This window comes from Thalia democratica, chromosome 5 (genome assembly GCF_965202585.1).
Source record: "Thalia democratica chromosome 5, ktThaDemo2.hap1.1, whole genome shotgun sequence".
In the NCBI taxonomy this organism is placed as follows: domain Eukaryota; kingdom Metazoa; phylum Chordata; class Thaliacea; order Salpida; family Salpidae; genus Thalia; species Thalia democratica.
Window position 1 is genome coordinate 50,458,749 of NC_139169.1, and position 63,377 is coordinate 50,522,125.

At 25.9% G+C, this 63,377-nt stretch overlaps 1 protein-coding gene across 1 annotated transcript; it reads right to left on the reverse strand.

Moving 5' to 3' along the window:
• Positions 1 to 11,029: 11,029 nt before the first annotated feature.
• LOC145835972 (aquaporin-5-like) lies at positions 11,030 to 41,838 on the reverse strand. Its single transcript, XM_082943744.1, has 9 exons — positions 41,803 to 41,838; positions 39,004 to 39,168; positions 27,762 to 27,812; positions 25,123 to 25,169; positions 22,131 to 22,318; positions 18,552 to 18,771; positions 13,115 to 13,198; positions 12,264 to 12,393; positions 11,030 to 11,634 (listed from the first exon to the last, which is right to left on the reverse strand). Exons 2-9 carry the CDS (start codon positions 39,164 to 39,166, stop codon positions 11,399 to 11,401), a joined length of 1,119 nt encoding a protein of 372 aa, XP_082799870.1. The 5' UTR covers positions 39,167 to 39,168; positions 41,803 to 41,838; the 3' UTR covers positions 11,030 to 11,398.
• Between the last annotated feature and the right edge of the window lie 21,539 nt (positions 41,839 to 63,377).

Below are 63,377 nucleotides of genomic sequence, written 5' to 3' on the forward strand. Positions count from 1 at the left end.
TTTAGTTCATTTATTAATGGGTATTATATAACTATCTTACTAAATCTAAGCACTCTTTACACTCTTTTTCAGATAATAAATTGCTTTTATCAGAAGAAGAAAGTTATTATGAAATTGATAAAAAAATAACCTGGTGAAATGCTTACATGTCTTTTTTATATTTTTAATATAAAGCGGTCAAGTCTTTTAATCGTTTTGAAATGTTATACTGGGACTTAAAACGAAATTAATCAAATTTAAATTGAAATACATTTTTGCTCAGCGGGCCACATTTACATGCTCGCGGGCCGCAAAATTTTCTTTCGCGGGCCGCATTCCATTCAAAAAAAAAAACGTGCTCGCGGGACACAAATTTACCCTTCGTGGGCCGCATTTGGCCCGTGGGCCGCAGTTTGCCAACCCCTGTACTAATAGAACATGCTGAAATAGTGATTAGCAAAAGTAATAAATAGTTTTTTTGAACAAAAACAAAAACGCAGATGCTCAAAAATTTTTTTTTTGTAAAATGACCTCGGTGTAGGAAAATACCTTTTGATCATTGAGTCGTACATGAATACAAAATATTTTAGTCTTGTTTACAAAGATTTAATCTAAGTTTAGCTTATTAAATAACAAATGTCAGTAACAGTTTTTTCTAGTAAGATGAAACAAAAATAAAATATTCAATATTATAAAAACTTAGATTCAAGCAAGGCTAAGAGCATTAATACTATCTTAGACAAAACTGTTTAAAAATTACCAATTTTGTCTCTAAAGTAATAAGTGAATTAATCAATCAACCATATTTTGTCCTGGACAAGACATTAAAAGGTATCCGTGGTGTACGACTCGATAACCGAAAGGTTCTTCGTGCATCAAGTCCTAAGACCCAACATTTTGAGCGTTTTTTTATCGTTAAATGAACTATAAGCTATATTATGAAGTAAATATCCAAATATTTTAAGGTCAGCAAAGGTTATACTATTAATACCAGTGAGAAAAAAAAAAGAAGCAACAGGTAACTTTAGACCAATCTCAATATTATCTAACTTAAATTAAATAGTTGAAAAGGTAATATATAACCGTTTAAATGTTTTTTTTACGAAAAATAATATTTTAAGCAAGTCACAATTTGGTTTTAAATAGGGCCACTCTATTACCATGGCTTTGTCTGAGTTATTTAGGGGGCTCTTAACAGGTCTGATTAGGTGGAAGCAGTATGTGAGGTATTATTTAATTTATTTAATGCAATTGACAGTGATGATAGAAGGATTTTATTAAACAAACTATAATGCTATGACATAAAAAGGAAAATGCAATTTTTAATAAAATCTTATTTAATTTTTGTGGGTATGAAAAAATTGACGTAGGAGTACAACAAGTTTCAGTCCTAGGGACCTACAAAATAATTCTACCTTAAAAGTCTTAAGTTTCGCAGATGATCGCTTACCTTTGTGATGAAACTTACATTTCATTTTATAATTTTAAAGCGTGTAAGTAAATACGGAAGTTTTCGTAACAACAAAAACATTCGATAAGCTTTCGTAAAACAATATTCCCGAATCCCAAAACAACATTGTTTATTTAAAGTAGTCAATTTAATTTCAATGCGTATATATTTGCGTTTGTCATTAAATACGCGTTAGTTGTTTTACTTACTGCAAGACGTTTAATTAAGAGTTTTGAGAATCAAAAAAACGTCTACATCGTTAGTATTTAGTTGAACTTACGATTGTTAATAGTTTTTATAGATTTTATTTTTGTCTTGGTTTAATAGTTTCTTTCTTGAGAATTATTAATTATTATTTTAAATAAAGTAAGTTGCATTTATTCAAAGTGTGCTTTATTCTTAACTTAGGAATAAGTTTTGTAAATTTATTACTTACTGTAAGCTACTCGTAAGTAAAGCAGTCAGTTTATAAGTTACTGAAGACCAAGTAGTTAAGACATAAACATAACCAGCATCATAAATATAACCTGTTTGGTTAAACCTTGATATATAGAAACTTTAAAACATATATTTACAAGACAATAAAAACCTTAACTTTAGACTTCAAAAGTCTCGTATTAGCTTATAAAATAAAATTTAGTTAAACATAGATTAAACTATAAGCATACTATTTCATCCAATTAAAATAGTTTTTGGAAAAGTGTAAACTTTTATGTCAAAATAAGCTTAACAGTTGTATAAAAGGTAAAATGTTACAAGTATTCAAAGGTAAAAATAGATAATAGTTTAAATTAGTCAGAAAAAAATTAAAGTTGTAAAGAGTAAACTATTAAAGTGGTTGGTGTTATTTTCAAACAAGGTACTTTTTAAATGAAAAAATACTGTGTAATTATTTTTTAGTTTACTTTTTATAGACATATAAAGTATGGTTCATACTTCTTAAAACAAATTTCTTAGCTTATAAATTAGTTCCTTGAGTGTGAAATTAATAAACCAACGTTTATTAAGTATTCAGTTGGCATAGTAACAATAGCATTCTGTTAGCACTGCTGTTGTCTGTTGTACTGGGTGAGAACTAACAAAAGAAAACTTAATGGAATAAATGTACTCATAAATAAGGCACTAAAGTGCATTTATTATGAAAAGTACAACGAAAATGTAGATGATTAAAAAAACTAAGTGTTAGAGATTTATAAAATACGAGTTGGGAGTTTTTATTTTCAAAATTAGAAATATTTTTCTATTAACAAATCTTAAGTGTTATTCTTTAAATCAAAATCTACTTAAAAAGGTCCTCTCAAAAACAAACTTTTTCTTATCAAGATTTAATAATATTCTTTTCACAAACAACTAGCTTATCAAGGTGGTAAGCTATGAAAATACGTACCTAAAAGTTTAACAGACCGAACCCATTTTGGGAGATTCTAGCTTGAATTGTAGGATAGTTTGTTAAAAGATCAACTGATTGTTTAAAGCTTACCAAAGATGAACTGGAATAATTATTTTATATGTATAAGGATCAGCATAATAGTTATTATATATTTGAGTATAGCCATTTTTGAATGCATTGGTTTTCAACAATATTCGTCAAGTCTAGATTGTAGAAAAATGTAATTTGTTTTTATTATATATTTTTATTTTTTTATAGTTAATTAGTGTATGGATAGATAATTTCATTAAATAGCCAACACTTAATGTGTGTAAATAAACTTACTAAATTCTGTACAAGTTTTACCATAAAAAGTTAACTATTTAAAAAATAGGAACGGGTCAAACTTGCACGAGGGCACAAAATTGCACGAAGAAAAGTTTGCACGAGGGGACAAAATTGCACGAAGATAATTTTGCACGAGTTACAGTTTTGCACGGAGGGTCAACTTTGCACGAGAGTAAGAAAAAAACAGAAAATTAATATATAAAAAGAAAACAGAAAAAAAAGTCCAAGATAAAAAAAAGTTACTGACCGAAGGTAAGGGTTAGGGGTAACAGTGATAGTAAAAATAAAAAAAATTATTTAAAAAAAAAAGAATAAATGAAAATAAGAAATTATACAGTATCCTTCTTTTATTACACTGACATATGTTTCTGTGTGTTAAACAAGTCAATACACTTCAACTGAGCTCTGTAAAAAAAAACAAATACTTTAAGGAAATAATAGAAAATAAAGTAGGTATATACATGTGTCATTTTAAAAATAAAAATATTTGCTATAGATTTTTATAGGTTAATGGTTAATAATAGATAAAATACTTAATATTAAATCCGACTGTTATAAAACCATATAATGTTTGTAATTATTAAGTCTAAATTAAGTAAATTAAAGTAAAAATACAAAATAAAATAACAAACCATAATATAAACTACTTACATGAAAATGGAGGAAGTATTAACTCTAAGTATTTACTGGTTAATAATAGTTGAAAAAAATATATCTAGTAATTACGTCACAATATATATGAACATTAGGGCTAGCTAGTTAAATTATACTACAAAGTTAGATAATTTATGTTTGGAAAAAGTAGTAGTGCGCTTTAATTTAAAACAATGTTATCATGTTCATACATATTGTGACGTAATTACTAGAACATATTTTTTAATAATTAATAACAACTAAATATTTAGAGTTAGTACTTCCTCTTTTTTCATGTAAGTAGTTTATATTATGATTTGTTATTTTATTTAGTATTTTTACGTTAATTTAGACTTAATAATTACAAATATTATATGGTTTTATAACAGTCGGATTTAATATTAAGTATTTTATCTATTATTAACCATTAACCTATAAAAATCTATAGCAAATATTTTTATTTTTAAAATGACACATGTATATACCTACTTTAGCTTCTATTATTTCCTTAAAGTATTTGTTTTTTTTTACAGAGCTCAGTTGAAGTGTGTTGATTTGTTTAACACACAGAAACACATGTCAGTGTAATAAAAGAAGGATACTGTATAATTTGTTATTGTTATACATTCCAGTGAATTTGTTTCGCTAGGATTTTTGTTAACAAATCTTAATTTTAAATTAAACAATAAAGAAATTTGAATTGTCCTAGTTTGACTGGTCATGCACCCTTGAGCAATCATCAATGTAAGTTATTGTAAAATATGAACTTTTTCAATGTCTGACTTCGTTTTAGTGTTTATATGTTAACCTTTAGGTTTAATGTAAGTGTTAATTTATTGATATTGTTAATTTTCAGGTTATTTTTAGTTTAAGACTCTAAAAATTTTTGGATAAACACTTTTGAGTAATTGTTTATCCTATAAATAAAACTTAACTTTAAACCGCTTTAAAATAAACTTCAGTCTCAATAAACTTTAAACCAATACTTAGACTATTAGAATTGTCTTAAATTAATCTTTCTATGACGCAAAAACTAAAAATTTTTCAAAGAAATGTATGACATTCTATGAGAGTTTAGATTTTAGCTTGTTTTGACTTACAATTCGCAGCCCGAGAGAATTTTAAATAAACTTTCAAATCCTTTCAAAATAGTAAGTTTGTGCTTAAACTTCTTAATAAAAATGATATCAAGACAAAACTTTTTGATATATATAATATTAAAATAGTAATATATTAGTGGAATATCATAGCAGTACAATTTTTAAGTAAATAAGTTTCATAAACGTTAATATTACTTTGTTAATAAAACGTATTTTAATTGTTACATGATTTAATGATAATAAATTAGAACTAGTTGACAAAAGATATCAATTTTGATAAATAACTACGGTTTGTACTAAAAATAGGAAAAGTGCGACGAAAATAAAAGAAAAATATAAGATGAATAATAACAAAACATCCATGAAAATTATTTAGCAAACTTTAATTACATTATTTATGTTATATTTAAAAAGTGTAATACTGCTCGCTTTTTTTTATAGTTTTTTAACTAACAAAGTAATTGTACTAAAATATTTTCCCACAAAAAAATTTGATACGTTAATTATATTCCCACAAGCATTTAATTTTATAAGCACAGATCGGTGTTTCTTACATCGTATTTGGTAATATATATTTATCATTAAATATTTTAAATAAACTTGTTTTTTGTTTGTATGAAAGATATTTAGATCATTTGTGTAGAGCTACTAATACTAAAATTTATTTCAAAACAAATTATTCTTTATATATACTACTTTCAGATACACTAAATTAGTCAAAAGTTATGAAATACTATTGTTCCACTAAATGCATTTGAAATATTAATAAAAATAAATTTGAAATCATTTTAACAGTAAACTTAAACCGTATTAAACTTTTTTAGGATAAGTTTTACACCATACATATGAAAAGTATAAAAAATATTCAACTTTTTTGTAATTAAAGAACTTAAGTTATTTCGTAAAGTTACATTCATATAATCAATTAATTAAAATGTGAGATTTTTAACTTTGTTAACTTACTAGTAGAAAAAATGATGCCGAAACATAGACAAGGACAAAGTTGAAAAACACAGTTAATAAGCATTTAATTAAAAGTCAGTTAACGTGAGTCGTGATAAAGCAATAGAAAGCTTTGATATTCTACCTTTATAAGCGTACAAGTTTGTTTTTTGTATTATTCATAGTAATATAAAAAACCTAGAGAAAACTGTCAAGTGAACCAAATAAAATTCTTTTTATACTTGTTAAAAACAAGCATTTAAGAATAATTTTTTTTGATAAAGGTATAAAATTTATAAGTTGAACACCTCTTATAATTTAACTATTTTCACCTTTGGTAAAAAAAAAACATCTTTAAAAAGTTGTTTGTTTTTAAATTATTTTACTAATTTGATGACAACAACTTGATAATTTGTGAAGGTATTATCAAAAAATTAAACTATTGTTATTGAATAAATCCTCAAACTTAAATGTTCTAACCTAATATTTAAGTTATAAAATCGTACATCATTTATTTTTACTTACAAATCTATGTGTATATAGAAAATATATTACATAATTTTGCATACGATTTTAATGTAAGTTAATGTTTTACACACTCTCTATAGATCTGTTTATATTTTACAGGAAACAAAACGTCTTAAGTCTGTAAAGTAATTGCGTACAAAAACACTTCTATTTAAAACAAATTATATTAAAGATGCTAAATAAACCAAATTAAGTAAGTTTATGTTGTTTTATAATTTGAATTCTCAATATAAGTTTTAAATTTGATAAGGCGTTTTATCCTAGATATACAAGCAAGACCCGCCAAAAATTTGAACAATTTTTTGTACGCAAATACTTAATTAGACTGAAGAAGGTTCACTGCCCATAAACTATTAACAGCTTTACAGAGTCCGTGAAGATCAAGTTATAATAGAAAAAACAATAGCGATATAAAAATAAAATATGCACAACTATGTATAATATGTAATTGTGTATCACATATATTTACTGTAAACATATCTTTGCAAATAAAAACAAGATTGAAAAGTTGTTCTTAAAAAAGTAATTTAAAGTAAACTCTAAATTCAAACTTTTAAACTATAAAAAATTTATTAAATTACAACAACACTTTTTATTTATTTAATCTTACATAAGCTATGAATTATTACTAAAGCAAGCATTAAAAAATAACTTTAAAAGCATTTATATTTAAAAAAATATTAAAAAAAAGATATATAAATTACATACAGTACAACAGGGTTCGTAATATCATTCATGGGTAAATTTTCCTAGAAAAAATTGCTCGCAGACCACACTGTGCAAATGGTTTATTAAAATTTTTGACACGCGACCGTTCTAAACTTGACCATATTAAACTCGATCCATCATATTAAGTTCGATAATTTTAAAATTGATTATATTAAACTTAGTAATTTTAATCTCGATCAAGGTAAACACGATCATTTTAAATTCAACATTTTATAATTTGATATCGTTGTATGCTTATGATCCTAATTAGCGAAGATCACAATTTTTTTCGATTATAACACAAGTCTATAAACTTTTACCATTTTCGTGTATTTCTACAAACAAAAAACTTAGCAAAAAAACAAAACAAAATAATAACAAACAAGACAAAACATAAATTAGCTTTTGCAGAAGTTGTTTTTAAAATAAGCTAACTAAATTCACTAAGTTTATTTGACACGTCATAATGTGCGTTTTTTATGCTTTAAAAATTTGCTAACAATTTTGTTATTGTTCTGATGATATGCTTAAAGCATAGAAGTTGCAGTAAACAAATCGAAGAACAACGATAATTTTTGAGAAATTCAAGAAGTGCCTCCATAAAACTTTCTTCTAATTGTCTTCAAAATTTCAAACACGTAGAATGTGTTTTTGTGATAATTGCTTCATGTAGAAAAATTTCCAACCAAAAACTTGAAGGTTGAATTTTTAAGGCTCGATACAATTTACATAGGGGTCATTTTCAAAAAAAGTTACTTCGTCTCGCTCTACGCTCCTTCAAATAATCTTAAATTTTGTATAGGGTGTTTTTGTGATAAATGCAAAAAAAAAAATTCCAGCTGAAAACTCAAAGGTTAATAAAAAGTTACCTGATTTACAATAATAAAAATATAAGCCTTCAATCACCAATTACACAATCAATCACCATGGAAGTAGAAGAAAATAGTCAAATCCTTCCTTTGGATATACTAATTACCGAGAATAAAGCAAAATTCTTCATTAAGGTCAATAGAAAACCATCACTCTTTAGAGTTTAGATCAGTGGTCTTCGAGCTAATCAAAATCTGTGCACCCTAAATTTCAAAATTAAAATTCTTTGTACTCAATTTGCGAACATCTAGCATAAGTTTCAAATTTCCCGTAATATCTAGTGCAGGGTTTTACAAAGATTTCTCAAAAAACAACGACCATGAAAACCTCTAAGACCTTTTTTTTTCTTTTCATCATCAACTCTAGAATATTTAGTGTTATTTTCAAAAAAATTATCCATAATATCTAGTATAAGTTTTAAAACTACCACTAAAAACCCCTAAGATTTTTTTTGCTCTTCATCATCAACTTTAGAATGTCTAGTGTAAGTTTAAAAATTTAAGACAATTTTTCAAGTTACGATTCATGCACCTCAAAATAAATTTGGTGCACCCAAAACGTTTCGTGCACCCCCAAACAAATTTCGTATACATTATAGTGCACTGGTGTATACTTTGAGGACCACTGGTCTAGAAAATACTTGCATTATCAGTCATTTTTTACATAAAACAAAAAGTTAATTTGTTTAAAACCTAATACCATCAAGCTTGTATGATTTGTAGGTTTCTGATGAAAAGCAGTGAAAATATATTTAAACGTTTATAAAAAAATTGAATTATTTTGTTTATTTACACATTAATTAAAAATATATAATAAATTGATATGGTATTGTAGTAGGGGCGGCTATAAGTTACATAAACTTTGTTTGTAATAAAGAATTGAGTAATTTAAACAAAGTTGTTTGATGTTAATTGTGTAGTTATAAAGTATTACTATGTAGTATAATATAAAGATACCAAATTGTTGTAAAATTAAATATTTATTTATCAATTATATTTACTTTAGTTATAAATATTCAGTTTATAAAGTAAAAGTTAAAGATGATCAGGTTAAGAAAGTAAAAGTGTAAAATTATCATGTTTTAAGTTATCAACTCCCGTATAGATAGATAAAAGTCTTTTGTTGGTCGCATTTGTTTAAAATAAATTTTGTATTCAATATAAAAATACTATTTTGAATCAAAACTGTAATAACATTAGTAATTATCAAATTAAGAGCCTAACACTAAGCTCTTACAACGCTATATTGGTATTGCATAAAAATTTAAATTAATTACTTCATTATTGATTGAAACTTTTCCATAAGAAAGTTTACAATAAGTTTACATACTAAGTTAAAGTTTTGCATAGCAACAAAAAAAAAACATGTATGTGCATATTATTATTTGTTTAACTGTTTATAATTAGTTGTTTAAAAGGTGATTGAATAACGATAGTTGAAGTATTTATTTAAAAAATATTCTATGAAATAAAGTTTAAATATTCTAATAAAAGTTTGAATATAATGTGTAAATAAAATAAAAAACACAGACTTAAAAAATAATTTTATAAATAAGTGAAGCCTTTTATTACATAATTGTTAGTTGGTAACAACGAAAATTAATTCTATATTTTTTGTGAGTAAAAAGTCACTGACGAATACTTAAAAAAAATAAATTTTAAAACGCTTCTTTTTTCTAATATTGAAACTTTTTTGTTTAATTTCTTATGTTATTTATTCGAGTCCACTTATTAGTTTTGAAAAAAACTATCACTAAAACACTTTTAAGAAAAAGCTTCCTGTATATTTCTAGTCATTTTGTTATACAGAACTGTATTAATTGCATATAGTAACGACTTATAGTTTATTTTAGGAGTATAATTCTACGAAGTTCTTATATTGATTTTAAAATATTCATCGCTAGTCTTGTTTTAAGTATGTAGTTTGTTTCTTTTTAAATTTAACATTTACTCTAAACTTATGTCTAAACAAGTCCAATTTTATATATTTTTTCAAAAATAGTTGTCTATCGATAATCTCTTATCTGAATAAGTTTCAAAGTTAGTCTGACCATTTACCATTCAAAGCATTTCTTTTCCGATCATTTTAATTCAAACATAAATCGATTTAAATCAAGTGTGTTCTTATATTAAATAATATGTATGAATAAATTCGCAATTAAGCAGCTCAAGTTTAAAAATATATTTTTTATCAATTTCTTATTTTAAACAGAATGATTTTGATTTGTTAAGTAAATTATTTTAAAAATAATATTACCAATTCGAAAAAAATAAATAAATTCTTATTTAAAATTCTATGGTTTAGATGTCCACATCAATTTCAGTAACAAAACATAGCTGTTATTAAAATTAGTTTTAAGTATATTTAAAAAAGAGAGAAACACTCTAGTTTTATTACACACATATTTTGTTTGTGTGTTTTGTTTGTAGACTTTCGTCAATGTTTTTGTTGATCGTATTCAATACGAACGTACTAGCTGTCTTACCTAGTGGACAACGTGTTGAACGTTGCAAGGCAAAAGAAAATGCTGACGTAGCTGATCAATATCAGCAAAAGGTTGATTCATGTTTACATGTATAAACCGTTTGTATGTTGATCACTGCAAGTTTTTCTGTTGTGGCTAACTGATTAGTCCTATTCAGGACGAAACCGGTCTCAGTCTACCGAAGGCTTGAGCCTGATGACCGAATTGGTATGATCAAATCTTATTTTAACTTGAACTTGTCTCACGGCATAGACAGTCAAGGCTTCGGCTCTGTAGACTTTTGCCAATGTTTTATTTCACATATTTTTTTACAAACATACTAATAATTTTCTTTAAGTTACCTTTAGCTTAATTTGATATCAATCTATTTTTGGGAATACGTAATACTTCAAAACTTATATTAATGCCATTTTTAACGGTAACAAAAAAAGATTCCGGAGAAAAAAGTTTTTGTAGATAAGGTTTTTGTAACTTTTTGTAAATAAAAAGTAACTTGAATGATAGAATAACGATTTTTTAAGTTACCAATAAATATTTTGGAATCTAAATAAGTTTCATTGTTTGTAAAAAGTATAAAACACTATATTTACTAAAACATTTATTTTGTTAATTGAAAAAGATCAGTTTTTGCATGATTATGTTAAGTTTGTTCTTGTATATATAGTCTCTTAAAGAAAAGAAACATCTAATATTTTAACATATGTGTTTCATTTAGTAGAAATCAAGTTTTGATGGTAATTCTAAGCCAAATAAAAATTAATTTTTCAAAAAAATCTAAATCTTCTTAGTTTAAAACACATGTACGTTGAATTTCAAATAATGAACTTAAGCACTATAGTATTAAAAAATAAATACTTACTGCTTTTTACAGTCACATTTCATTTTTTGTAACATAACTTTCCTTTACAAGTTTTCGTTCGAGAATTTAAGCAAGTCAACTTATTCACAAAATGATTTTTTTTTAGTTTAAATTTAATTTGTACAACTCAAAGTCTACTGTTTCCAAGAAAGTTTTCATCCCTTCTGTCTAATGGCTGTTGTGACACTAAAAAAAATTTCTTAAGACAAGTACTTTTATGTTGATGTTGTTCATGTTTTGATTTTCTTAATGTCATTATTAGTTTTTCATGATTAGCATCATCTCTTTTTCCTTCAACTTTGCGAAGAGTTGGAGATAACTTGTTGTCAGCGATATCTTCCGTCAAGCTAGATTCTATACCACCTACATAAAAATTAAATTAGTATGTTATCACTTTATAAAAAAAAAAATATGAAACTTAGAGTAATAAGTAAAAATAATTAAAATAACTCTTAAAAGTAATTTAAAAAACAAACTTTAAAATATGTTTTGAAGTTACCTCTAAAGCATATTATTGTTATAGTTTACTTTTATTTTAACTTTTTTAATTACTACTAGATAATAACGTAATTTTTTTTTAGTCTTGTCTGTAAAAATAGTTTTAAATACGGTATTAAATTTAAAAAATAAGTATTTATATACCTCAATACATTAAATTTTGCTTTTTAAATATTTTAAACGGTTTTTAAAATTGACATATTTAGTAAAGTAGTTTTAAGAGTATACGTTTTATGTAAGTAGATGATACTAGCATTGAAATAGAAACACCATTTAAAGGTTTTAAACCAAACTTTATTCGATAGTTACAATAATTATTTATGTAACTAGAACGCTTTTGAAAAACAATATATTTTTAATGTTCCCTTCACTAAATACTTCGAATTTTGACACATCATGGTAGTTTGTGGAGATCATTTAAAACGGATTAAAAACTGTTTTACTTCGTAAAACTTATTTAAAACAAACTATTTTCTAATAAGTCTATACTTTACCAGTAGAAGAGTTATCAGTTCTGAAATCGCAAAGACATTGATCTTCATTAGCTTGTGGTATTGCAGCAAAAAGTTGTTTGTATAAGATAGCTCCAACTACAGCACCTGCTATTGGGCCAGTAATGTATACCTGTTATTTTTCATAGTTAGTTTTCAGTTTTTAGCTAGTAATTTTTAATTAAGTATATTAAAAACCAATTGATTAATTTCAATGTTTTGACATCTTAATAAACTTTCTTATCGAAAATGTTTTTTATAAAAAATGTATCTCTACTTAAGTTCTAAAGTTATAATAAAAATATTTAAACTTAAGTTTTTTGAAAGATATTTTGTGTACAGCCAAATGATATTAGCTTTTTAGTTTTTTAATTTATATAGTTATAAATAAATTAAATATCATATAGTTTAGACTAGGGAACTCCACAACGAGAATCACATACTTTTTATTACAAAACTTTATTTTTGAGACAATGAAAAAAGTTTTTAAACTTTAAAGTCTTTTATAACTGTTAGTTTTATTTAAAGATTTTTTTTTCTTACAAAATACTTTATAAAACAAATAAAAAATCATTTAGTTACATACAAGTATATATTTTTCATAGCATAATACTAATGTAGAGTTAACTTTTGAAAATCCTAAAAAACAAAAAGCATATTTCTTTTTAGAAGTAGAATAAAAACTACACAACTAATTTTTCATTTACGGTACTTCATATAAAGGATAATGACTTATTTTTTTTATTGACTAAAATATGTTTTTTTGCTTATCGGTTAAATTTAATATTTTAGTTTAACTGAGCTTTTCAATACTCACCTTAAAGTATTATAAACATAAGTAAAAAGTAAATTACCCAAATTTCATTTTTGAAATGTGAATAAAAAATCAGAGGAGCAATACATCTTGCGGGGTTTATACTCGCGCCAGTAAGGGTGTTCTGTTTGAAAAAAGATTTTAGTGTAACGTTAAAATACAACTAATAATAAATAGTTAAGACTGTAGAAATAAAATAAAAAATCTTATTAAGTAAATATATATTTAATACTAAGGAACTTGTTAAAAAATAAAAGAGCTCCTTTTGGTCAAGTCCTCACAATAAACGAACATCAGTTTTACCAATTTGTAAATGTAAATATTTTGCACAGGACTTTATAGCAAATTAAGTTTAGCTTTCTAAAGTTTAAGAATTCGAACTAAAAGTGTTACAGTGATTATAGGTTTTAGGTAATAAATAAAAGTTTTTCAGTTAAAAATTCAATCTTTCAAGGGTTGAGGTTGTAAAAATAAAAGTTCGAAATTTTAAAATTTTATAGACGTATTTAAAATATCTATCCAAAATTCATCCAGATTAGTAAATGGCTTTGTGATTTAGTTTATCTAAACATTTAGTTAATCAAAATTTGAATATAAAAAATCGATAGAGTTGTATTGCTCATTGATAGTTTAGAAATACTCTATTTAGCAAGCTCTAAAGTAAAAGGGTATGATTTAATGTTTAAGTTTATTCTTAAAAAACTAAAGTTAATTGAAATTACACATTAGAGTTTTGGATCAATGGTTTCATACTAAGATTTTGTCTTTACAGCATAAAATCATGATAAAAGATGCAAAAGTAAAGCTGGTGAAACATTTTAAATTGTTAAACATGTTTAGAATAATTGCAAAATTGTTTCTTCGTATGAAAATGTATTTTTAATTAATCTTTTGTGGATAAAAAGTAGTTTAGAGATACTTAATAGAGAAAGATTGTATAAAAAAGATATTAAATAAAGTTATAATAAATTATATCTCTATTTTAAAATTAATTTCATTTTCGTTTTAAATCAGTCGGTTTTAAGTAAAAAAATGTTGGATATTCTTTTAAATAATTTTAGCAAAGTATAGTTATTTCGGCTATTCTTAGCAAAAGTGAGATGTTTACACGCTATCATCCAATAAGCACTAGACTACACCGCTTGGCCGCCAACAACAGTTCATAGAAGTACAGACCTGGTTTCGTCCTCAATAGGACTCATAAGGCAGTCAAAGATACGATGAACTGTTGTTGAACGTCGTACGGTGTAGTCTAGTGCTTATTGTAATTTAAGCTAGAAAGATTAGACTTTTATATATTTTATAAAAGCTATATTTCAAGCTCAACATATCTTTTAAGTACACTGAATAATTGTTTGACTAAAAAAAATACTGTTTAAAAATTATTAAAAAAAGTTATACAAAAAAATTGTAGGCTTATTGTTTTTATTTTGTTTATTAGGAGAATAAAATAATAATAAAAGGTCCGCTATCAGTCGGAGTAGGTGTCAAATTTGCACGAGTGGACAAAATTGCACGAAAACAAATAAATTAAAAAGAAAAAAAAAACTACCGACCGATGGTAAGGGTTAGAGGCAACAGTGATAGTGACACTTTTGCACGGAGAAAGTTTTGCACAGCTTGAACTTTTAAATTATTTTTCTATAAAATTGAATTTTGTTTTAATTATCTTAATTAGTTTAGCTTTTTTATTTATTCTATTTTATTATCACTATCACCCCTAACCCTTACCCTCGGTCGGTAACTTTATTTTATTTTATTTTTTTTTACTATCACTTTTACTTATCACCCTTACCCTTGGTCGTTAGCTTTTTTTTCTTTTTTTCTTTTTATAAATTTATATTTAAATGTATTTTTCTGTTTTTTTTAATATTTTTTTTTCTGTTATTTTTTTTCTTTCGTGCAAAAATGACCATCTGTGCAAAACTGTAACTCGTGCAATTTTGTCCCCTTCTGTAATTCTGTCTTCGTGCAAAATTGACCATTCGTGCAATTTTGTCTTTGTGCAATTTTGACCTGTTCCCATCAGCCGAGATCGGCTATGCGTAATTGCTTATAAAGGAACAAGAACAAATGCTAATGATAAATTTATGCAACAAATAAAACAAATGATAATAAATAAAAATACAAATAAGTAAATATGCTTCTGCTTCTCATTTTATCATATTTTTCGGTTTCTTAAAGAATTCTTTTCCCTTTCTTTCAGTCTTTTGTGTACAGTAGATCTCTATTTAACACGGTCATTTGCAAGCAACTCCCACTTATCTAAACTTAGGTTCAACCTTTTTAGATCGCGCTTGCAAACGTCCTTAAAAACGTAAATTTGGACGACCTCGGTTGCGTTTGTTAATGACTAACTCGCTATACAACAGTGATTTTGGGATTCGCTCAGCGCCCATTCTCTAAGAACATGACTGAGCCAGCGAATCCTGCGCTGACTGAGGGTAAAATGCATGGTGGTAACACTAGTACGTCAAAGCACTTACTCGTAGGTGATCTTTTATTGCCATGCAACTCTAAAGATGCGACGAAGGCATCGTAGGCGGAAGGTGTTATTTTTCTTCTCCTGCACACAAGACTTCTTCCCTTGGGGTTGGAGCTGATTTAGCAACAGCTCTGCAAAACTTTTGCCTACCTCCAATGCCTTGTAGATGCTTTTGATTAAACTAAGACTTCGGGAGTAAACCCTGAGGAAAATTCAGACAAAGTTAAGCCTTAAACACTGGTGCAGAGGGAACTCTGTAGAACTGTAGTTCCATCACTCTAGGAAATGCAAAACTTCAATCAAAAAGCTATAGCCGGAGCCTCGTATGCGGTCTTACTCTGTTTCTAGTGTCATTCCAGCAGCTCCTGCGACAATGATAAATTTTGGCTGTGTCAGCTTTGCTGTTCCGCTGAGTCCTTATCATTGTGGAGAAAGAGATCCTGATGCATGGGCAACAGCTGTAATCTCAATGTTTATGCCCTGGCGTTGTTCTTGGAGAGGTTCGCTCCAGCTTTACATGTTTTCCGCGAAAAAACAACACTGAATACAAAAGTTACCGGTGATAAGTCCAACCTTGTTTGGCAAAAGGATGGGCGCTAGGGGTCGTATTAGTAGGAGGAGTTTTTGAATTTTTGAACAACCACCGTCTGCCTTAAGCTGAGCAGCCCTCAGCTAATACGGTGTTGTTCTGCCACAGTTTACCTTCCTCATTGTGTGAATGGGATAGCTTAAAGTAAAAAGTAAACTTTAAATAAGTCACCTGACAAACAGAAACGGAAAAAGAGACCCACTCTCAAACTGGGAAGCTGGAATTTTCGTACCATGACTACTGGCATGGACCCCGAAAATATAAGTGATGTAAGAAAAACTGCTATTAATCTTACAGAGTAGGAATGAACAGATAGGTAGATGGGTTTTACACTTTTCCCTTCTGTATTCTACATAGAATAATATAACTGATGATGCACTTAACAGCCTGGATAATCTACCAATGATGGATAACCTTAATTGCGAGCCAACTACTGAAGAACTGAGAACAAAGGTTCTAGATCGGACTGCAATAATTACAGGCAAATTTCTCTTCTTGCGATTACTGGTAAAAGTTTTGAAAGAGTAATTCTTTCTCGAATTCAAAAGCTGGCTGAAAGAGTGTAACCTGAGTCTAAATGTTGATTTAAGTCTAAACGATCTACCACTGGCATGATATTCTCTGTACGTCAAGCACAAGAGAAATGTAATGAAAATAACATGTATTTATACATCGCTTATTAGGATAGTTTGGTAAGTATTATCTTACTGACATTTTGTTAACTTGTAAAACTATTGAGCTATTTTTATAAGATATTTGGGTAAAAAAATTAATACATCATAATAAGACAAAATCTGAAGCTAAAAAAATATCAAAGAAAAGTATAAAATTAACTTAGTCTATACTGATTCTACTAGAAAATAAAGCAAAACATTTGCGGGATTTTAAATTTGGTTTAATAGTATAAACCAGTGGTGTTTACGGTGTGCATCAATGTCCAATTAATATAGAGATGCACGAAACTTATTTAAGGGTGCACGAAATTTCTAAGATGCACAGAAAAATACTAAAATTCTTTTTTATATTTATTTATTTTGAAGCGATTTATTTAAACTTTAAATCTGAAATTATTCATGGCATTTTTTTCATTTATCAACCACTTTGGAATTTTCCTCACATGAAGGCGCACTAAACCAGAATTTAAAAAAATAACGCTAGGTATTCTGAGGTTTGTACTGAAGAGTAAAAAAAAATTCTACCACTAGTAGCAAAATAAAATACAACTTTGGATGTACAGATTTCTTTTGCAGTTTAGAGTGCACAGATATTGATTAGCTTGAAGACCACTAGTATTAGCAACAGTTTATTTTTATAACTGAAATCTAAGAGTTAAACTCTAAGTTATAAAACATTAGTTATAATTTTCATCTTTTTACCCCTGACTTATAAATACTTATAACATGATAAACATTTATACGTATTAATAATAAATAAAAACATATTAAGTTTTAAAAAAGTTATACTATTTACAAAACTATTTGAATCACAACGTAAAAAATAAGTAATAATTAAGAAGATATTAAAGAAATTTTTCGTGTACAAATTTGTTACATTATTAAAAGCTTAATTTTATTTAGAGTAAAAAGTTAAAGTATAATACTTAAAAATTTGAGCAAACATCGAATTGTGTTGGTTTTTCATTATTTTTAGGTACTTTACATTAGCCTAAAAAGTATTCTTTAATTTGTTTTATGTTTTTACCAGTTATAAACTGACTTCATCAAAACTTTTATATATTTATTTCAAAAAATTCGAAAAAGTTTTTATTTTACACTCATGATACTGCTTGGAGTACTTTCAAAACTATCGTCAGCAAGCAAGTTGAATATAAAATGAAAGTGAAGTTTTCTTTTATTTTATATTCAACTTGCTTGCAGACGATAGTTTTGAATGTACTCCAAGTAGTTTAATGAGTAATTAATAGTAAGTTTTTCGGTTTTTTTGAAGTATAGTAGTTATTATACAAAGTATAATCAAAAAGTACAAAAAAGTCACAAAGAATTATTGACACTCTTAAGGACAGTTTGAGAAATTTAAATATTATAATAACATCATTTCAAAAAGGTATATTTTTATAAATTAAATAGTATTAATATTTTCAAAGTTTTTTTTGATACCAAAATAAATTTTCTTTTGGTATTGAAACTTAAATTTTCACTATTATTTTTAAAACTTAAAAACTCAGAGGATTTTTTAAATCTATTATGTTAAACATAGTTTAGTAAAAAAGGATGAACACTAAGTTATCAAACTTGACGAAGCCTACAAATTCATAGTGTAACTTTAATTGTCACACACTAAAACAAATTTTAAATAAAATTTTTATGTGCTTATATAACTAATTAGTCAAATAAAAAGTTTAATGACTAACACTTTACGATATTAAGCATTAAAAGTACTTACTGCCCACAATGTGTTACCAAGAAGTGCAAATCCAACATGTACTGCAACAAAATTTTTACTTGCCAAGTCTTTATCTGTTTTGTTTTGTAATTCGCTTGAAGAAAGCCAAACCATTGAAATAAAAAGGGATTGTACAGCTTCGATAGAAAATGTCTGCCACGGTAGTAATTGTGAACTAGGTATGATGTTATATAAGTAGTCGTCTTGTGATGGTTGAAAGCTGAAAATAAGAATAAACGTTTTAAGTTTCTTCAAAAACTTATAAATAACTTCATTAATTCAACAAACTGTTTTGTACAAAAAAAACTGTGCTGAATTTTGGAGTTTTCTACAGAGTCTGTGAAAGATTAAGATAAATTAAAAAAAACATGCAAAGCTATGTATTTATATACAAAATAAATTTACTATGTATCAGTAGCGTAGCGTGGTATTTTGGTCAGGGGGTGCGCATATTTTTTTTTAAATTCCCTAAATTAAAACTTCTGTAATTAGCTATAAAAATATCTTTTCATAAGTAATATAATTGAAATAAATTCATTAAGTAAAATAAGTTCGAAGTAACTGTTTTAAAAATACTTATATATTACAAAATTTAACATTTAAAAAAATGTATAAATTTCATTAAAATTACTTATACTTGCACTAAATAAAAATTGCTTTTACTACCTACAGTAAACTTTATATCTTTAAAAATGATTACATTCAATAAAACGAAAGTATCTGTTTTCTTTACAAAAAAAATATCAATCTCTGTAGTATACAATACAACAGTGATAACAACACCTCATTGCACATAATTTAAATAAAGTTACATAGAAGTTAAAAAAGACCAACTTTATAACTTTTATTACAGTTTATTACAACTTTGTAAAATAGTTAAAAATATACTTTTTAAGTTTAATTCATTTGATTGTATTTGTTTAAAATAAAAATCACAAAAAAAGTTTATTTCTCATAGGCCGACACGCTTTTCCTTGTATGTTTACAAAAATAAAAACTAGCAGTAGTCTTAACATTTGTAGCCAAATTGTAGCAAAAATAAAAACTGGTAAAATTGTTTAATTTTCCTTTAAGGGTGACGTATTTTTGTAAACTTTTTGTAGAAAAATCTGCCATAAGGTTATACTACAGCGGTGCACTACACTAATTGCGTGCTTTTTGAGTCTGAATTCTTATGAAGTTAATGAAGTTATAAAATTTTTCCTTATGGAGTTTTTCATCAACATCGGTGCGCACTTTCGTTTGCGCACCGAATCAGTATGCTGGGTAATTTATCTAACTTGTCGTTAATTGGTATTCAAAATTTCGTTTAACTTTTTGAATACTAGATAAACATAGTTGAAAAAAGGCAAAGTAATCAGAAAAAATAAACAATTAAGGATAAAGATATTACATTCTTTTTTTTTATTTCTTTTCTTTTTTTGGGTGGCACGCATGCGCCAGTATCCCTCCTCACGCTACGCCCCTGCTATGTATATATACAATAGTATTCCTTTTAAGTTCGCACGTTGAACAAAACCCAAAAGTACAATCTCAAGAAATCATGATTGATTTTTAAAATGGCTTATTTCCATATGTTAAAAGGTAATAACTTTATGAAGGGATATAAACACCTCAAAATAAAATAAAAAATCATTGAAACATTCTATTTATTATTTAACTATTAAAACTATCACCTTTATCTTAAGTTTGCACTTTTTGAGCTGACATTTCCCATTGAGCTCGCACTTTTAACCAAAAATATTTATGTTCAAATTTAATGTGTAGTTTTAAGTATATTAAAAACCTCTACTACTGTTAAGTTTAAGGTTAATTAAATCTTACGGTTGAATATTTAATGATGTAATATAATTAGTAAGTTAAACATACTTGACAGTTTTAATTAAAAGAATTTTTTTTGGGTACCCTTGTTTACCGGCTTTAAACTCATTTAAATTAGTCATTTTGTAAAAAAATTAAATATAATTTTTTGAGTTCAGACTTTTGGGTTTTGTTCAAAATTCAAACTCAAGAGAAAGGTTACTGTGCTTATAAAAAATGAATATTATAAATCTAAAAACAGTTTCTAATATAAAATTTCGAGACAAAAATTCATTTTGCAGTTTATTTTTTTTTGTGAACATAAAATATTTCAATCTACCCTTTTCAAAAAATCTTGTAGAAAACTAAATAGATTTTTGTAAAATAGTAAACTTAATAAAATTGTAAGATTATGCGTCATGATAGGTAAACAAAATTATATGTACTATGCGATGCTATTATAAAGTTGTTTAATAAGTTTACAAATTAACTAGTTGTAAACACTGACAAGTTTAAATTTATTAAAGCACTATGACGTTTGCTTAACGACCAATTTTTAATACAAAATGCTATTCTTGTTGTAGCAACGGGCAGTTATTGATGAACTCTGATTGATGACAGCACATTTACCTTATTGAATTGAATCTCTGAGTGGAATTCAGTAAGCGTTTGAACTTTTGTAAATTTGTTGCTTTAAAAGAAAGTACCAAATTGTAGATTAAACTTTGTTGCTTATTTAATAAATTATTGAATTATTCTTTAGCTTTATCAACTTTTTGTATAATTTTCTTGAGTTAATACGTATTTTTTAAATCACATTTGTTATTAAATATTGTTTATTAAACCGTGCTGTGTAACTTATAACCGGTTGTTTTTAATTTAAGCTACTATTTAAGTGATTACTATACTATTAGAAATGATTAAGACTAAGAAGGGCTTAAGACAAAAAAATAAGTTAACGGGTCTTGCAGATACTGAGCCATCAGTATCTGCTGACTTCATTACTTTGAATTTTTTAGGAACTAAACATTTTGTTACATTGACAAATTGATATAATTGTAATGTAAAAAGGTCTTAAATTAGTTCAAAATGAAAGCTTTAAATTAAGGGATTTTTTCTCCGCAGTTTTTAACAAAAACACAACGCGATACCACTAGTGTGTAGCAACATAGACTGCGTTGCTTACAATTATTTCTAATTCATCAAAACTCAATTTTTTTTGAAGTTAAACATTACTGCACACTTTAATATAAAACACAATAACACTAAAGGTAGTAAAATTTTCCCTGTACCCCTTATTACTTCATCAAGCGTCGTCCCTGTTGTTTTTTGTATTTTTCAGGTTTGTAACTTTTTCGAGCAAGTTACGTCCCAGTAACGACGTAATAACTTTATACATCTTTAACAATATTTAAACAATAGTTTTTAGTACTGTTTTGCCAGGTTTATTTAAGAAACTCCGTTCGAAGATTAAAAAACTGTGCACATAATATCATTAAACTAGTTGTTTTACTAAACTATTTCTTTGTGCACTACACTACTAGATATTTTCATAACATAAAACTACTGTAATCATAGTTTGTTTGTCATTATTATTAAGTATACACTGTAACATATTTTGAAATCTGGAAAGAAGCGTTTTTATATAGCAGATTAATTTATAATATTTTGGTTGTTTAACAAATTTTCCATGCCTACTTTTAAAGTAACAAATTTGAAAATTTTAAAAACAAAGTATAATTTTTTTTAATGTTTTATTTTTTGCAACTGTAAACAAACCCGTAAAAGAGTAGTATTGCAACAATTGATCCACATATTTGGAAGACAACATGAAGTATAAAAACCACAAAATTAATTCTTCCAGCGACAAACATACAACATGAAATGGTTGGATTCATGTGACCCCCTGAAATGTGATGAAAACATTGCAGAAGTGTGGCGTATGACAAAGCAATTGCTACTGATTGCTGTGATTTTTTTTGTACTATTATTTACTTAATCTATATGGTAAAATTTTAATAATGATCCGCAGTTACTCCGCAGATTAAGGTTTTTCAAACTATAACGAAAATTAATTTATTAAAGTTCTCAGACTAAGTCTAATTACAGTTAAAAAACTTAAATAACAATGAAAAACTAGCTGAAAATAGTTACAAGCTTCTAAAAAATTGACAACCCCTTGGTTATGTAACTACTTTATAAAGTTATTGATTAATTCTTAAAGTACTGGTTAAAATTCATAACATAAGCGTTTTTCTTAATTGATCTAGTAATTCTTTGTGTTGACTGTAAAATGTTGCTCAACTTGCAGAGCAAAGAGCTTAAATAAATAATTATAAAAGTAACTAACTATTCTTTTATTACCGGATTCGGTGAAAAAAAAATCCGACGTGTCAAATATTAACAAAATAGTAAACAGCACTGTAAAAATATATTTTATGTAATGATAAATAAATTTTAGAAAGCTTACTAAAATAAGCATTAAATTTTTCCAACAAAACATAAGTAAAAACACAAGATGAAAAGATAGTTCTTAATGCATCAAATTCAGTATTACATAGGGAGAAGAATTGACAAAAGGAAAAATAACCAAGATGAAGTTCAACTTTTTAATATTACACTGAGTGGAAAACATTAAGCAGAAATCCGCAAACTAATAGAAATATATATTTTATAGTGACTAAAAATATTGTTCCAAATTTAATAAAACGGCTATACAGATACGACGTACTAAGAGCTATAAATAAGAAATTAATCTACATAGAAATAGTAAAATGTCAAAAAAAAGGATGCATGAATTTACTGAAAAATCAGCATAAGTTCAAATAATAGAAAATTCCTCATGGAAAACTCACTAAACATACTAAAAATTAAAAAAAAAAAAATTGATTTCAAAAACATACCACTAACCAACCATACTTAAACAAATCCCAAAAATGATAGAGACCAGACTTTCTAAAAACTCAAGTAACAAAACTTATTCAAAAATATTAAAAAAAAAAGCTTTTAAGTTAAACGGATTATTGAATTAATTACACATTAGAATGTGAAATCAAAAAAAAAAAAAAAAAAAACAGAAAAAGAAAAATAATAAGGTTTATCCCCCATACTGTAGATCTTCTTAAAAAAAATAGTTAATAAATATTTTGGATAGAATTACAAACTAAAAAATACTTGAATAAAAACAAAACAAAAATAAGTTACAGCTGCTAGCCGAATATTGAAACAGTCATAAAAAACCATAAAAAGAACTGATAAACAAATAAAAAGAAAAAAAAAAGAATCATGCAACTTTAGGAAGAAAGAAACATGCCCCCTCAAAGGAGGGAAATTTGGGCCAGAAAATGAAATTTACCAGGCAATAATTGAAGCAGAAAATAAGTCAAAAACATACATTGGACTAAGTGCAAGCCAGATAAAAAAAAACGAATAGCAAAACACAAAACAAACTAAAATCAACAGTAAACAAGATGACAGAAATTAACTCTTGTACAAACAAGCGTCTGAACTTTTGAAACTAACACACAAATTAAAAAATGAAATCAAGAACTACAAATTTACTTTAAGAATACAAAAAAGTTAAAAAAAAAAAGAATAGTACTTGCATGTTGTGCTTTAAAGAAGCTTTACTAACACTTTAAATCTGATACGAATTGCATCAACAAAGGAAAGAACTACCGAATTCATGCAGATACATAAACAAGTTTTTAATAATAAACTGGAAAGAAGCTAAGAATTAAACAAGTATAAAAATGTTTTGACTTTTTAATTAAGTTTAGAGTTTTGTTGATGTTTTTTAACACTTGGTTTAAATTAAGTTTCTTAGATAAACTCTTAGATAGCTTGCTTTAAATTTAATTTAAGTTTTAAATCCTAGCAAGTCCGTTAAAATATCGCCAAGAGGTTTGCGACTCGATAACCGAAAGGTTCTTTGTGCATCAGGTTTTATAACCAAACACTTTGGGCGTCTTTTTTTGTTGTTCAATAAAAAAATTATTCAAATAAATTAATTCATTGTTCGTTAATTTAGTAAACACTTTACACAACTATACATTAATGAATTTTAAATTTTTAATATGCAACATTTTTGTTTTTTTTTATATTTTCACGCACATTATTATATAAACTGGAGTATAGTTTACTAATTTTTTAATACTTGACAAGGTCGAAATTTTTCTTACCGAAACCGGTAACAAACAGAATAGTCAATCAGAACTATTATTATTGTTTATACAACTAATCTAAAAAACGGTTCATTTCCAAAAACACATCTTCAGATTAAATTATTTAGCTTATAAAATCATCAACTATAAAGTTTTTTAAGTATTTTTTTTTGTTATAAACTAGTTACAAAAGACTGTTTTAAGATATCGCTAACTGGCAAAACAATTAGGTTTGAATGGAGTATCCAAACTTGGTGCTTTTTCTACAATATTTTGTCTAAAAAACTAGTTTATGGTGACTAATTTTTTGCATGTTTTACCATTTTATTACTTTTTTTATTACAGAATCGCAGTTTAATAATCCGTTTAGCGGTAAAACTTAGTAACTGTCTGAATTTCGCTATAAGAATTTTTCACTTTATTTTAATAGTTAAGCTTTTAGTGCTTAGCATGAAGTTCATACTTAATGAATAAGTAATCTAAATTTAAAATTTGTTAGTATTAGTACAAGTTAGATATAATACTTACTAAAACATTTAAAAACAACTAAATTGATTTTGTGTTACTTAAAAATTTGAATTTTAGGCATAAGCTATCGTACTTATTACCTGTAAAAATTTCAGTTGTGATAAGCTTTTAGCATCATCTATTGGTCCTGTGGTAAAATTATATCAATTTTTTCTATTTAATAAGCAGATCCTTAAGTTTTAATATATTTAATAAAAATAGCTTTTTGTTCGACTAGTTAAATGACTACTGTTTTAATAAAGTGAAATTATTTTAAGTTATACAGTTTGTATAAACTTAAAACAAAAATAAAATAAAATATATAAAAGCATTACAGATAGAAGCTTACTACAATTATAAAACCATTTTTGACTTGGCTTCTCTAAGATTACATAATTACGTATTTAAACAGTCTTTATTATTTTAAAACACCCATTTTACAATTATCTAAGTATGTATGTGTAAAAAAACTGTTATCAAATAGTAAACTAAAAACTTGTCAAATATTAATATGTTTTAAGACATCTATCAGGTTCTGAAATCTCGCTAAATTTTAGTAAAAGAAATGAGTTGAAATTTAATAAAATAAATATCATCACCTCTTTATCTTTAATGACATGAATAGACCTAAACAAGCCTACAAATTTAACAATAAATAAAGTTTCTAAAATATCATCTTTTGAGAATTTTTAATTTTTTAAATCTTTTAAGTTTTTTTTTAACCAAACATAATGCTAGTAAAACTTTAAAAAATTCTTTACAAATTTCGAAGCAACCAATTGATTTTTATTTTGATAACTCCAAGTAATCGTTTAACATTCTTGTGTAAACATAATCAAATATGTTTGCTTCTATAGTCATTTAGATAAACTTTTTAGATAATGAATAAACAAAAATCAGTTACAAGTAACTGCAAATGTTATACGAAAAGTATGTACTTTTCACAAAAAGCTTTCAATATAAGCTTAAAACTTCTCTATATTAAGTTTTACAACAGCTGTTTTCAAGAACTCATTTGGTACATAAGCATTATTAGTTTTACTACTAATGGGAACGGGTCAAAATTGCACGAAGACAAAATTGTACGAGGGGACTTAATTGCACGAAGACAAATTTGCACGAAGGGTCAATTTTGCACAAAGATACTTTTGCAGGAGGGGACAATATTGCACGAAGACAATTTTGCACGGGTGACAATTTTGCAAGGAGGGTCATTTTTGCACGAGAGTAAAAAATAAAAAATTTAAAAAATTTAAAAGATCAACTAAAAGAAAAACAAAAAGAAAAAAGAACTACTTACCGAGGGTAAGGGTTAGGGGTAACAGTGATAAAAAAACTAATAAAAGTTATTATCAAAAAACAAGAAAAATAAATAAATAAAAATTAATCAATTGAAACGAAGAAAAAAAATACTGAACGAGGGTAAGGGTTAGGGGTAACAGTGATAGTAGAAATAAAAATAAATAATAAAAATTATTATTAAAATCAAAAAATTAATAAAAACTAATAAAAAAATAATAATAAGTTACCGACCGAGGGTAAGGGTTAGGGATAATTGTGATAGTAAAAAAAAACTTTATTAAAAATAAAATAAGAATTAAAATTAATTAAGAATTTAAGAAATAAAATTAAACAAAAAATTCAACCCGTGCAAAAATGTTGCCGTGCAAAATTGTCTGCTAATGCAAAAATTTCTTCATGCATTTTAGTTTACTCGTGCAATTGTGTCCAATTGTGCAAATTTGACTTCTACCCACTAGTAATAGTTGACTGAAACTTAAAAAAAATACAGTTTATTTATTTGAGCAAGAAAATTATTCCATTGTCCGTACTTAAACAAAGTTAAATACTATAGGAGTATAAACATTTAGCTTTTTTTTTTTTAGAAAACAAACTGACTACTTTTTACTGCGTTTAAAATAACTTTAAATTCTACTTGTAACATTCAGAATACTTATATTTCTGAGTAGCACTAAATAGTTTTGTACTTAAATGGAATTTAATATATACTTTTAAGATTTCATTTAAGGTATTAAAGTGTAGTTATATTAAAAATCTCTAATTAAGTTTCTTTTTACAAATTCAAGGTGATAAATTTTTGCTTGATCAGTAAAGTAAATACTTTAAATGCCTTTTTTTCTTGACTTAGATTTTAAGATAGCACAGCAAATTGTAAAATAGAAAAACAAAAATGTCTTGAAAGTTGAACTGCTATTGTAATTTACGAAAATTAGCTTTTCAGTATAAAATTGGTTTAACAGCTCTTTTGCACATACAGTTAAATTCACTGCAAATTTATTGAACGAGATAAAGGATTAGTTTTAGTTTATATAGCCTTTATTATTAGTCTTTAATTATATCAATCAGGCCAATAATGGTAACCATTATTTATCTTTAACTTGAATATTTAAAATGAATTCTGACTTTATAAATAAAATGATGGACACAATATTTGTGTATACTTAGGTATACTTTTTATAAATAAAAAATATTTTGATAGGTACAATGTAATTAATTTAAGGTTTTTTTGTAAAACTCATGTTGTATATAGACAATTTGAAGTAAAGATGAAATTTTAAAAGTACTTTATGTTCAGTTACTTATAGTGATTATGGTGATAAGAAAGTATAAGTTATTACAAAGTAAATACAACTAAAGTACACATAAAGATAGATTAATTAAGATGTGATGTTTAAACTATTATTCAAAACTATTCAGAGCCTAACCAAAAGTTACTTACTCGTAAAAACTGTACAAACGTGTGTCCGATCAGTGAAGCAATTATTGCATTCTATAAAAAATATTAAAATTCTCTTAAATTGAAAATGTCATTTATAAATATTTTTCTTCTAATTTGAAATTTGTTATTGTTAAACAGTAATAAAGTTTCTAACTTAGCTTGCTTTTAAATTATCATTACTTTTTGTAATAAAAAATACCTTCATATGAAAAAAAACATTTTTTATACCTAGCTATCTTTATGAAACGATTGATTTTACACTACCAAGCAATGTCTTGTCAAAACTAAGTTTGAATGAAAATGGATCGATGTTAGACTGAAACTCAGTGTATTTAATTGCTTAAGAAACTTAATTAGTTTATCTTACTAAAAAAAGATATATTTAAAAGTAATAGTAGCAAGTTATACAGTATCCTTTCTTTGTTATGCTAACACATGTTTCTATTTTCTAACGGATTAAAAAACTTCAACGGAGCTCTGTAAAAGTTTAAATACTGTAAGGAAAGAATAGAAGCTTAAGGAGGTATATACATGTGTCCCTTTTAAATAAGAATAATTGCTATAGATATTTATAGTGTAATGGTTAATAATAGATAAAATACTTGATGTTAAATCCTAAAGCTGTAAAAATATATAATATCTGTAATAAAAAAGTCTAAATTAAATAAATTAAAGTAAAAATACAAAACAAAATAAAAAATTATAGTACAAACTACTTACGTGAAGTGGAGGAAGTACTAATTATAAATATTTACTGGTTGCTAGTCATTCAAAAAAAAAAATATAATAGTTACGTCACAGTATTAATCGGTTATATTTTTCCTTACAGTTTTTTTTTTTTACAGAACTCCGTTGAAGTGTGTTAATCTGTTAGCACACAGAAACACGTGTTAGCATAATAAAGGAAGGATACTGTGTAATTTGTTATTATTATATATTCCAGTGAACTTGTTTCGCTAGGATCTTTTGTTAACAAACACTTAATTTTAATTTTTTAAATAATTATTTTTAAAAGTACTAATATTAGTATTATAAGCAGTTATCAAAACCTTAAAAACTTATATACATAATAATAACAACTTTATTTAAAGCATTTTCATTATATTTTAACTCTCAATTTTTAGTTTATAATTAGTACTTTTTCCACAACTTACCATACTACGTTGATTGTCTAAAACGGTGTACAGTAATTTTAAATTGTAACATTCACTGTGTCCAGAAAACTTATTAAGGTTAAGAACTATTATTTTGATATGTGTAGCTTGTCTTTTTTATCAAAGAAGCAAATTATAACATAAACTAACAGCTTTTTAACGTTTACTTATATGTAATAAAACCTAAAACATAAAAAGAAATAGGACTTTACAATAACAATTTACATTTTTTATAATCTAGTGTACACATAGTTTGATTTCAAGTAACTTAGTGTAAAAAGCTTCTATAAATCTTGAGAACCACTGCTATAAGATACTTCAGTTTACTAGGTATACAGTAAATAAAAAAATAGTTGAATCTAAATACTTGGTAAATATTTTTTTACGTCAGCATAATAAGCAGACTTATTATACAAAATTAAATTATAATTAAGTATTTAGTTCCTAAGTTGTTATCTAGTGTTCCAGTTTGAAACTTAATTAAGATTCAGTTTAGATACAGTTACAGAAAACATTGCTTTAACAGTACGCTGAGTAATTTTAGAATGCTCTGAATCTGTAATTTGTGTTGCATGTAGATGTTGCTTAATTGTGTTTAGTTGTAGTTGGTGTTTAACATGTGTTTATCTTAGTATATATACGCTTAGTTTATCAAGGGAAATTCTAGAATTTTTTTTAGTGAGGTAGCACATTTATTTTGGTTAAATAATATGGTATTTTCTCTAGTAGCTTTTAGTATTATACTTTAGGTTTGAACATAAATATTTGTCTACCACATAACTGTCTGAAGTTTTTTTCAGGTACATATAAGTTTTTAAACTTGAATTAATTTAAAAATTAGATCAAAACAAAATGCGAAACCTAGTAAGTAATGCACTTATTTAATTTTTAGAAAAGCTAATATAACACAAACATAAGCTCCATTTAGTATTGGGTATGTGAAAATCTGCCTTACATTGTGAAGCTAACATGTATGACGGAAACTTTTATACATAAGAAACTAAAAGGGAAGTATTAATCAAAATTAGTTCATAAGTTTTCTTAATAATAGAAAAATGTATTCAATGATGTTATGTGAACAAATTACTTAGTCAAACAGTATTTATGAAAATAGCTATATTTAAATCAGAAAAAATTTATATTTCTAAGACAAACTGGTAGCAAAGTTAACAGTTATTTTAAAACTTGTTAGAAAAATAAGTTGTAAAACTACGAATATTAAAGTTAAAAATAATAAAAAAATATGCAAACTGTTCAATGGTTTTCTTTTTGAAAAGGAAACCTTTAGAGGTGTAAAATCATTCAATTAGTTTTATCTAAACACCTTAGAATAGCTTATTCTAAATCAAAAGTTTCATTTTTCAAACTTGCTCCTTTCGTTATAATAAATAAATAAAAAACGACAAATACTTTGCTTTTTTATTGAAGTTAAGTACTTTTTTAGTGTACCCTTTGCAACTGCTATTGCATACAACTTAGCTACAGAACATATCGTTTATTGAAAGATAAAAAAATCGCTCAAAAAGTTTGGTCTAAAAAGGACTTGATGTACAAAGGAACCATTCGGTTATCGAGTCGTACACCACAAGTATATGATATTAACATTTATGAAAGCTTGGTAATATATATTTCATAATGAGTTTAATTAAATAAATGAAGAAATTCGTAAAGTTAAGTAAACAAGACTTTTTTAAGCAAAAATAAGTAAACAGAAACTTAAGATGTTATAAGGATATTACGATAAAATATTTACACGTCTAGAATTATATTAACGTAAATGAAAAAAGGCTATGAAAATAACTTAAGTTAAAAATAAAGTTATCGGATTTTAATTGAGGTGCTTATTAAAATAGAATAAAGCTAAAGTACTAAAGAAATTAAACAAAATATACAATAAAACATACTAAAAGCAATTCAAAAAAATCTTTAAAGTAAAAAAAAATATTTAACTATAACAATTTATACAAACTACTGTTGTAAACAAATTTTGTTTATGCAATTTTGTCTTATAGGTTCTTATATAAAGGGATCCTAATACACTTAAGTGATAAATATTACGTCTTTAGTTAAAATTATACATTTTTTATCATTATAATGTTAAGAGCATTCCGGAAAGTTTACCAAATGATCTCCAATTACCGAAACACTTTTAAAAGGTTTACTACCTCTATTGACTATCCAGTTTCTAAGGGATTTTGATACATGATGATCCTTTCTCACATAGAGTCTCTGAGAAGTTCTCCCGATTTATACTTTGTCACAGTGACACTTGAATTGATAGATAACATTATTCTTTTCAGAATCGGGAGTAACATCTTTGCATACTCCATATTTTAAAGATTTTTAGTGAAGTGATGGATTCGTAGTGTAACTGCTACAAATGTACTATTTATTGTCTGTTTAAGTTTATTTTACAGGAACTTAGCTTCATTGCCTAAATAGAGAGTCTTAAGTATTAGTACACTTATTCATGCCTTGTTTTATAAGACTAGTGAGTTTTACGATGGTCTTGTCAAACTTTATTTTTTGATAATACTCGTTAAGTAACCTTATAATCTGAATATACTACTAATATTTTCAATTTCTTCATTTAATTGACTTTTGAACATATTTAATTCCCCCGAAAAACTAAGCATAAAATAAGATAATTTTTTTGCGAAGTAGGACAGAAGAACATCCATTGGCTTTATTGTTAAAAAATTGTTGGCTTCCTGTATACGGATGTAGTAAAATAAGTTGATGTTCACTGTAATGACACATCTAAATAAAGTTAAACAACTGTCGACTTCGTTTTCACGAGTAAATTTAAGTGAGGGATGTAGGTGAGAAGTTTTACTAAATAAATCTTTTACGTTGTAGCCTTTCTTGTTTGACATAAAAATATTATCTACATACGTTAAGTAATTTAACCGCTTATCTATATTCTTAAATAAATATGATTCAAATTACCCGACTAAAATAGTCGCTAACACAGGACCTAAAGTACTTTCTATGGCGACACCATCAGTTTGTCTATAAATACACTTATTAAATTTAAATTCCACATTCTCTACAGTCATTTATAACATACTCTTAACTACTTTTTTAGGGATAGTTCATTGTAATGATAATAAGTTTACAATTTTAACTAAAGGACGTAACATGTATTATTTAGGTGTATTATGATTCCTTTTAATAAAAACCTGTAAGCTAAAGTTAGGTAAACAAAAATTTGTTTACAACTCTAGTTTGTATAAAATTTTATACTTATATAATTTAATTTGCATATAAGTTGTTAACTTTATTGTCTTTTAAACATGATTTTTTAATTACGTATAGTGTTTTTTTTTTGTAATTTTTCTGAAACTTTAAGTCTATATTACTTTAGCTTTATTCATTTTAAAAAGTACATTCCGATTATTCTAATTTTAATTTCTAACGCTTTATAGACGTTTTTTTATTTACATTTATATAAACTTAAGCATGTATATATTTTATTGCATTATTCTATATCCTTTTAACATCTCATTTTTCTATTTACTTACTTATACTGAAAAAAGTCTTGTTTACTTAATTTTACCAATTTTTTAGCTGAACAGTATTTATTTTGCATGTTTAACTTAAACTCATTGTGATGTATCTGTTATAAGTTTACATAAATGTTGTAATTATTTTCTTTAGCTTAGTTGTATACAATAGTAGTCGAAAAAAGTCTACTGAAAATTTTTACTGGACTTCAATAAATATGCAAAATAATTTTATATATTTTTTTATAAAGTCTTTTTCTTCTAGAAGAAAATGTAAATCTCCGTCATTTCTTCAAAAAAAAATTATAGCAAAAATTTTACATATAGAAATTAACTTTTAATAGACTATTTTAAATATTAACTATTTTAAATCGTCTATTTTATCACGTTTATTCTAACCTTTTCTAGGGTCGCACAGGAAACTTAAAACAATTAAAAACACTCCTTGGAGTGTATATTTATGCTAATACATGTTTAGCTGGTTTTGGTTCGTTGATAAGGAAAACTAACATTTAATTCTTAGTATGCATACGTGATTATATACTGTTTTCTACTTGTTTTGTTTTTATTTATTACGTTTTAATTTTGTATAAATTGATTCTAAAGTTTTTGTTTTATTTTCTCACTAATTTATATTTATTTTAGTTAAACTATATGAAATTTAGCAGCTTCAATTTTTGTTGATTAATTTATTAACTTTTATCAGTTTTGTTAAAATAAAGTAATTAAACTATTTTTCTTTCTAGATAGAATTTCAAGATTATAGTATTTGTTATAGTAATAGTTTAATGTACTTTCTCAAAAATTTATTGTGAGTTTTATCTGGTATCAGTGATCATATGGTTGGGTTGTTGTTGTGATTTTTTGTCAAAGCGCCGGTAATCACTTGCTTGGGAATTTGAGCTTTATGGTTTTCCAACACGTTGTGGATTTTATTCTTGAGATTTTAGCCTTGTAAATGTTCTCCAAATGGCGTGTCTCCAAGATCAAGTTTTTTGTTTTAAATAAAGTTTATATTATAATTTTTTGGTTATTTAAAAGTTTAATACTAATTCGGCAGGTAAACTTACACATGGTGTAACACACTGGTTTTTACCAGAAAACGTTTATCGTTGCAAGAAGTAGAGTTTGAGACTGGTGTTATTTTACGATAAAAATAATTAGATAAGTATACATATATATTTTAGAAACAAGTTGATTAACTTGATGAATTAAATTTTCAACACAGAGCCCACCTTAAGGGCTTTTTTAAGAAAAAAGTTTCAGTTGTGGAGTGCGTAGGCACGAAACTTGAGTTCTGCAAGTTTTTACGTCTTGTAATAAACTTATATATATATAAATATATATTGAAGATTTTATTAAAAGTTCTGGTCAATAGTGCTCGACAATTTGAATTGGAGCTAAGTATTTATTTTATTATATAAAAAACAACAGTTTAGACGACCGTTTCGTACCCAATAAAACCCAATATACTCCTCAGTAAGCTAATGTTTATTACAATGTTAAACAGAAATTTAGAACTTAAAAGTTTATATAATAATTATGACGTAGAATAATGAAGATTTTTTTGTAGTATGCTAAGTTTAAAAAGTGCGCTGATTTTTGTTTTATAACTGGTTTATGAATTTGTGCATTTTGAAAAAGTTTTAGCAATTGCTATTGAAAATTTTGTAAAGTATGAAAAGGAAAGGCTGTATTTAAAAAAATATTTTAAACTGTTTGTGTGCGCGGCTTAATTTTACTTTGACTTAATATCTAGCTAGGTTTAATTTTGCTAAAAAAGTGTTTTTGGTAATGAATGCATATATTTTGTTTTTTGCTTTTCTTTTTTAGTGTTATGATCTTGTATGATTTATCAATTTCGACTTTTTTTAAGTTGCAAAGTCTGCAGCCGAATTTAGTATTGAATTTTTATTTTGTCCTGTTTAGTACTTCCCATTTAATTTTCTAGTCTATATTGTTATTTTTCAAATGCAAAATGTAGTTTGCCAGTTCTGTTGTATATCTTTTGTTAATATTGTTGGATGATTTGTGGTTTTAATATCTTTGTTTAAAACAATTAGTCGTAGGTCCTACGTACTATTTAGTTGCTTTATTGGATGTTAATGTTGCTCTATATAGGTTATGTTAGAAATTATGCATTAGTTGTTTAAAGGGAAGGGTTCTTTGCGGCAATTGCAAAGTACTTTTATCGTTTATATTATTTCATTTTTAATTTTATTGTTGTTTGCTACTATTTTGCTTCTAAAACTACTTGTACAGCTGTACGATATTTTAGCTGTGTTGCGGTTGAGTATTTTTTTATATGGATGGTTTTCATCAAAGGATGTCCTAGTTAAATTTAAAAAGTGTTTGCCTATTTAGAACTTACAGTTAAACTGAACGATGGGTTAAAAATGTTGTATCTCTTTTTCTTTATCTTTTATTTCTTTTTGATAGAATGGTATTGTTGTATTTTGAATTATCTTTGTACATAGCTGAATTAATACTTTTTGGTATTCACTTTTTACATTGTTAAAATATTCTTCATTGTTAGAAAGTTTTATGAGTCTTCTTTTTATTGTTTTGGGTAGATGTTTTAGTACTTGTCGGGGGTGATTGGAGTTGTTGTTTACGTACAAAATTGATTTTTGTTGTTGTAAGGTCGATAACTTGAGTTTAATATGTTAAATAAATATGTTAATATGTACACTCTATTGAATTTGGGAAACTTCTTTTATGATCTTTAATTGTCAAAAAAGCTCTCTTTTGGTGCAGTTTTTTTACTTTTCCTCTTATGTTTAATTCCTTAACAATAGATGCTGCGTTTAAATTAATCTGTTATATTGTTCTCTATATTGTTCAATGCAATTATTTGGAGCTATCTTATAGTCGCTGGTCAAGCAGTTTTTCATAAGTCGGTTGTAATCCTTTTTATCAATAGAATAGAGATTATCTGTTTTCTCGCTAGAAATCATGACTTTATTTGAAGATTTTATCTTCTTAATATCAGAAACCATTCTTTTTTGGAAAGGTGATTTATATCTTCTGAATTCTATGGACTTAACTAAAAGGTAAAGATCATGCTCAAAATGTTTAAGGTCTTCGCAATCAGGTGCAGAATTTCTAGTTGGGAATCCTAAGGAAGTATTGTCTTCATTGCAAAAATTAATTGCGCTGTCCTCATGTTTCTGGTACCAAAAGGCCTTCAAGCGAAGGTTCTGAATAAATTTGTGCAATCTCTGATAAATTGCTTGCCTGTATGTAAGTTCATTCGCTATAGGTATGTTTTTAAGTGAATAATTTATTTCAATGTGCTTCAAAATGTCATTTGAATTCATTTCAAGGTTTGATAAGAGTGCCCAGCTTAAATAGATAAGGAGCTTAATTGTACAATTTGGAAACCAAATGAGTAATAGTGCTCAATCTTGAAACAGAGAGCCAAATTAATTAATAATTTATTGACGAAATTGCAACCTTACTAACCCGGTTTCACCTAAAAAAGGATCTTCAGAGTCTAGGTAGCAATAAAAATGAAGCACACTGATATATATATAGAAAAAAATAATCAAATTAATTGGCACTAATTAGACTAATCAGTACTAATTAGACATAAATTAGTAATTAAATAATTTATAGATATTTTTAAGTGAAATTAATTAACAACTTTATAAAAAATTATTATGTTTAATTAGTAAAAATTATCATAAAATTTATAAAAGTCTAAAAAAATTAAAGATTAAGTTTAACATATAAGATGGTAAAATAGTAAAAATAAGACACAACAAGCAAACAATAAATCAAAAATAACAAGACTTATAATAGAGACACATAGCGGTTAATTATTTTCTGATATTTAATGATTTGATTCTATCTGCTTCGGCTATAGCCATTCTCTCCAGATTGCAGATTGAACAATTGTCAGCTTTCTTCGGGACTGAGCTATTAATTTTGTATAGCACTTGCCATTTGATTTCGGCAAAATTGATATTGTTTGAAATGGCAAATTTGGATAGAGTAGTTGTTTGGGATTTCTTGAGTACGCTGTATTTGTGCTGTTGCCATCTTATTTTGAAAGATACCCCTGTTGATCCTATGTATTCCTTATTCCTGATAGAAGCCCTATAGATACCTTTTAGAAAGCATTCTCCTTTAAAAGGGCAGTTGGTTTTGTCCCTACAGTTGCAAGTCTTATCTTTTTTGATTGAATCGTCTAAAATCCTTTTGTTATGGGTATTTATTACGTTTTTTACGTTTGGAAGGAAACTATATGAAATTTTGTCCTATATTATATACAAACTTCACAAGATCTTTAATAAGATCACCATTAAAATTTCATATAGCTGCCTTCCAAACCTAAAAAACGTAATAAATACCCATAACAAAAGGATTTTAGACGATTCAATCAAAAAAGATAAGACTTGCAACTGTAGGGACAAAACCAACTGCCCTTTTAAAGGAGAATAGAATCACACAACGTAGTAGACAAGGTGCCAAAACTCCGAGAAAACCAAGCGTTCCTTACAATTAAAGATAACAAAGAAAGCTTCCCCAATAAAATCGAATACAGAGTCATAAACCTAAGTAAATAACCTTTTAAAAATACTCAATAAATTTAATCGATAAAATTAATTTAGCAATACGAGACCATTCTAAACTAAATCAAAGGAAAAACACAGATGAAGTAATTACCTTGTTCGAAAATTCAAAATTTAACAAAAACTACAGATTCTTAAAATTTGATACTACTAAATTTTATAAGTATAACTAAAAGTAATTTAATTAAAGCATTAGAGTTCGCTAAACACTTTTACCCAATAACAGACAAACACATGAACCTAATAATACACTCTATTAAGGCAATTTTAACACATAACAATCAAACCTGGAAAAAAATAAGTTCAAACCAATTATTTAACGCTTACGTTGGATCATTTAACGGGGTCAAAATCTGCGATTTAATAGGATTATTTTTACTGAATGAAATTAGAAAAAGTTATATTTTTACCGATAATGAGTTAGGATCATATACAGATAACAGATTAGAAGTAATAAGAAGCAAATCACTGAGATCAGCTGAAAACACTGCTAAATACTTAATTGATTTTTTTAAACACAACTTTAAAGGCTTTAAAATAACAATAGAATCCGGATTATTCCAAACAATTTTTTCAGATATATCCTTTAACATATTAAACTCAAGTTATCAACCTTACAACAAACCGAAATCAACTTTATATGTAAACAACAGCTCTAATCAATCCCGACAAGTACTAAAACAACTACTAGAAACAATAAATAGAAGACTCATAAAACTTTCTAACAATGAAGAATCTTTTAAGAATGTAAAAGTTAATATCAAAAAATATCAATTTAGCCAATTATAAAGATAATTCAAAATACGACAACACCATTCTATCAAAAAGAAATAAAAGAAAAAAAAAAGAGATATAAAATTCAACATAATTAAAATATCGTACAGTTGTACAAATAATTTTAGAAACAAAATAATAGCTCACAAAAAAAAATTAACAAAAGCAATATAAACGATAAAAGTAACACAAAAGATAAACTTTGCAATTGCCGCAAAGAACCCTGCCCTTTAAACAACCAATGCCTAATTTCTAACATAACCTATAGACTATAGAGCAACAGTAACATCCAATAAAGCAAGTAAACAGTACGTGGGACCTACGAAAAATTGTTTTAAACAAAAATATTAAAACCACAAATCACCATTAACAAAAGACATACAACAGTACTGGCAAACTACATTTGGAATTTAACAGATAACAACACAGACTATAAAATTAAATGGAAAATACTAAACAGGACGAAATCAAAATTTAATACTAAATTTGGCTGCAGACTTTGTAACTTAAAAAGAATCGAAATTAATAAATCAGACAAGACCATAAATCTAAAAAAGAAAAGCGAAAGAGAAAATATATGCATTTATTACCAAAAACACTTGTTTAGCAAAGTTAAACCTAAGTAGATATTAAATCAAACTAAAATTAAGTGTGTACACGAGCAGTTTAAACTATTTTTCTAATACAACCTTTCCTTTCAATACTTAACAAATTTTTTAATAGCAATCGCTTAAACTTTTTAAAAATCCACAAGTTTTTACACCAAAAACAAAACTAAAATCAGCGTACATTTCGATCTTAGCTTGCTACAAAAAATCTTTATTATTACTACGTCATAATACTTATAAAACTTTTAAGTTCTAAGTTTCTGTTAAACATGTTAAATAAACTTTAACTTTACTAAAGAACGCTGTATAAGACTATTTTTTGTTGTATAATAAATTAATAAATACATAAATATGCATATACTTTTGGAAAGTTACGTTTTTGTTTTAAACAAACTATTATAATTTTTACCTATTTTAGTAAACATAGTTTACTGCTCTGCCACATAAAGCTTTAAAATTGTAAATATTGTATCATTTATTGCAATCATTTTAGGATTGATAAGTTTAGCTTTTGTGTAAAAGATTAAATGTGTATTAAATCAACTAAAATGAATCCTAATTTTAGTTGATTTAATACATGATGAAAAACTATCGAAAAATTAATCTATGTAACAAAAACTAACCATCGATTTTGGAATTAATTGAAGAAACACACATAACAAAAAACAAAAGAAATGTTGCAATAAATTCAGAAGAAGCACTCCTCCATGTTTCTATAGACACAAGGGTTGATTTAAATTCACTCTTTGACCTTTGTAACCAAGAAGACTTTTTTTGCTGAATCATACCTTGCAGAGGACGAAAATTTAAACAATTATTAGTTACTATAAAAAAACATAAAGTTTCAGTAGAAAGTTTATTAAATAGTTTATTTTGAAACGTTTTAACCATACTTTAATGTTTTATAATAAATGTTTACGACAATTTGTAAAAGTTTTAAACTATAGATTTTTTTTGGCCTAGTATATAGTTAGTTTAGTACGTATAAAGAATAATATTTTTAGTCAGCACAATTTTTGAGAAAGTTATAAACAAACTTATGGGTATGTATAATTTCTTTGAATATCTGATTTTTGGCAGTTTACGCAACTAGACAGCTAATCAGATATCAAGTTGTTTTTGTCTGTTTCACAGTGGTCTGCAATCCTTCTGAAAACGTGTCTGGATCTCTCTCCTATGTAGGATATGCTCTGATCTGCAGGTTTCGTAATGGATTACAGATCACTGTTTTACAGAAGAAAAAGACGCAATACTTGATATACTGTTTAATTAAATACACTGCGAAAACTCAGACATCGTGAAAAACTTTAGATTTATTAAACGATGTAAGAAAGGGGAACTTTACAGTCTTCAATCGATAACGTTATTACTTAATGAGAACATAAAGTTTTTTTTTATTTGACGATTACATTTATGAAAAAAGAAAGTTGAAAAAAAAAACAAATGAACAAACTATGATTATGTAAATAAGGTTAATAAGCTTTTGTACATAAAATACATTTTTCAAATTGTCCAGGACACAGTCAAAGTGTTTTGTGATATTTTTCAAACTGACCTCAGCAAAATTAAATAATCGAGTGATTCTTATTTTATTAAATCTACAATTATTTTTGTATAAAAAAGTTTTCAATGTATTTCAAAAATATATTTCAGTTTTGAAAATTTAGTCTGTTTAAGTTTATTAAAAAAGATTTCTTGAAAGTGCTATAAACTTTTAATGTGCTAAAAAAGTTGTAGACTTTTTTTAATAAGAATTGTTTATTTATAGTTAAAGTTGCAAGTATTATATTAAAAGTAACAAAAATCACTTTAAAATAGTACGTTTTAATATTTATTTGTTTCATACTTTTTATGTATGGTCTCTAACGGTATTAGGAAAGTTTGGAAACTTTAGTAAACACTATTTCACTTTTCTAAACTGTCTGAAATATAAAAGCAACGAATTCATAAAAGTTACAAGTTTGGAGATATTTTGAGTATAATAACTAAAAACTTCAAACTTTAAGTAAATAAGGTCTGCACTAAATAAAAAATCGGTTTTTTAAAGTATAATTTTATCTTACTATATAAACTATAGTTTTTCTCGACTATAAAAGTGTAAAACTAAAAAAGTATTTCTATTTATTCAAATAATATTATTGATGCTTTCTATTAATTACAACAAAAAATTTAAACTGTTGTATAACATCTGAACTTTAGTTTAAGTGTAAATTTCAAATGACTCACTTAACCGTCATAATTCGGCCCTCGAGCAACAAAATTATATCTATTTTTATAGGCTAGATTTTTTTTTAAAAGAAACTTTCTTTTTGTTACAAACTTGCTTTTGAAACAATAATCTATAAACAAAAACTGTTTCGTTTGAAGTTTTCGAAAATATTTTTACAAGCCGTAAAATAATTTAAGTTTTTACTCCAAACTTTTAACCTTTTTTTATAATCTACACTTGCACAGTTTTCTCAACAAAAACATTTGTTAAGTTAATGAGTAAATAAACTAGTTATTTAAATATGCTAAGCTCAAATTAACTTATGCGATTTTTAGAGAGCTACAAAATTAAAATAAAATAGGAAAGAATGCGTATCTGTTAAAGAAATTTTAGCAAACTAAAAAAATTGTTTTGTTTTCCGATAGGCCTTGTTTGTTTGAATTTTAGTAATCGACGTTCTGTTTATTTTTGCTGAAAACCACACAAAAATATATTTAAAAAATTGTTTAACACTGTTTTTTTAATTTTAGCTGATAGGTATGTTTTAAAAGCGTTTAATTACACGCTTAATTTGTAAGTCATCTTGATATATTTACATCATAGTTATAATTAATTAGTATTTTTTCTAACTATTTCATTGAATTTACAAGTTCTTTTTTAGATGTTTACTAAATGTTTATATGAATTTAAGATCAAAAAAGAATTGACTGCAAAAATGTTTTCAGTATGAAAATTTTCATACAACTAAACTACAAAAAGAAAACTGTGTTGAGCAATCATGCAAAAAATTTTTTTTATTCAATGTTCTCGTATTCAAAGCTTTCCATTTCTCAGCATGGTGTTTATAACTTAAAAATATATTATAAAACTATTGAGTTTATTTGTAGCGTACGTCTCTGAATTCAGATAACATAAAATTATTTAAATTATAAACTTAGCTAGTTTACAAAAGCTTATTAAAATTTTACCTTACAACAGTTAATAAATATATGCATGGTACATTATCAAAAAAAGTTTAAGTTTAGTTCTTTTGTATACCGTTGTTTAATTTTTTAGCTAATTACTACTCTTACTTATTCTAAAAATATGAAATATATCTTTTGTTGAAATTATTTTTCGTACGTAATTTTTTATTTTACAAAAAACTCTTTTTATATCAAATCTTATTGGTTTTTAAAGTTTTATAAAAGTTTTACTAAAACAAAAAACAAACTTTTTCCAGAAATTAAGCTTTTTTCGATGAGTTTAGTAGTAGCCTCAATATAAAAAGTAAATTATACTTTGTTGTTATAAAAACACAAGAATCTTTTTTTGATTGTTCTCTCGCACTGTTTTTAGCAAAAATATTTCCCGCACCTCTGAGTGGCGCCTAACTAATATGTTCAATTGAACTGAATTTATAGTTTATGTGCTGCAAATTTAGATTAATTTTGCGCCTAAAGTTTTATATTTAATTTGAAATTCTATAGATTCTAAAAAGTAAACTCAATATTAAAACTATTTAAAGTTTTAATACCTCGTTAATCCAGTCAATAAAGATTAAGTATAAAAACTTAAGTATAAAAAAGAAGTAGTGAAGTACTAATACAGTACTTTAGTACTTTGAAATTTATACTAAACGAAAATAGAAAACTGTGACAATTTTTTTTTTTGATTTAGTTCAATAATTTAAAAAGTTAAAACATTTCTACAAAATAAAAGTAAAAACTTTGAAACAGCTAGCTTGTATAATATAGGTAGTAATAATAGTTTTATATAGTTATTATTAACATAAAATTAAAATTAATAAACTGCAGGCTAATTTGTTTCTTAATTTTTGTTGCATGAAAATAACTTTTACTTTTAAATAAACTTTAATGAATAAACTACGACTACTATAATAATTTTGAAAAAAAGCAAACACTTTATTTTGTTATACTTATCAATTAGTATTTTTATAAACAGAGTTCAATTCAGTACTATTAACATAGAGTACTAGCTTAAATAATTTGATATATATTAGTTTGTGATTTTTTCAGCTTGCTTTTTTAAAGTAAGATTTTTAAACTTTTTTATTTTTCTCTTCACAATATTAGTTGAAGACAGTTAACTAAAGTCAATTATACTAAAGTATTTTTTTACAATTCTATTTTATTAAAACTTATACACGTTTTGATTTCTTAAAAAGTCGTTTTAAAACGTCAGCTGTTTTGAAGATTATATTAAGAAGATAATACTCTGTTTACATATGCTTAATCTATTAATAACTACTTATAACAACAGTATAGTTTGACTGTCTTCCTAATTGTAAAGTTTCAAAAGGAAAAATTACGAAAAGCTAGGAACGTAGCTAAGTATTTTTACTGTGAAGATAAGCGTCTTTACTTTAGATTTATAATTTAAAAAGAATAATTTTAAACTTCTTTAGTATTGTTAAGAGATAATCTATTAAATAAAAATGATTACTAGCTATTTAGCGCCTTACCGTTAATGTTAACAAATTTGTTTTGATCTTAGAGTCTGCCGTTGAAATTCTAATACTTTTTAAAACTTTTCTTTAAATAGGTATTTCATATATAATTTAAGACAAATTTTAAAGCATTGTATAAATGAGAGAAAAAAGAAAGTAAAATACTAAAAAAAAAAAACAGTTTTATAATTTTTGGCTAATGAAAAAGATAAACAAAAAGTATCTTAAAGAGTATAATTTACTTTTATTTTTAGGAAAACTTATAATAGTCGTTAGAATTTAGTTAAAGTTAAATTATTGTCATGTAAGCATTTAGTTAGTTATATAACTTTATTTTGTATTTTAAACTCCCAAGAATGATATGTTTAATACAGGTTAGATACAGTTTAATGTCCTGGACAAGACATTAAACGAGTCTTGTTGAAACACAAGGTGTATTCCCTGATATTTTCAGAGTCAGCGAAAAAATTAGCTGTTTTTCATGTTTTTTTTTAAAAGCTTATTTTAGATTAATTTTTTGTATTTTTGGGTTAGGTGGGTTAGGGATAAGGATACAAATTAAAAATAATAAAAAGTTAAAAAAAAAAAATTTTTAGCAAATACTAGGAGAAAAACCTTGGCGTTACAAACGCACCCACATTAAATTGTACCATAATGGTGTATGACTCGATAACCGAAAGGTTTTTTCGTACACCTGGTCTTTGAATTAAACTTTTTGCTCGCTTTTTAATCATTTAACAATGATAAATTTTTTGAAAACTTAAAACTCAACTACGTTCAAGTATAAAACTATGTAAACGTCCAAAAATATATAAAGGTAATGAATTTTTGAGATTGTTTTTTTAATTAACAAAAGTTAAAATTCTCAATGCGAAAGCAGAAATTAATATTTATAATACAAAAAAACAAATAATGTTCGTATTGTTTACTAAAGACGTTTAACTCGTTTCATCAGAACAATATAAAGCGCATAGCGGTAGGACGTTTTGTGGGTAGTTTTAAATATTAGGTACTTTTGGTTGCAGCAATTTTGCAAAAAAGTACCTAATATTTTGATGACGTCATTAACTTTACTTTGGGTAATTTTGAATCTTAAACTTTGTAAACAAAGCAAAATTGCTGTCTAGGCCTATGATAAATTCACTTTGTTATTTTTTAAATATGAAAATGATTATATCTGAAAAAAAAACAACAAAATAGTACAAAACATTTCCCTTTGTTATTAAAGTTATAGAAATATAATTTTTAACTCTTATATTTTTTGTGTAAGTTACAACTTCAAACTCAAAAACAAATTAAGCTTTTTTTTTTTCTTTATAGTTTATAATTGATGACTTTAAGTCATAGAAAAAATTTAAACTAGTTATACATAAGTTATGTAGTTCAATAAAACCTAGCATTTTTTAGTTTGAAATAAAGCTAAAAGGGTAAGCTAAAATTTATTTAACTAAAAACACATTTTAAGTATTTTTACAGTATATTTTTAGTGTTGTTACATCATCAAAAGTACCAAATAATACTCAAAAAAAAACTACCCATAAAAAGTTCTACCCAGCGCATAGCAAAATTTTTTAAAGAATCACAAAAAAAACACATTACGACGTTTCAAATAAAATTGAATAACTTTAGTTAGCTTATCTTAAAAACTACTTATGTACAAGTTAACTTATGTTTTGTTTTGTTTGTTCTTGTTTTTGGTTCTTTTAAAATACATATTTTGGTTGTCAAGATATACTATAATTTAAAATGCGAAATACTCGGCAGAACTAAAACAAAACCGTAAAACAACAAAACATGCTACTTATGTAGCTTATAAATGTAAGAAATCGAAAAAATTAAAAAAGAGTTATTTTCAGATAAGCTAACTAAAAATATCCAATTTTATTTGAAACGTCATGATTTGTTTTTTTTTGTGATTCTTTAAAAATGTTTGCTTTGTGCTTTATATTGTTCTGATGAATTGTGTTAAACGTTGAAACTTTAGTTAACAATACGAAAACTAGTTATTTTTTTGTAAAATAAATTAAGTTAATGATTATATAAAAATTAAGTTACATCCATTAATACATTAGTCAACTTAACTATTCAAGTAATTTTCAAATAAAACATTAAAGAACAATGTTAACAATAATATTTTGAATTTTAAAGTTTGATACACAAAAATGTTAAACTACACTAGGCACGTAGCTTGGTACGTTTCTGCAAATCTACAGAAACGTAAACATTTGTGCGAAAAAACTCGCTTTTCTTTTCATTATTCAGCTTTTAAGACCTAGTTTCTTTAGCTTCGAGTACTCGTATATACTTAGTTTTGCATTCCTGAATATAATTTTATTTTTACGGACCCTCTAGCACTTTTAGTGTCGTAAATATTGAACAAATTGAATACATCTAAATTGTATACAAATAGCTTGGTGTAAAAATCTATTATCAAATAGCAAACTATTGTAAAAAAATCCATTTCGAGGTAGATTTCGTTTAAATGATGTGAGAGTATAAAAAAAGTAAGTGTGAGAGACGATCTTGTACTATTGAAATGTTTGTGGTGAGTCAAAAAGAACTTAACATTTTTTGAAATTTACATTTTTTTGTCTTACAAAAGAGCAAATACAGATAAAAGATATATGAAAAGATAAATTTTAGAAAAGATGAAAATAACATGAAGAATTAAATTTTGTTTTAAATCAAATTGACTCTCTGAGTTGAATGTTTTAAGATTCAATCCCTGTGGTTGACAAATATACAAAAATGAATAACTTTTGAAACAGTGATAATAATCTCATTTCCTGAAGTTTTATCAATAAAATTAGAATCTATGAAATCAGAAAAATAACACAATAAGACAAATAGCTTGCAACAAGAAGAAATATTGAAAAACTCAATAATATAAACATTTTTTTAAGAATAATATGAACAAATTATTTTTTTATTTATTTTAGAACTTTAATTTTTAATTAAAACTTGTTTTAAAGATTTTATAATTGCTTAGTAAGTTAAAGTTTTTATTTTTCACGATTAATATAAACAAATTACAGTTTTTTATTGTATTTTAGAACTTTATTTTTTAATTAAAACTGGTTTTAGAGATTTTATAAATGCTTACCTTAGTTAAAGTTTTTATTGCATTTCTTAGCAAAGTTAAAAGAATTAAATTGTACATTGTAGCCACACACTCAAAGTATTCTGGATAACTCTAGGATACTTAGAGTTTTATTTTTGAACTCAGGCTGACTTAGTATAGTTTTTTTTTTTTTAATATGAAAAACTAAGGACATTTTAGGTTTGTTAATAATGTCATAACAGATGTTTTTCTAGATTTGAATGAGATTTTGCTAGCTAGTTTTAATAAACTTTTATATTATAACCAATTTTGTAAAAAAAACATTGATAAATTTGAAAAGTTAGTCTTATTTCAAAAAATAAGAAGAAAAATTCAAAAATAAAATCCTGGAATTGGTGTTGGTCATATTGTAGAGCTGTTATTAATACCTATTTTAGTTGTATTGTTATATTATTTGTTTACAATGAGTTTGTTTTCTATGCAAACTGTTTTATTATATGAAGATTTTTTCAGAGTTTTTGGTTTTATTCCCAACTTTCAAAGGTTTTTCATTATATCTGTTTTTTTCATTTTTATATTAACAATTTTTAAGTAGTTTACAAAATTACAAAAAATTAAGGTAGTACATTTGTATTTTCTAGTTAGCTTTACATTTTGAAATTTTTTTTTGAGTTTTATTTTTATTACTACTGTAAACATGGTACACTATGTGTGGATTTTAACAAATTTAGTTGTTTCACAGATTTTTAAAACTAAGTTTAAAAGTTAAGTTTTCTAAGCTTAAAATTATGCAAATATCATTTGAAAGTAAAACCACCCACTTGATACCATTGACACCAGGGACGTAGCTAGCTCAAAAAAGTTATGAATCTGCAAAAATTAAAACATCTGAAATAACTCGTGATAACGTCCTAGCGGGAACACAGCAATTTAAACTACCTCTAATGTTATTGAATTTAATCTGAAAAATGCAGTTATGTTAATACATCAAAAATGGAATGTTAAGTTACGAGTGATAACTGTATACAAGGCAATTTAATTTGCTCCACACGCCTTATGACTCTTTATGTCTTGCCACTTGTGTAAACCAAGAAATCATTCATTAAACGGTAGGAATTTTTATAGGTAGTTTTAAATATTGGGTACTTTCAATTGCAGCACATTTGCAAAAAAAAAAGAGTACCAAACATTTTGATGACGTCATTAACTTTACTTTGGGTATTTTTGAAGCTTAAACTTGTAAAATAAACAAAATTGCTGTCTAAGCCTATGACAAATTCACTTTTTTAATTTTTTAAAATATGAAAATAATCATATCTGAAATTAAACAATAGAATAATACTAAGCATTTCCCTATGTTAACAAAATTAAAAAAAATAATTTTGTTAACATAAAGTTACAATTTTAAATTCAAACACAAATAAAAAACTATGATTTTAAAAATTATTCTTTTATAGTTTATTGATGAATTTAATTCATAAAAAATTTTGAACTAATTATACATGAGTTATGTACTTCAATAAAAGCTACCTTTTTATAGTTTGAAATAAAGTTAACAGGGTAGTATCAAACCTAAATGCTTATGGGAATCTTAGAATGTTATATAAAATCCTAAAATGACTTGAAATTCTGATCACTTATTTTGTCTAGAAAAGTAAATAAGGCTTGAATTTAAAAAAATATATTAAATTTTGAAAAATTGAAAGAAGTTTCAAAAAAAGTTTAGGAGCCACATTGGGTACAGGGAGGGTGTAGATCACTTTTATTACAAGTTGATGTCACTTTATGAAATTTAATCTAAACTACAAGTATCTTTATACAGATTTTTTATACCAAAACAAATTTTTGATATAAAACATTAAAAAAGAAGAGTACAGTAGGTTTTAATTGTCATCTTTTACTATTTTTTAAATATTGAAAAGAATACTTTCTTAAAATTTGAGCAGTGTTGCCAAAACACCTGGAATCCAGGAACTTGACAGCTTAAACAAAACTTGGAAAAAACTTGAACTTTTGAAATTAAAAAATTTGAAAAAAATCCTATATTTAAAAAAAAACATCAAAAAAATTGTAATTTTTAAACTACTTCCACATGTAAAATAATAACATTTTTATAAAATATGATAACTTAAAGTCATCAATAATTTATAAAAGAAAAATTTTCAAAGTCAATAGCTTAATTTGTGGTTGAATTTAAAATTGTAACTTACACAAAAAATATCAAGGTTGAAAATTATATTTCCTTAATTTTGTTAACATAGTGAAATGTTTAGTATTGTTTTATTTCAGATACAATTATTTTTATATTTAGAAAAATAAACAAAGTAAATTTATCATAGGCCTAGACAGCAAATTTATTTTTTTTACAAAGTTTAACCTTAATAACTACCGAAAGTAAAGTTAATGACATCATCAAACATTGGGTACTTTTTTTTGCAAAATTGAGGCAATTAAAAGTACCAAATACTTAAAACTACCCATAAAAAGTTAAAAAGTCCTACCCTTCATTAAAAATAAGTATAAAAAATCACCATTTAACTCAAAAACACTTATACTGTTTTGAAAATCAAACATTAACGTAGTCAATAGTAACAACAAGTTATGCAAATTTTTGTAACATAAAATTGTATGATTTTGATTTTTAAAGCTACAGCTTCCTTTAGAATCAATTTTGCAAAATAAAGCTTTAACGCCCTAAATGTTACAATTTGGATGTATTTAGTTCGTTCAATTTTTTTACGACACTATTCATTCCCAATTCATTTTTCATTCCGAATCGGTGCGTTTTTGGTTTGAAAAACGCACCGATGAAATTTCAGCAGGTAATGGAGGCCTTGCTGAGGGAATGCGAAGACTTCACTTATGTCTATCTTGACGACATATTGATACATTCTTACACGGAAGAGGAGCATGTCTATCATGTGAGAAAAGTATTTGAAACCCTGTCAAAATACGGACTCTTCTTGAATGTAAAAAAGACTACCTTTGCTAAGTCGAAATTAGAATTTCTCGGGCACGTGATCGGCGTAGAGGGGATCAATGTACAAGCCTCAAAAGTAGCGGCCATTAAAGAGTATCCCGTACCCATTACGTGCAAAGATCTAAAGAGGTTTCTTGGGATGGCGAACTACTACCATTCCTTTATTGTTGGTTTAGCAGAGATCTTAGCACCCTTAAGCGCAATATCAGGGGGACCAAAAAAGACCAACCGAACCATCTTGAAGTTAGACGATTCTCATATCAAAGCGTTTGAGGACACAAAGACAGCATTAGCTAACGCAGCCACCCTGTCGTTTGAAGACCAGGGTAAACCTCTCATTTTGTTCTCTGATGCCTCGGACACCCACACAGGTGCCTCACTAGAACAACTAAACGATAAAAATGTGATGGTACCTCTTGCTTTCTTTTCAAGAAGCATTCCGGAAAACAAACGAGCACGTTGTACATACTACAAAGAACTAACAGGTTTAGTTATGGCCATTAAGCATTTCCACAGTCGAATCTATGGGCGACAACTAATAATAAGATCTGACAATATGGCCCTTTTTAACGCATTAAAGAAGGAGTTGACAGATCAATCCCCCTACGTGCAACGTCATCTCCAAAGAATACAAGAATACAACCCGACCGTCATCCATGTTAAAGGCACAGATAATGTGGTGGCAGACGCTCTTAGCAGACCACCGCGAGCGGCAACGATGTACATGGGTAGGTACGAAACGGATCCAGACTATGAGGAAATGTGGTACTCCGACTCTGAAGACGAAGTCTCAGAAGACGAGTCCATGGAAATAGAAGAGGAGATAATCACACCAGAAAGGATCGACAGGAACTCTGTGGCTCTCTTGCAACAAAGTGAACCTGACTTGATTGAAACAGCCCAAACACTGAAAAAAGTAGTTGAGTTTAGCAAGCCCGAAAACAGATATAATTTAAGGAAAAGGAAAAAAGTGATTAACTGGGATAAAGTAATTAACTGCCAGGAAGGAAGCAGTAGCGACGAAAACTAGGAAATTACAAAACTGGTTGACAACTGCTACAATGGAGAACCGTTGGTTCTGATTGGTAAACTCCAAGATTTCTTCCTTTTTTGTACAAGCAAAAAAAGATATTTGGTACTTTTTAGATGAATACTACTTAGGGGCTTATTCAAATAAGCAACAGTTGATTTTCACTGATTATTTGTACAACACCTAGAAGCTGCTTGCATTTTTTATATTACTGTTAAATGACTTAACTTTAAGATTTTTTTAATTTTAAAAATAATGGGGTTTTTGATTTTATATTTATTTGTACAACCATTAAAAATTAGTATCTTATAGACATGTATTTTTTTTTTGTAATTATCTTAGCTAAAATAGGTACTGTGTGATATTCTATATAAAAATCTAAAATTTTCTATATTGCATTGAGTTTTGATTGTCTCCTGTTTAATGAAACTTTTTTTTTTTTTCAAACACAAAAAAACTTTTTAAGAAAACCTGCTATCTACAGTTTGATGGTTTCTATTGTTTTAAAAACTTTATAGTTTTAAATTTAAAAAGCATGTTTCTGTTAATTTTTAAATCTAAGCTTTTCTAATATTCACTTTTTTTGTGTGTATGACAACATGTAATGGTGAACTTTGTGGACAATATTAAATGCTCATTATTCATTCGAAAATGCACTGGGAAAGCTTGCCAAGCAAATTGTAAAAATCATGGCTCAGTAACTTTCACTCATCTAGTTTGGTGGGGTATGTCGAACTGCCACACCCCAGAGACTTCAGAATGAACCATTCTAATAAGAACAGGCTGCCACTACGAACAGCAGAATTTTAGTGACGATGTCGATTCGTCTGGAAATGCATACATGGCAGCACACCTTTGGATGCCATGGGGGCAATGCCAACCCGTCTGCTGATGATGTCAAGCAGACCCTCGAATCCGTTGGCGTTGATGACGATGGTGAACAACGCCAGGTCGCCAGCGATTAATTCGCGGAGAAGGACGTCAGTGGAGCCAAACTTCCCGCCAGAGTTCCGGGGGAACCACTACAAGAAGAGCGGCCGCAGCTGGAGCAACCAGAGAAGAGGAGGAGAAGGCGAGTAAGAAGAGGCCGAGCCTCAACCTTCATTGGAAGAGTAAGGAACCATCATCATGAACGGTAAACATTGACTTTTAAAAAATTTTTGACTCATGATTGTAATTAGGAATTTGTAAATTTATATTTAAAAAAAGTCTTTTCTTTACAATTTCTTTAGAATTTCTTTTTTATTTTGTTAAAAAAAGCATTTTTACCACACTTAAAAAGTGTCTTAAGCATTTACTACATTTAAATACTTATAGTTTTAATTTTACTTTAAAAATAGCTAGTAGAGTGTTTAAATCCAGATTTTGAATTAGCTCATAAATGTTGTTATATGCAAGTACCTTCTAGCACATAAAGTTGATGATCATAAGTATCTCTTAAAAAATTATTTCTGATTATTACATGTAAATTACAAAAAGAAAGTTATAAACTTATGTTGCATGCTTATATATCTCTAAGTTGAGTGCTCTAGTGTATAATGGTTTTCACCTTGACTATATTTAAAGTTTTTTTCAGTTTAACAAACGTTTAACACCTTAAAACTAATGTTTATCTAAAAAAACCCAAGTTAAAATTCTAAAAATATTTAATAAGAGGGGAAAATGTAACGCCTCTGGCTATAAATTAAATTCAGCAAAAGAGTTTTCTCTAATTAGGGTTTTTTTTAATTTGTTTACTTTCTAAATTGCCGCCTTATAAATAAATTATTAGATGTTGTGGCAGCTCAAGCTTGACTTTTCTATGTGCTAAATTGTGAGTATTGTTATTAATCTCTTATTTTTAGTTCTGTCTCTTAAATTGATATATTTCTAATAACTGTTCAAAATATAGTTTTAATTGTTTGCTAATAAAATTTATATTATTTATATTAGTTTGCTAGAGTTATCTTTCCTATTAACAACCCAGTTGAAGTGTGTTGATTCGTTGACACACAGAAACATATGTTGGTAGAATAAAGGAAGATTACTGTATAATTTGTTTTTATTTATATTTCTAATATAGTTAAATTGAAGTTAATTTTACTTTGGTTTTGCATAATTTGAATAAATAAACTTTGGTGTTAATAAAATTAAATTGAAGTTAATTTTACTTTGGTTTTGTATAAATTTGAATAAATAAACTTTGCTGTTAATAAAATTAAATTGAAGTCAATTTTACTTTGGTTTTGCATAAATTTGAATAAATAAACTTTGGTGTTAATACTTAATTATATTGAAATTATCTGTAATTTGGTTTTACATAAAATTGAATAAATAAGCTTTGTTGTTGATAATTAATTAAATTAGCAAGCAGCTTTTGGTACTCTTATAAATCTCTGTAAATTACAAACCAACTTTAAGTAATTTAAAATAAACTAGTGGGCCACACCTAACTCTTGGTATAGCACAATGAGTAACAGATCCAAGCCCACCAAAAAGGATAGTATGTTCTCAAAAGAGAACATACATCATACTTTAAACAAGGTCATCAACCCCGAAACTCGCTGTAACCAACGTAATATAAACAGAGGGATTAACAAAAGGGGTGTTGACTCACACTCTTCGCGCCGTAGCCAACCTGGTCCATCAGACCAACCACAAGCAACGTGCGAAAGATAAAGTTACTGGAATAAAAAAAAGTTTTTTATTAAGATTTAGGATTAATGGTACTCAGGTAGCTGTATTTCTTAGATATAAATTGGACAGCTTTTGGTAATTTAAGAATTTTAAATTGGTTTAAAACCAATGAAAAATAAGTCTTAATTCTTTAAAACAAAAATACTGAGCAAGAGATCTTTCGTTTATTACAAAAAACTTTCAATTCTTATTTAAGTAGAAGTTTATTAACAAGGAGTAGCATTTTCGATAAGTTATATAAAAAACACTTTTACTTCTTTAAAACTCACAGTATTTTATTATTTTTTGCATATTAAAATTGTTTTAAACAAGAAGATTATTCGTACAAAATAATGTTGCTAAAGCGGAATTATTAAAGCAAATTGGTCGTTTCAAACTGAATCGTATAAGTGTAATTTCAAGCCGACTGGGAAAAAAATATAAATAACAATAAAAAATACAAAACAAAAACTGATTATATACCATAGATAAATCTAAGAAAATATTAAGTTATTAATTTTATGTTTGTTATCCTCCCTTTATGATAAGAATTTTTTTTTCTTCAAAGTTATTCAAGACACGCAGAAGTTTTAGGAGTTTTTTTTAACTCATTCTACTCCATTTTAAGCTAAAAGCATCAACACTTAGAAAAACAACAGGTGAGATTTATGCTTTTTACCTTGTTAAAAATATACTAGTTATGAAACAGTCGATGCAGGAGGCCATATCTCTTTACTTAAAAATTACAAAGCTGATGTTTTTTCCAGTTTTTAGTTTTATTGAGGTTTTTTATGGTGCTATTGTTGTTAAAAGATGTAAAATTGACCTTTGAAATGTTTGTTAAACTAAAACTAGAAGTGACTTCCATGATTACGAGATCAGCCTGTCCGCCATAGTCTCTTCTCATGGAAGCGTCTTTGTTAACATTCTTTGTTTACTCTTTTATTCTTATTGTTAAAAGAGGCTTGAAGTTAAAAAAATTTTGATAAAAAGATAAAATTTCGCTCTCCGTTTAATGCTAGCTTTTCGATCTCTAAGAAAAAGCTTTGCTCTGTGATTAATTTTTTTGTTTTTGACAGGCGTTAGGTATTGTATTTATCAAGTTTTGTATAAAAGTAGTTTGTGACCATCTTAGATGGTTTTTCTCATAGACTTGTATGTTATTTTTAGTCTGTAACGTTAGGTTAGTCATATTACAGAACTTAAAAGTTAATTCCGCTATTTTATAGATGTACAAATTTATAGTTTACGTCAAAATACATTTGAAGTTACTTGTGAACTAAAGTATTTACAACTAACGCTGTCTTACTGAACGAGGCCAATCTTTTTACGTAAGTAAGCACCTTACAGCAAGTTAAGTAGCACATTGATGCGTTAGCTGCATCCCATTTACCTTACAGTTCTCTTTGGTTCCTTCTTACCCTTTTCTAAACAGCTTTAATTATCTGCTACGTTTGAAAAAACGTGGTCTTCAAATATACTTAATTTCTTAAATAGTTTTATAGCATAATAAACTCTAGATTCGGTCACCATCAAAAGATTAACAATCTCTGAATTTGTCCTTCTCACGCATTGTACCTATTGCCTTTTTCTGCTTATTAAAAAAAAAATGTGAAAAATTTTAACATTTTTTCTAAAGATACTATGACGAAAAGTAACTCTAAGTTGTATTCTATTTTTAAATAGAACAATGGTTTTGTGGTATTAGTTTTTAATCTGAAATTAAGTGCAAGGACTTTTAGTACACCATTATTAACTTTGGACAGACCTACCTATTAAGTTAAAAGACCAAAGCCATCTTGGAAGGTTCCAAGTTGAACTAAAGGATAATTTATTAAATGATCTACTAATTCAATAGAGTCTACATAAGATGAACAGAAACTTTTTATTCATTTAATTGTTTATAAACATTAGGTTAGTATTTATTTTTCATCTGAGTAGGTATTTATATTTTTTTGAATATATTAACTGAGTTTCAATAGCATTGGTTCAGTCTAGTTTGTAGAAGTTGTAATACTGTAACCTCTCGTATCTTTACGCACTCTTGTTTAGTTACGCATTAAAGAATTCTAAGAAATTAAAAAAAAAAAATTTTTTTTTATTAATATTGCACAAATTAGGCTTATTGTATATTTTTTATTTAAATTATGATTTTAAATGCTAATTAAGCTCTCTATTTCTATAAACTTTGTAAACTTATATTCCTTGACAGTTGATAAACATTTAGATACACTTCAGTATATCAGAAATTTTGTTAGCAATAAGAGATTCTGAAAGAAATATGACTGTGTTAAATAATGATAGTAATGAAATAATGAGAGTTTATAACACAAATGAACAAAACATCACTCTTACCCTATACATGAATAAACATCTAGAAAAGAAACCTAATGAAACTTCCTAGCAAAAAGTAGCAGTGATACTTAATAAATATAGAGCTTACACACAACACAAATCTCAATTGTTTTTTAGTAAACATATTACTAATTTTCATTTGACGTTTTTTTTTTTTAGTTTAAGTTCCTCTTCTGTAACACTTGCTTTGCACAGCAAATTTATAATTAAGAATTTCTTAATTGTAAACTAAAGCTTAATTATATTAAATTATTTATATTAAATTATTTATGAATTTGCTAAAAGAGAATAGAATATAAATGTTAAGTATAAAATAAGTCACAAATAAATAAAGATCAAATCTACTTATTATTGAAATTAGTAAAATTTTTCTATAAGTATTATTATTTTATATAAACTTAAATCCTTTTTTTTAATTTATTTATAGTTTTATCTTTTGTTTTCATATTCATAAATAAAGTAAACAAATTGTTAAAAGTGGTAAAGTCCCCAGTCTGCTTTTAACTAAAAGTAGTATCAAAAAACAGCCATTGTAGTAAGTATATTTAGTATCTCTCGTATCTTTACGATCTCTCGTATCTTTACGCATTTTTTTTGTGGACACAATGTATATAAGCGAGAGGTTACTATATTTTTTTTTCTGTTTGTAATTTGTTAGTGTATTAGTAAACAACTTCTTAGTCTACATTTTATCTGTGTAAATAAAATTATTAGTCTCTAAATACATTTTTGCCAGAAAACAAAGAAAGTTAAATATTTAAATCATGAGCTGATATCACTGATAAAATTTAAAATTAGTAATAGGTTGACTTATTTTATGTTATTAGTGTTTTTTTTATCTTATCTATTTTATTTTATTTTTTTCAATGAAAATACTTATTTCCTATGTTAAGTATTTTTTGTGGTTTTTTACATAATTGTTTTCGTACAGTTAAAATATTTAGACATTTATTCAAGACTGTAAAAACTGACAATTTTAATTAAAAGGATAGATAATGTACTTTTTATTCAGTATTAAAAAAAAGTTATGGATACAGCTTTATTTTGCTGTTTTTTTTGACTATTGCAGCTTTATTTTATGTACTTATTGTTTTTTATTTTTATTAATGTTATAGCTTTAAATTATTTAAGCTAATTTTTTAATAGGTTGAAATAAGTAGATAGTAGAGTCTAAATTCTAAAACATACTTAAAAAAAACTTCTAATTTATTTATTACTTTTTTTCTTATTATTAAATTATATAAAAGGTTAAATTGTTTGATAAAAAGAAATACTTATTGATAAATTTTAAGGTTAATTTAATAAATTTCTGATAAAAACTTTACCTTTTGACGTAGAGTTCAATATATATTTTATGTGTACTCATTTGTAAAAGTTAAGTTCAGTTATTGTAAAAATCACTTCTTTAAAATTCTTTATAAAATCTCACAATAGCTTATTTAACTATTCAAATGTAAAATTGATTTTACTGTTCAAGTTAAATGTTAAATTATTAAAAAAATAAAAATTACCTTTTTAGCATAAAATACTTATAGATCGTTTTCGTAAAAATATTTCATTATTTTACATTTTACTTTTTTAAAGATGTTGTAACCTATATTCAAGTATTCACACGTTTATTATTAGTGTTGTTTATATTCATTTAAAAATTAATTTAAAGTTATATATTTTTTTAGTTCTTATGTTACTAAAAAGATTCATAGTGCATTATTGAACACAAAATTCAGTTAATTTTCATTTAGTTTTATATTTTCTTTCATTTTTCTTTTCGTTTAACTGATTATTTTATCATTAAAGATTAAAATATTTAAATGATTAAAAAAACAATGTGTAATAGCTCGTAAGAAACTTTATAAGCATGTGGTTTACGACTCGATAACTAAAAGGTTCTTTTGTACACCAGGTCCTAAGACCAAACTTTTTGAGCGCTTTTTTATCGTTCAATAAACAATAGTATATAACGTTAAATATATGTGTGTACAATTTTTTTTTTGATAAAATATTTTTTACGAGCATAAAGTTAATTTTATAGGCAAATTTGTTACTTTTTTAAAAAACATAAAACTTTAACATCAATTATTTTCCTTATCTTAAAAGCTATTTAAAATTTTTTTTTGTTTTAGAGAACGCATCTTTGTCTTTGATTTAAAAAAAAAATATTTGGTTTGGGGTTGGAATTATTTTATGGGGTCCCTCCTAAAATAAAGGTTTTTTTTGTTTTTTTTCATCATTACTTTTTTAGAACCAAAAATAAATATTTTTTTTTGTTTTGTTTTTATTTCCCCTTATTTTGCATGTTATTTAAACTCTTAAATGTTTATTTTATAAATAATGTTAATATCTTTCACGATTTGGCCCTAAATCAAAATGATGTATAATACACTATCATTTGCCTTGGTCATTTCCTAGATAAAAAATTGATAAAAGAAAAAAAAAATTAATAAAAATGTGAATTACAACAAATCTAAATCAACTAAAATAATTTAATTGAATTTGTTGTAATTCACATTCTTATTATTTTTTTTTTTCCTTTTATCAACTTTTTATCTAGGAAATGGCCAAGGCAAATGATAGTGTAATATACATCATTTAGATTTAGGGCCAAATCGTAAAAGATATTAACATTATTTTTAAAATAAACATTTAAGAGTTTAAATAACATGCAAAATAAGGGGAAATAAAAACAAAATAAGAAAAAAATATTTATTTTTGGTTCTAAAACAGTAATAATGAAAAAAACCAAAAAAATACCTTTATTTTAGGAGGGACCCCATAAAGTTATTCCAACCCCAAACCAAATATTTTTTTTTTAATTAAAGACAAAGGTGCGTTCTCTAAAATAAAAAAAAAAAATTAGATAGCTTTTAAGATAAGGAAAATAATTGATATTAAAGTTTTATGTTTAAAAAAAAAAAAAAAAAAATTTGTCTATATAATTAACTTTATGCTCGTATATTTTTTTTTTTTAAAAATATATATTTAGTGTTGTAAAGTTCAATAGTCTCATTTTAGATAGAGTTTCTCGTTTTAGAGTCTAGATTTTTAGAATCTTCTAAATTTAGACTGTAAAGTTATTTTCTTTTTTTTTTCATTTGTAGTTCATTATATATTTGATTGAATTGGGTATGCAACTCGATGACCGAGAGGTCTTTTTGCGTATCCAGGTCCTTGAACTAAAAAATTTTGAGCAGTTTTTCGTTTTTGTTTAATAAACAATTTTAACAGAGTTGGGTAATTTTTCTTTTTATTAAGCTAGATCTGACAGCCAGGTAGAACTTTTTATTAAGTTGTTCACAACAGGCAGGGTTTGTTTAACTTTTGCAGGCCGCTTCATTTTTGTAGAAAAGAACTAAAAAGAGTTTTTTTTGCAATAAGTTATACTGACATATCCATAAAATTAGCAACACAGTTAATCGCAATTTATTATGTATCATTTTTTAATTTATTTCCAAGATTATTTAAATTTCCTTCTTTAGTACAAAATAAAAACTAAAAAATGATAGTTTACTACCATTGCAGGTCGTTTGACTTAGTTTTTAAATACTTATTTTACAAGTTAATTATTTAAAACATTTTCAACTTTTATTAGTAGTTATTTTATTTATGGCATTATTAAACAATATAATTCTTAATTGTAAAAAAAAAAATTTAAATTGTATTGAAATAGCTTTTAAACTTTCACAATGAAAAAGAAGCAAAATAAAATATCAAAAACAAGACAAAAATACACATATAGTTACTTAACAGATACATTTAAAACAAATATAAAAGTATTAGAACCATATAAAACAACAGGGTCAATTATCCAAGAAGACACTTTTCTACGATAGATAACTTTGCATGAAAGTAAAAAAAAAAATTAAATAATATCGACCAAGGGTAAGGGCCTAGGGGTAACAGTAATAGTAAAAATAAAAAGTAAAGCCAATAAAAAACCGACTTTGGGCAAAAAGTAAGAACTATATTAAAAAAAAAAAAAGAAAATTTTAAAAAGAAGAAGATAAATAAGTTACCAACCAAGGGATAGTGGTAACAGTGATTCTAAAAAGAAGAGTAAAAAAGAGTTTCGACCCATGCAAAAGTGACCCTTTACGCAATAGTTTTCCTTCGTTTAAAATTGTTCCTTTATGTATTTTTTACACCTACTCAAAACAGCTATAGTGGTGAAGTCCAGAAAATAAAAAAAATTATTCATTAATACGGTGCATTCTTACTAATCCCGCCTATGATGGGCGAGCTTTTTTTGTAGTTATGGCTGGATTAGTCTTCGGCAAGATAATAAGAAAATATCACTTTTTTTTAAAATAATATTCTACCTCTTTAATGTTATGCATGTATACAATAAAACGTACAGTAATTTATCTGTTAAAACAATTCGTTGAACGAACCAAAGAATTTAAACAGAAGAAAAATAAACAAATTAAAAGCTTGCAAATAAATAATAAACTACGTTTTTATTTACTAATCGCGAGAAATATAATAACGTTTAAAAGAAGTGTTAAAAATATGACGTAACTATAAACTGCTTGCTTAATTATAAAAATTAAACTAGACATGTATTAGTAGAAAAACATTGATTTGAGCTAAATTTAATAAATATTTTTCTCGACTGGATCCAGCTGGATTAGCGAAGAAAACGAATAAGCACTTAATATGATTTTTTGCAGCTAATTTATTGTCTAATCATTGGACCCTAATGTTAGTAAACTTCTAAATATGACACCTATTGAAAACTTAGTATAAATAACTTATGTTAAGTAAATATAGTAAAAAATTATGTTTTGCTGTCATATATCAAACAATAGAAAAAATAAAACACTAATGAAGCAAGGTCGCATTTATAACAGTTTTTTAAGAAGAGAAATAATATAAAAATCAACTACAAGACCATACATAAACATACTTGTAAAGTAAATCAAAATGATTTTTAGCATAAATGTTGGTTAAAAAAACAAAAGTTTTTGATAGTTTAAAAGAAAAATATATGTGAGACTTAAAACTAAAAATTATATTTTGTTGTATTTTTTTCTCTGGAACTTAACAGATGTTTTATGTTCACTGTTCAAACTTTAAGTTTGTACTTTGAACCTAGTAACAAAATTGACCTACAAATTTAAAAAAACACTAGTAGTAATTATATGTATGTAATTTCACAATATAAAAATTGTCTATTTCTTACTAACTAAGTAAAACTTTACAAACTTTGAATATTTTGTGATTGAAATAATTTTCAACAACTTTTTGCCATTTTTGTCAGAAATATTTCAGTTAGATTTTATTTTTAAGCCTACACTTGATTATTACTATACAATATATATTTTTTAAACTTAAAATTATAACTTTATTATAGTTTTAAATCAATTTCAATTAAGTTTTAATTACCAAGGATGATGTTGCACCAATATCAAGCTGAAGTTATATTATATTTGATGTTCTTTTAAACCATAATTTTAGGCTAAATATTCATCATTTATAAATACTTAACTGGTTTTGTTTTACAATATAAAGCAATTATATCAATACAATAATTTATATTGATTTCAATATTGTTAAATAAAATTAATCCAATATTTTATTTTATAAAACTAAAATTTTTTCTTAAATTTATTTATGAAGCTTGTTTAAAACAAAGTTTCTTTTTAGATTGAACATATTAGGCTTAAAAAATTATTAGCCTAAAATTATGGTCAAAAAATACATCAATTACATTATAATTTCAGCTTGATAATGGTGTGACATCATTCTAGGTAATTACCCAAATATTTATAAGCCCTACCAAATAAGCTAAAAAGATAAAGTCTGTTTTGATATATTTTGTAAATAAATAAATTTATATATATATTAATAATTAATTGTAGTACAGTGCTTCCTCACTTATCTGGTTATTTGCTTATCCGGCTAGTTTTGGTTGAGAAGTATATTTATTAAAGCGGAAATTAATGTTTTTGTGTACTTAAAATATTTAAGATAACAAATAGAAATTCTTAATTTATTAGAAAGGAGAATGATATCTATAAGATTATATTTAACAGTTTCTGTTTGAAAAGATATTATTAACATCTGTTAGATCTTGCTTAAACTAGTGAATCATTGTTTTGGTTGTAAAATTTAAAATTTGAAGTTAAAATTAATGTTTTACTACAAAAAGTTGATTAGTTAAAATTTTATAACTAAGTAAGAAGTTTATAGTTGCGTCATAGTTCTAAAATTTTCTCAAACTTAATGTTATAACTATAATTTTTGCAATTAGGAAGTAAACAAGTTTTTTACTGTTTATTTGATGTCAGCTGAAGATCAAAAACGCCTCTGATTAGCTTGTATTTTACTTATTCTTATTTTACATTTAATATAATAGAACTTAATTTTTGATTTATTTTTTATGTATTTGAAAAAGATGGGTCTGGTTTGAGGGTATAAATTAGAATTTTGTAATTACCTAGCACAATGTTGCACTAATATCGAACTGAAATTACATTATATCTAATGTCTATATTAACCATAATTTTATGCTAAAAATCTATGCTTAAAGCCTAATATGTTAAGTCTTAGTTATTTTTAAACAAGCTTTATTAATACATAAATAGAATTAAATTTATTTAATTTTAAACTAATAAAACTTTAACATTTAATTGATTTAATTTTACAGTACTGTAGTTGATGTAAAATATTATATTGATATAATTGATTTATATTGTAAAATAAAAGCAATTGAATATTCAAGTTTTATTTTTTTATGATAAATAAGTTTTATATCTATTAAATATGCATTTATAACATGTCATTTTTAGCTTAAAATTATTGTTAAAATAGACATCAAATAAAATAAAATTTCAGTTCAATATAGGTGAGACATCATGCTAGGTAATTACCTAAAATTTTTGGGTAAGGTGGGTTAAGGGTAAAGGTACAGTTCCTTATATAAATACATAGTTGCCACACACTTATGCTACTCAGAATAATTCAATCTAATTTGAAATTTTAGAAAAACTAAAGCTTAGTTGTTTTTTTTGTAAAACTCTGACTAGTTAAGATATATTTTCTAAATCACACACCAGTTACTTTAAACTATTTTTTTTTCTCAAGCACTGAGTTTTTTTCAAGTCACTATGTTGGTATTTTTAGATTTTTAAGCTTGATTATTTTTTGCACAATTTGGCTCTTTTCTTTCTATTTTCTTTGTTTTCTATTTTAACTCAGGCCTACCAAGGCTTGCTTAATTGAACAGGCTGGCCTTTTTTCCCAAAAGAAATGCAATCCTGTAAACACCATGACATGTTCTTCATTGTACAAATATAGTAATTCTATTTTATTTTGCTTACAAGTTATACATTATTAAATAAATAAACATTAAAACTAACATTTCATTAAAATCTATTGTTAGGGTTGCTAAAGTTCAGGCTAAGTCAGGTTTTTTTGGAATAAGTGGAAAAATAACAGGCTAAGTCAGTTTTTATAGGGTCAAAATAGCAAATTGTCATATTGTGTCAGTTCAAATTTACAAAATTCCTTAATTTCCAAAGCCTTCAAAGTAAAAAATTTATAGAAAAATCCTTTATAAAGTCTAAAAACATGTTGAACAGTTAGCCTATTTGATTAAGCACTTTTTGTATGCATTTTAGTATTGATGATCTGTGGCAAGAACACTTCTATAGTGAAACTCTGTTATATAAAATGAAAAAAGTGTTATAAATAAATTTATATTAATAAAAACAAATAATACAGTAACTTTCCTCTATTGTACAAACATATGTTTCTGTGTGTTAACGAATCAACACACTTCAACTGGGTTCTGTAAAAAAATAATTACTGTAATGTACGAATAGAAGCATAGAATAAAGTAGGTGTTTACATGTTTTCATTAAAATTAAAATAAAATAATTTCTACAAAACATGTATGCACCTACTTCATTATATGCTTCTATTCTTACATTACAGTAATTATTTTTTTTACAGAACCCAGTTGAAGTAAGTTGATTTGTTAACACAGAAACATATGTTGGTACAATAAAAGAAGATTACTGTATAATTTGTTTTTATTTGTATTCCAGTGAACTTGTTTAACTTTGATCTTTTGTTAGCAAACAATTAAATCTATATTTTGAACAGTTATTATTTATTTTAGCATTCCAATATATATTTAATAAAATTTTATTGAAGTTTAGTGTTGTGTTTACATAGTTAATTAAGCTACTAGTTATTTTTTACTGCTTAACAAAATTTGAAGTAACTTTTGAGATATAAGCGATCAAAGCTAGAGG

Bases quoted from the DNA above. Each gene is read 5' to 3' on its own strand.
- LOC145835972 (XM_082943744.1), bottom strand. From the start codon at position 39,166: ATGATTCAGCAAAAAAAGTCTTCTTGGTTACAAAGGTCAAAGAGTGAA. The intron at 22,319-25,122 runs GTAATAAGTACG...AAAAAATCACAG, and splicing joins CACAACTGAAATTTTTACAG to CAATCAGTAGCAATTGCTTT. The intron at 18,772-22,130 runs GTTTGTTTACAG...TCTTATTTTCAG, and splicing joins GCAATACTACTCTTTTACGG to CTTTCAACCATCACAAGACG.